This window comes from Halichoerus grypus, chromosome 15 (genome assembly GCF_964656455.1).
Source record: "Halichoerus grypus chromosome 15, mHalGry1.hap1.1, whole genome shotgun sequence".
Classification (NCBI taxonomy): domain Eukaryota; kingdom Metazoa; phylum Chordata; class Mammalia; order Carnivora; family Phocidae; genus Halichoerus; species Halichoerus grypus.
This window is the reverse complement of record NC_135726.1, coordinates 35843822-35915910: the sequence shown is the minus strand read 5'-3', so window position 1 is coordinate 35915910 and position 72089 is coordinate 35843822. Positions and strand designations below refer to the sequence as shown.

General features: G+C 40.2%; 1 protein-coding gene across 2 annotated transcripts; it reads right to left on the bottom strand.

Annotated features, from left to right (window-relative positions):
* Positions 1 to 39741: 39741 nt before the first annotated feature.
* Positions 39742 to 68152, bottom strand: SHCBP1 (SHC binding and spindle associated 1). Of its 2 annotated transcripts, XM_036088249.2 has the most exons (13): positions 68021 to 68152; positions 64470 to 64637; positions 64177 to 64292; positions 62529 to 62737; positions 57089 to 57181; positions 53901 to 54134; positions 53642 to 53810; positions 53225 to 53345; positions 50061 to 50192; positions 49298 to 49416; positions 43152 to 43238; positions 42630 to 42771; positions 39742 to 40857 (listed from the first exon to the last, which is right to left on the bottom strand). In XM_036088249.2, the coding sequence occupies exons 1-13, from the start codon at positions 68127 to 68129 to the stop codon at positions 40532 to 40534; spliced, it is 2025 nt and encodes a 674-aa protein (XP_035944142.1). In that variant the 5' UTR covers positions 68130 to 68152; the 3' UTR covers positions 39742 to 40531. The 2 variants fall into 2 exon arrangements, with proteins under 2 accessions (XP_035944142.1, XP_077918521.1); XM_078062395.1 differs by lacking the exon at positions 53901 to 54134.
* Positions 68153 to 72089: the final 3937 nt, after the last annotated feature.

Below are 72089 nucleotides of genomic sequence, written 5' to 3'. Positions count from 1 at the left end.
CGAGACAAGATGGTATAAAGACCCATGACATCTGTCACAAAGAGGCCATTCCTTCTTTCTACCTTGAGGCATCCAACAATGAAGCAGAATGCTTTGCAGATGATGAGCTCCCCACCACCAGAGGTATTCAGACATTAATGGTCAGCACAGAAATCTTTTTTGACAGCATATGCAAGTGAGAGGTTGGATCTCATGGTCACCTAACCATTACTTTCAACAACAGAGCCTTACACTGTACAGTGTTTGATGGAAATAAAGTCTGTGTGCCCATGCCAACTTTCTTTTAATCCTCACACAAGCTCTGAGACGTTTTAAATCCTCTTTACAGAGGAGGAAATGGAAGCTTAGGACATTTATTTAATATGAAAGAGAGAAGACTTCTTAGAGAGGGTGAACTTCCAGCTGGGATCAGAAGTCTGGACATCAGGGCAGAGAGTGAGGGGCCCATTGCGAGAACAGTTAAGTTGACCCAAACTCATCTTTTCCATAGGACTTCCATTAGACCTTACCAAGTCCCCAACGCTCCAGCTGCTGCTCCAGTCTTCCATAGGAGGCTTTGGGAAGCTTTATCCCAGAGAATAAGCTCCTTATATGGTATCCAAAGACTTCAGAGCAAGATGCAAGGTATGATAAGAAAACCTGTACAGCGCCACGGCAGAGAGTGGGAGGTGGCCAGCCCGAAAACTGAAAATAGCCCACAACTGCTTAAAGAAGGCAAGCCATGTCTAAAGACAGCCAACAGCCTCCATTACTCCACCTCCATGCATGCCTTGCCTGGCCTGGGAAGGCTTTTGAGTTTGCACAGTTTTGCTGAGCTCTGTGGGGAGCAGTTAAAGGAGGGATGTAACACACGACATGAGAGAAGCTTGCACTAGAGTTGGAGACAGAATGGAGGGGATTTCAGACAGAGAGTTGGGAGCTAGGAGGCTAGGATGGCTGGCAGGTAAGCTCTCAGGGGAGGGGAAATTTGGTTCTCTCTTGCTAATAACAGCACATCCTGGCAAAGCTATTCTTCCTTTTGTGTTTAGACATCTGGTTTTCTCTTCATGTGGTTGTCTGATCCATGGGCATCTCCATCAGCAGTAGGGGCTCAGAGCTAGGAGAGAGGTCAGAGCTAAAGGCACAAGTTGGAGTGTCCTGTATAGAGATGCTATTAGAAGTTGTATAGACAGAGAGGAAAAAAGATGGCGGAGGAGTAGGGGACCCTATTTCAACTGGTCCCCGGAATTGAGCTGGATATCTACCAGACCACTCTGAGCACCCACGAAACCAGCCTGAGATGTAAGAAGATCTGGATCTCTACAAACAGAATATCGCAGGCGGTTGGTTTTGAGGTACGAAGCGGAGACCCGTGATACTGCGGGCAGATATCGGAGGATAAACAGCAGCGGGAGGGTGCCTGGCCGTGGGGATCCTGCACCGCCGGTGAGTGACAGCCTCGCGTGCTGCGGACGGGCACAGACTCGCTGACCGGTAGCGTCGGGAAAGGACTTTAGGGCAGCCCCCGGGGTGGAAAACCAGACTGGCGGGGTCGCGTGCACGCGAACCGCAGCCCCCCGGACAGAAACCCGGAGCGACGGTCACGCGACAGTCGCGCACACGTGAACTGCAGCCTCCGAGACAGAAACGCCATGCGCCGGGGTCCTGCTGGTGAACTGCAACCCCCGGGGGTGGAAACCCCAAGCGGCGGAGTCGCACGCGCACATACTGGGAGCGGCTGGCGGTTTTAGAAGCACAAAGGGCAGAGACGTGCCCCGACCTGGAGGCAGGACTGGGAGCACTGCGGAGGGACGCACAACCCAGGCCACTGCAGTTTATAGCAGCATGGACAGAAACGGAGACAGTGCGGCCTGGAGAGCTCACTGAAGAACAGACTGAGGTCTCTCTGCTCTGAGGCAGAGGGTTGGAAACGGTCTCTTCTGCTCTGACTCATGGAAGAGACGCTGAAAGCCGCCAGGGAAAGGCGCCAGAGAACAAAAGCCCCAAAGACTGATTCCCACTGAGCCCATCCCCCGCCACAGGGGGACAGGGCGACTCCGCCCAAACAGGGTTGCCTGAGTAACAGCGCAGCAGGCCCCTCCCCCAGAAGACAGGCTGGGAAAACAAGAGGCCAGCACCCTAGGGTCCCAAGAAAACAGATACATCTTGTTTGGGTTCTGGTCAATAATTTGGACTCTATACATTCCCTCAAACACCCATCAACAGAATGACTAGGAGGAGGAGCCCCCAAAACAGAAAAGACTCAGAGATTATGACTTATGCTGCAGATTTACAAATGGATGCAGATAAAACCAAGATGCTGGAGATGGAATTCAGGTTAGCAATTGTGAAGACAATGGCTAGAATGGAGAAATCAATTAATAGCAACATAGAGTCTCTAAGGGCAGAAATAAAAGGTGATTTGGCAGAACTTAAAAATGCTATCAATGAGGTCCAATCCAATCTAGATCATCTAACAGCTAGGGTAACTGAGACAGAAGAGAGAATAAGCGATCTGGAAGACAGTATAATAGATAAAAAGGGAAAAGAGGAGGCCAGGGAAAAACAACTCAGAATCCATGAAAATAGAATCAGAGAAATAAGTGACACCATGAGGTGTTCCAATGTCAGAATAATTGGAATCCCAGAGGGAGTGGAGAGAGAGAGAGGGCAAGAAGATGTACTTGAGCAAATCGTAGCTGAGAACTTCCCTAATCTGGGGAATGAAACAAACATTCGAGTCCTAGAGGCAGAGAGGACCCCTCCTAAGATCAAGGAAAACAGGCCAACACCCCGGCATGTAATAGCAAAACTTGCAAATCTTAGAACCAAGGAAACCATCTTAAGGGCAGTTAGGGGGAAGAGAGTCCTTACGTACAGAGGGAGGAACATCAGAATAACGTCAGACCTATCCACAGAGACCTGGCAAGCCAGAAAGGCCTGGCAAGACATATTCAGGGTACTAAATGAGAAGAACATGCAGCCAAGAATACTTTATCCGGCAAGGCTTTCATTTAGAATGGATGGACAGATGCAGAGCTTCCACGACTGGCAGAAGTTGAAAGAATATGTGACCACTAAGCCGGCCCTGCAAGAAATATTAACGGGGGTTCTATAAAAGGAGGAAGACGCCAAGAGTGATCTACAACAGAAATTTACAGGGACAATCTATAAAAACAATGTCTTCACAGGCAACATGATGACAATTAATTCATATCTTTCAATAATCACTCTCAACGTGAATGGCCTAAACGCTCCCATAAAACGGCACAGGGTTGCAGATTGGAAAAAAGACAGGACCCATCCATATGCTGTCTATAAGAGACTCATTTTCAACCTAAAGATACATCCAGACTGAAAGTGAAGGGATGGAGATCTATCTTCCATGCCAGCGGACCTCAAAAGAAAGCTGGGGTAGCAATTCTTATATCAGACAAACTAGATTTTAAACTAAAGTCTGTAATAAGAGACACAGAAGGACACTATATCATTCTTAAAGGGTCTATCCAACAAGAAGATCTAACAATTGTAAATATCTATGCCCCCAACATGGGTGCAGCCATATACATAAGCCAACTGTTAACCAAAATAGAGTCATATTGATAACAATACGTTAACTGTAGGAGACCTCAATACTCCACTCTCAGCAATGGACAGATCATCTAAGCAGAAAATCAACAAGGAAACAAGAGCTTTGAATGATACATTGGACCAGATGGACTTCATAGATATTTACAGAACATTCCATCCTAAAACAACAGAATACTCATTCTTCTCGAGCGCACATGGAACTTTCTCCAGAATAGACCACATACTGGGTCACAAATCAGGTCTCAACCGATACCAAAAGATTGAGATTATTCCCTGCATATTCTCAGACCACAATGCTCTAAAACTGGAACTCAATCACAAGAAAAAATTTGGCAGAAATTCAAACACTTGGAAGCTAAAGACCACTCTGCTCAAGAATGTTTGGGTCAACCAAGAAATCAAAGAAGAACTTAAACAATTCATGGAAATCAATGAGAACGAAAACACATCAGTCCAAAACCTATGGGATACTGCAAAGGTGGTCCTAAGGGGGAAATACATAGCCATCCAAGCCTCACTCAAAAAAATAGAAAAATCCCAAATTCACCAACTAACTCTACACCTTAAAGAACTAGAGAAAAAGCAACAAACGATGCCTAAGCCACGCATTAGAAGAGAAATAATTAAAATTAGAGCAGAAATCAATGAATTAGAAACCAGAAACACAGTAGATCAGATCAACGAAACTAGAAGTTGGTTCTTTGAAAGAATTGATAAGATCGATAAACCACTGGCCAGACTTATCCAAAAGAAGAGAGAAAGGACCCAAATTAATAAAATTATGAATGAAAGGGGAGAGACCACAACTAACACCAAGGAAATAGAAATAATTATTAGAAATTATTATCAATAACTATATGCCAATAAACTGAGCAATCTGGATGAAATGGAGGCCTTCCTGGAAACCTATAAGCTGCCAAGACTGAAACAGGAAGAAATTGACAACCTGAATAGGCCAATAATCAGTAACGAGATTGAAGCAGTGATCAAAAACCTCCCAAAAAACAAGAGTCCAGGGCCTGATGGATTCCCTGGGGAATTCTACCAAACATTCAAAGAAGAAATAATACCTATTCTACTGAAGCTGTTTCAAAAAATAGAAACAGAAGGAAAACTTCCAAACTCATTCTATGAGGCCAGCATGACCTTAATCCCCAAATCAGGCAAAGACCCCTTCAGAAAGGAGAATTTCAGACCCATATCTCTGATGAATATGGATTCCAAAATCCTCAACAAAATCCTAGCTAATAGGATCCAACAATACATTAAAAGGATCATCCACCACGACCAAGTGGGATTTATCCCCGGGATGCAAGGGTGGTTCAACATTCGCAAATCAACCAATGTGATAGAACACATTAATAGGAGGAGGGAGAAGAACCATATGGCCCTCTCAATTGATGCAGAAAAAGCATTTGACAAAATGCAACATCCTTTCCTGATTAAAACTCTCCAGAGTATAGGGATAGAGGGAACATTCCTCAAGCTCATAAAATCCATCTATGAAAAACCCACAACAAATATCATCCTCAATGGGGAAAAGCTGAGAGCCTTTCCCTTAAGATCAGGAACACGTCAAGGGTGCCCACTCTCGCCACTGTTGTTCAACATAGTACTAGAAGTCCTAGCAACAGCAATCAGACAACAAAAAGAAATAAAAGGTATTCAAATTGGCAAAGAAGAAGTCAAACTCTCTCTTTTCACAGACGACATGATACTTTATGTGGAAAACCCAAAAGACTCCACCCCCAAATTATTAGAACTCATCCAGCAATTCAGTAATGTGGCAGGATACAAAATCAATGCACAGAAATCAGTTGCTTTCCTATACACTAACAACGCAACTGTAGAAAGAGAAATTAGAGAAACGATTCCATTTACAATAGCACCAAAAACCATAAGATACCTTGGAATAAACCTAACCAAAGAGGTAAAGGATCTATACTCTAGGAACTACAAAACACTCATGAAAGAAATTGAAGAAGACACAAAAAGATGGAAAAATATTCCATGCTCATGGATCGGAAGAATAAACATTGTTAAAATGTCTATGCTACCCAGAGCAATCTATACCTTCAATGCCATCCTGATCAAAATTCCAATGACATTTTTCAAAGTGCTGGAACAAACAATCCTAAAATTTGTATGGAATCAGAAAAGACCCCGAATCGCCAAGGAAATGTTGAAGAAGAAAAACAAAGCTGGGGGCATCACGTTGCCCGATTTCAAGCTATATTACAAAGCATTGATCACCAAGACAGCATAGTACTGGCACAAAAACAGACATACAGACCAATGGAATAGAATAGAGAACCCAGATATGGACCCTCAACTCTATGGTCAAATAATCTTTTTTTTTTTTTTTTTTTTTTAAAGATTTTATTTATTTGACAGAGAGAGACACAGCGAGAGCAGGAACACAAGCAGGGGGAGTGGGAGAGGGAGAAGCAGGCTTCCCGCCAAGCAGGGAGCCCGATGTGGGACTCGATCCTGGGACCCCGGGATCATGACCTGAGCCGAAGGCAGACGCTTAACGACTGAGCCACCCAGGCACCCTATGGTCAAATAATCTTTGACAAAGCAGGAAAAAACATGCAATGGAAAAAAGACAGTCTCTTCAATAAATGGTGGTGGGAAAATTGGACAGCCACATGCAGAAGAATGAAACTCGACCATTCTCTAACACCATTCACAAAGATAAACTCAAAGTGGATGAAAGACCTCAATGTGAGACAGGAATCCATCAAAATCCTAGAGGAGAACATAGGCAGTAACCTCTTTGACATCGGCCACAGCAACTTCTTTCAAGATACATCTCCAAAAGCTAGTGAAATAAAAGCAAAAATGAACTTTTGGGACTTCATCAAGATAAAAAGCTTCTGCACAGCCAAGGAAACAGTCAACAAAACAAAGAGGCAACCCACAGAATGAGAGAAGATATTTGCAAATGACACTACAGATAAAGGGCTGGTATCCAAAATCTATAAAGAACTTCTCAAACTCAACACCCAAAAAACAAATAATCAAGTCAAAAAGTGGGCAGAAGATATGAACAGACACTTCTCTGAAGAAGACATACAAATGGCTAACAGACACATGAAAAAATGTTCATCATCATTAGCCATCAGGGAAATCCAAATCAAAACCACACTGAGATACCACCTTACACCAGTTAGAATGGCAAAAATGGACAGGGAAAGAAACAACAAATGTTGGAGAGGTTGTGGAGAAAGGGGAACCCTCTTACACTGTTGGTGGGAATGCAAGTTGGTGCAGCCACTTTGGAAAACAGTGTGGAGGTTCCTCAAAAATTTAAAAATAGAGCTCCCCTATGACCCAGCAATTGCACTCCTGGGTATTTACCCCAAAGACACAGATGTAGTGAAAAGAAGGGCCATATGCACCCCAATGTTCATAGCAGCAATGCCCGCAATAGCCAAACTGTGGAAAGAGCCGAGATGCCCTTCAACAGATGAATGGATAAAGAAGATGTGGTCCCTATATACAATGGACTATTACTCAGCCATCAGAAAAGATGAATACCCAACTTTTACATCAACATGGATGGGACTGGAGGAGATTATGCTAAGTGAAATAAGTCAAACAGAGAAAGTCAGTTATCATATGGTTTCACTTATTTGCGGAACATAAGGAATAACAGGGAGGATATTAGGAGAAAGAAGGGGAAAATGGGCGGGGGGAATTGGAGGGAGAGATGAACCATGAGAGACTATGGACCTGAGAAACAAACAGGGTTTTAGAGGGGGGGGGGGATTGGTTAGCCCGGTGATGGGTATTAAGGAGGGCACGTACTACATGGAGCACTGGGTGTTATACGAAAACAATGGATCGTGGATCACTACATCAAAAACTAATGATGTATTGTGTGGTGACTAACATAACATAATAAAATTAAAAACTACAAAAAAAAAAGAAGTTGTATAGACAGATGTAACCAGCGAGAAAGAAGGCACAGGGAGGAGGAGAGCCAATGACTATAAGCAGCAGACACGGATTCTGAGTCTTTGAGCCTCCTACCACATATATTTCCAGGAGACTCCTTTATGTTTGTTGACTAAGGCAAAGCTGTCTGAAAACAGAAACAGAGCAGTCCTGGAGATCCAGGAGCAGAAAACTGGTTTCAGCATGGCCCTTGGAATGAGCAAACTCCACCATTTTCATTCTTTAGTCATCCTGCTCAGGAACCAAATTCTTGGAAATTTGGGTATCTGTAGCAATCCACAGATGTATCTCTGGGAAGGCCTTCCCAAGATCACAGGAAAGAAGCCAGTGATATTCCGATTTTATAGAGGAAGATTTTTTGTTTATAGACAACTTGGCAGGACCAGGAATAACATGGTCCTCAAGCTCCCCTAACTTAGAAACAGATGGAGAAGCATTGCTGCCTTCTGGCCTGGACCCTCAGAACATTTACACAGGCTGATGTAGGTTTGTTTTATAGGGCTGAGCCCTCTACAGTGGAAGTATTGACTTCTTTCTGCATAAAACATGATGTGCCTTTATATACAGTAAAACACTCATTATTTTGCATCTTCATTTTATCTTGGTGCAATTTAATTTTTTGTTTCCAAAGTCAATCTAGGACCACTTTTGGTCCTACAGGTCAGATACTTTAAAAAAAATTTTTTTTAATTTTTTATTGTTATGTTAATCCCCATACATTACATCATTAGTTTTAGATATAGTGTTCCATGATTCATTGTTTGTGCATAACATCCAGTGCTCCATGCAGAACGTGCCCTTCCCAATACCCATCACCAGGCTAACCCATCCTCCCACCCCCCTCCCCTCTAGAACCCTCAGTTTGTTTTTCAGAGTCCATCGTCTCTCATGGTTCTTCTCCCCCTCCGATTTCCCCCCCTTCATTCTTCCCCTCCTGCTACATTCTTCTTCTTCTTTTTTTTTTCTTTCTTAACATATATTGCATTATTTGTTTCAGAGGTACAGATCTGAGATTCAACAGTCTTGCCCAATTCACAGCGCTTACCAGAGCACATACCCTCCCCAGTGTCCATCACCCAGTCACCCCATCCCTCCCACCCCACCCCCCACTCCAGCAACCCTCAGTTTGTTTCCTGAGATTAAGAATTCCTCATATCAGTGAGGTCATATGATACATGTTTTTCTCTGTTTGACTTATTTCGCTCAGCATAATACCCTCCAGTTCCATCCATGTCGTTGCAAATGGCAAGATCTCATTCCTTTTGATGGCTGCATAATATTCCATTGTATACATATACCACCTCTTCTTTATCCATTCATCTGTGGATGGACATCTTGGCTCTTTCCACAGTTTGGCTATTGTGGACATTGCTGCTATAAACATCGGGGTGCACGTACCCTTTCAGATCCCTACTTTTGTATCTTTGGGGTAAATACCCAGTAGTGCAATTGCTGGATCATATGGTAGCTCTATTTTCAACTTTTTGAGGAACCTCCACACTGTTTTCCAGAGTAGCTGCACCAGCTTGCATTCCCACCAACAGTGTAGGAGGGTTCCCCTTTCTCTGCGTCCCCGCCAACATCTGTCATTTCCTGACTTGTTAATTTTAGCCATTCTGACTGGTGTGAGGTGGTATCTCATTGAGGTTTTGATTTGGATTTCCCTGATGCTGAGCAATATTGAAACTTTTTCATGTGTCTGTTGGCCATTTGGATGTCTGCTTTGGAAAAATGTCTGTTCATGTCTTCTGCCCATTTCTTGATTGGATTCTTTGTTCTTTGGGTGTTGAGTTTGATGAGTTCTTTATAGATTTTGGATACTAGCCCTTTATCTGATATGTCATTTGCAAATATCTTCTCCCATTCTGTCAGTTGTCTTTTGGTTTTGTTGACTGTTTCCTTTGCTTTGCAAAAGCTTTTTATCTTGATGAAGTCCCAATAGTTCATTTTTGCCCTTGCTTCCCTTGCCTTTGGCGATGTTTCTAGGAAGAAGTTGCTGCGGCTGAGGTCGAAGAGGTTGCTGCCTGTGTTCTCCTTTAGGATTTTGATGGACTCCTGTCTCACATTGAGGTCTTTCAACCATTTGGAGTCTATTTTTGTGTGTGGTGTAAGGAAATGGTCCAGTTTCATTCTTCTGCATGTGGCTGTCCAATTTTCCCAACACCATTTGTTGAAGAGACTGTCTTTTTTCCATTGGATATTCTTTCCTGCTTTGTCAAAGATTAGTTGACCATAGAGTTGAGGGTCCATTTCTGGGCTCTCTGTTCTGTTCCATTGATCTATGTGTCTGTTTTTGTGCCAGTACCATACTGTCTTGATGATGACAGCTTTGTAGTAGAGCTGGAAGTCCGGAATTGTGATGCCGCCAGCTTTGCTTTTCTTTTTCAACATTCCTCTGGCTATTCGCGGTCTTTTCTGGTTCCATACAAATTTTAGGATTATTTGTTCCATTTCTTTGAAGAAAGTGGATGGTATTTTGATGGGGATTGCATTGAATGTGTAGATTGCTCTAGGTAGCATTGACATCGTCACAATATTTGTTCTTCCAATCCATGAGCATGGAACGTTTTTCCATTGTTTTGTGTCTTCCTCAATTTCTTTCATGAGTATTTTATAGTTTTATGAGTACAGATCCTTTGCCTCTTTGGTTAGATTTATTCCCAGGTATCTTATGGTTTTGGGTGCAATTGTAAATGGGATCGACTCCTTAATTTCTCTTTCTTCTGACTTGTTGTTGGTGTATAGGAATGCCACTGACTTCTGTGCATTGATTTTATATCCTGCCACTTGACTGAATTCCTGTATGAGTTCTAGCAGTTTTGGGGTGGAGTCTTTGGGATTTTCCACATAAAGTATCATATCATCTGCAAAGAGTGAGAGTTTGACTTCTTCTTTGCCAATTTGGATGCCTTTGATTTCTTTTTGTTGTCTGATTGCTGTGGCTAGGACTTCCAATACTATGTTGAATAGCAGTGGTGATAGTGGACATCCCTGCCGCGTTCCTGACCTTAGGGGGAAAGCTCTCAGTTTTTCCCCATTGAGAATGATATTCGCTGTAGGTTTTTCATAGATGGCTTTTATGATATTGAGGTATGTACCCTCTATGCCTATACTCCGAAGAGTTTTGATCAAGAAAGGATGCTGTACTTTGTCAAATGCTTTTTCTGCATCTATTGAGAGGATCATATGATTCTTGTTCTTTCTTTTGTTAATGTATTGTATCACGTTGATTGATTTGCGGATGTTGAACCAACCTTGCAGCCCAGGGATAAATCCCACTTGGTCGTGGTGAATAATCCTTTTAATGTACTGTTGGATCCTATTGGCTAGTATTTTGGTGAGAATTTTTGCATCCATGTTGATCAGGGATATTGGTCTGTAATTCTCCTTTTTGATGGGGTCTTTGTCTGGTTTTGGGATCAAGGTAATGGTAGCCTCATAAAACGAGTTTGGAACTTTTCCTTCCATTTTATTTTTTGGAACAGTTTCAGAAGAATAGGTATTCATTCTTCTTGAAATGTTTGGTAGAATTCCCCTGGGAAGCCATCTGGCCCTGGGCTTTTGTGTTTTGGGAGATTTTTGATGACTGCTTCAATTTCCATTAGTGGTTATAGGTCTGTTCAGGTTTTCTATTTCTTCCTGGTTCAGTTTTGGTAGTTGATACATCTCTAGGAATGCATCCATTTCTTCCAGGTTATCGAATTTGCTGGCATAGAGTTGCTCATAATATGTTCTTATAATTGTTTGTATTTCTTTGGTGTTGGTTGTGATTTCTCCTCTTTCATTCATGATTTTGTTGATTTGGGTCATTTCTCTTTTCTTTTTGATAAGTCTGGCCAGGGGTTTATCAATCTTGTTAATTCTTTCAAAGAACCAGCGCCTAGTTTCGTTGATCTGTTCTACTGTTCTTTTGGTTTCTATTTCATTGATTTCTGCTCTGATCTTTATTATTTCTCTTCTCCTGCTGGGTTTAGGCTTTATTTGCTGTTCTTTCTCCAGCTCCTTTAGGTGTAGGATTAGGTTGTGTACTTGAGACCTTTCATGTTTCTTGAGAAAGGCTTGTATTGCTATATACTTTCCTCTTAGGACTGCCTTTGCTGTATCCCAAAGATTTTGAATAGTTGTGTTTTCATTTTCATTGGTTTCCATGAATTTTTTCAATTCTTCTTTAATTTCCTGGTTGACCCATTCATTCTTCAGTAGGATGCTCTTTAGCCTCCATGTATTTGAGTTCTTTCCGACTTTCCTCTTGTGATTGAGTTCTAGTTTCAAAGCACTGTGGTCTGAAAATATGCAGGGAATGATCCCAATCTTTTGGTACCGGTTAAGACCTGATTTATGACCTAGGATGTGATCTATTCTGGAGAATGTTCCATGGGCACTAGAGAAGAATGTGTATTCTGTTGCTTTGGGATGGAATGTTCTGAATATGTCTGTGAAGTCCATTTGTTCCAGTGTGTCATTTAAAATCTTTATTTCCTTGTTGATCTTTTGCTTAGACGATCTGTCCATTTCAGTGAGGGGGGTGTTAAAGTCCCCCACTATTATTGTATTGTTGTCAATGTGTTTCTTTGCTTTTGTTATTAATTGGCTTATATAATTGGCTGCTCCCATGTTAGGGGCATAGATATTTACAATTGTTAGATCTTCTTGTCAGATAGACCCTTTAAGTAGGATATAGTGTCCTTCCTCATCTCTTATTACAGTCTTTGGTTTAAAATCTAATTTGTCTGATATAAGGATTGCCACCCCAGCTACCTTTTGGTGGCCATTAGCATGGTAAATGGTTTTCCACCCCCTCACTTTAAATCTGGGGGTGTCTTTGGTTCTAAAATGAGTCTCTTGCAGACAGCATATCAATGGGTCTTGTTTTTTAATCCAATCTGATAGCCTGTGTCTTTTGATTAGGGCATTTAGCCCATTTACATTCAGGGTAACTATTGAAAGATAGGAATTTAGTGCCATTGTATTGCCTGTAAAGTGACTGTTACTGTATATTGTCTGTGTTCCTTTCTGGTCTATGTTGCTTTTAGGCTCTCTCTTTCCTTAGAGGACCCCTTTCAAGATTTCTTGTAGGGCCAGTTTCGTGTTTGCAAATTCCTTTAGTTTTTGTTTGTCCTGGAAGCTTTTTATCTCTCCTTCTATTTTCAATGACAGCCTAGCTGGATATAGTATTCTTGGCTGCATATTTTTCTCATTTAGTGCTCTGAATATGTCCTGCCAGTCCTTTCTGGCCTGCCAGGTCTCTGTGGATAAATCTGTTGCCAATCTAATGTTTCTACCATTGTAGGTTACATAACTCTTCTCCCGAGCTGCTTTCAGGATTTTCTCTTTGTCTCTGAGACTCGTAAGTTTTACTATTAGATGTCGGGGTGTTGACCTATTTTTATTGATTTTGAGAGGGGTTCTCTGTGCTTCCTCGATTTTGATGCCTGTTTCCTTCCCCAAATTAGGGAAGTTCTCTGCTCTAATTTGCTCCATTATACCTTCTGCCCCTCTCTCTCTTTCTTCTTCTTCTGGGATCCCAATTATTCTAATGTTGTTTCGTCTTATGGTATCGTTTATCTCTCGAATTCTGCCCTCGTGATCCAGTAGTTGTTTATCTCTCTTTTTCTCAGCTTCTTTATTTTCCATCATTTGGTCTTCTATCTCACTGATTCTCTCTTCTGCCTCATTTATCCTAGCAGTTAGCGCCCCCATATTTGATGGCACCTCATTAATAGCCTTTTTGATTTCTACTTGGTTAGATTTTAGTTCTTTTACTTCTCCAGAAAGGGTTTCTCTAATAACTTCCATGCTTTTTTCAAGCCCAGCTAGTATCTTTAAAGTGATGATTCTGAACTCTAGATCTGACATCGTACTAATGTCCGTATTGAGTAGGTCCCTGGCAGTCGGTACTACCTCTTGTTCTTTTTGTTGAGGTGATTTTTTCCGTCTTGTCATTTTGTGCAGAGGAGAATAGATTAATGAGAGAACAAAATGCTAGCAGGGTAACAATGTCCCCAGAAAATATACTCTAAACAAATCAGAAAAGACCTGAAGCAGTGGGAAAAGAAAGGGAAAGAGAGAAAAAAGAAAAAGAAAGAAAAAAAGAAAAAAGAAAAAGATCAAGATAAAGATAAAAACAAACAAAAACAGAACAAAACAAAACAAAACAAAAACAGAATGTGATCAAATATGATCAGGCTGGTTTATAGATCAGTGCCACACACTAGATTTTGGGTGTATTTTGGTCTGTTAGAAGAAAGTGCCTCCCAAAATTTTAAAGAAAAAAAAACTTATATATGTACAAAAATAAGGGTTGATATGATGAAGGGATGGAATATGACTGTAAAGATGGAAATTATAAAAAATTTTATAAAAGGAATTGATAAGTTGCTTGAAAAAAGAAAGAAGAGGATTTAAAAAAAAAAAAGAAAAAAGGGAGAGAATGTGATCAGGCAGGGGAGTAGAAAAAAACCATACACTAGAGATTTAGAGTATATTTTGATCTGTTAGAAGAAACTATCTCAAAATTTTAAAGAGAGAAAAACTTATATATATATGCCAAAAATACGGGTAACGACTATGAAGGGATAGAATATGACTCTAAAAATGAAAAATAAAAATGTTTTTTTAAAAAAGGGATTGATAAGATGTTGGTTGAAAAAGGGAAAAAGAAAAATTCAAAAAAAAAAAAAGAAAAAAGAAAAGAAGACAGTTAAAAAAAATAATTAACTTTGAAAGACTAAAGAATCATGGTAAAAAAGCCATGAATTCTATGTGCAGTATTCCCCTAGTGCTGGAGTTCTGCCGTTCTCACTGATCGGTAAACCTGGTCTTGGCTGGCTGTTCTCGCTGATCTTCTGGGGGAGGGGCCTGTTGCCGTGGTTCCCAAATGTCTTTGCCGGAGGCGGAATTGCCCCGCCCTTGCCCAGTCCGGGTTAAGTAATCTGCTCGGGTTTGCTCTCGGGAGCTTTTGTTCCCTGCAAGCTTTCCGTACAGCTTTGGAGGCGGAGAGTGAAAATGGCGGCCTCCCAGTCTCCACCCTGGAGGAGCCGAGAACTCGGCGCCCCGCTCCTCAGTGCACCCCCAGAGAAAAGCAGTCAGTCACTCCCGTCTCCCTGGTCTCCGGCCGCACTCCGTGCTCACCCGGCCTGTGACCGCCCCTTTCTGTCTCTGGCACCCGACCCCGGGTGGAGTCTCCAAACCCAGCAGATCCCCGCGGTGCGCTCCCGCGCCGCCCCCCCCGGGGGAGGAAGGGGAGTCTCCCCAGATCTGCCGCTTGTCGGGTCCCTGCTGGAGGAGCAGTGGCCCGACCGTGCCGCGGATCACAGTTTATGGCAACCCCGAGCTGAGAGCCCACACCTCGGCTCCGTCTCTGCAGCTGGCTTCCCTGCTCCAATACCTGGGAGCTCTGCCGCACTCAGGCACCCCCGGTCTTTCTGTGACCCTGAGGGTCTTGAGACCACACTGTCCCGCGAGGGTTCCACCCCCCACTTAGCCACCAGAGTGACGTCCCTCAGCGGAGCAGACTTCTAAAAGTTCCGATTTTGTGCTTCGCGGCTCTATCACTTGCCAGAAGCGGCCGACGGAGGCCCCTCCCCCGCCGTCTATCCTCCCTAATATCACCTCGGATTCACTTCTCCGCACGTCCTACCTTCCAGAAAGTGGTCGCTTTTCTGTTCAGAGAGTTGTTGCTATTCTTTTCTTCGATCTCCTGTTGAGTTTGTAGGTGTTCAGAATGGTTTGATCCCTATCCAGCTGAATTCCTGAGAGGAGACGAAATCCAGGTCTCCTACTCCTCCGCCATCTTGCTCCGCCCCCCCTTTTTTAAATTTTTTTTAGAGGGGGTGTTAGGTAGAGGGAGAGAGAGATTATTAACCAGGGTCCACACACACAGCACAGAGCCCGATGTGGGGCTCAATCTCACAACCTGAGCCAAAATCAAGAGTCAGACGCCTAACCAACTGAGCCACTCAGGTGCCCCACTATACCTTTATCTTTAAAATAATAATAATAATAATAATGGCTATATATATATATATATATATATACACACACACACAAGTTTTATGTGCTAGCCTAAGCTTACATCACCTCTTGGCCAGGAAAGAACAAGAAACCAACAATGACCATCCCCCAAAAACTGCATCCAGTGAGAGAAGGAGGAATAGTTTCTCTTAGCAAAATCAGGATGCTTCCCCAGGTGACCTTAACCACTCACCCAAAGACAGCCACACTGATTCTGGGGGAGGGTATGACTACTCTTTCAAGAAAGCAGAGGATGATATGGAGCCGAGACTGTCTTCTCCTTCCCATCTTCTTCTCAAATCCATGCAGAGGCGATGGGGAGATCAGATGTAGAGCAGACACTTAGGAGATGAGTGTGGGGTCATGCTCAAAGTTCAGTGCAATGTTCAAGCAACTCATTAGTGGTTGCCAAGAAAACAAGCAAACAATGAACCTGAACTCAAAAACCTTCTTGGAGAGTTTGAGAATACATCCCTTGGAAATGAGAGACTTCAAAAAGTCTTCCGAGTCAGGAGCCCTGCTGGCACCCCCACCCACCACAGTCGTGGCCCAGGGTGGTAAGGGGCTATCACCACCTTGCATCTGGGCTGCCTAAGGGGGCCTGAGAGAGTGGCTTCCCAGTCAACAAAAGTGGGAGGCTTATTGAGTTAATGTTTTCAAAAGCTTTCCTAGCACTCTGATGGGAGCAGCTGCACCACCGCCAAACAGCTTTTCATCTCTCAAAATAGTCTCTCTTCCTACCCGCTCCATCCAGCCGGTTCTTCCAACCCCACCAAGACCATCGCCTCCAAGAGAAGAGGACAGGAGGCAGCTAGCTCGCAGAACGTCACGTATGAGCCTCCCAAGAGCTCCGATCCTGTCTTCCTTTGCCTAATGCACCTGACACACTGATGCTGTGCCATCGGAGAAGGCAGAGAAACGCTTCTTCTGGAAAATGAATGCAAATAGATTCTAATCAACAAGAAGAGCTCAATTAGAGCCAAGTTCAGCACACTTCAGAGGTATCGCTATTTTCTCCCTGGCTAACCCCACACAGCCCTTGTTTTTTTGGGGGGGGGCAGGATCTGTTTATTGATTGTTTTGTGCCAGGAATTTTATGTTTATTCTTTTTTTTTTTAATTTTTTTATTGTTATGTTAATCCCCATACATTACATCATTAGTTTTAGATGTAGTGTTCCATGATTCATTGTTTGTGCATAACACCCAGTGCTCCATGCAGAATGTGCCCTCCCCAATACCCATCACCAGGCTAACCCATCCTCCCACCCCCCTCCCCTCTAGAACCCTCAGTTTGTTTTTCAGAGTCCATCGTCTCTCATGGTTCTTCTCCCCCTCCGATTTCCCCCCCTTCATTCTTCCCCTCCTGCTACATTCTTCTTCTTTTTTTCTTTCTTAACATATATTGCATTATTTGTTTCAGAGGTACAGATCTGAGATTCAACAGTCTTGCACAATTCACAGCGCTTACCAGAGCACATACCCTCCCCAGTGTCCATCACCCAGTCACCCCATCCCTCCCACCCCACCCCCCACTCCAGCAACCCTCAGTTTGTTTCCTGAGATTAAGAATTCCTCATATCAGTGAGGTCATATGATACATGTCTTTCTCTGTTTGACTTATTTCGCTCAGCATAATACCCTCCAGTTCCATACACGTCGTTGCAAATGGCAAGATCTCATTCCTTTTGATGGCTGCATAATATTCCATTGTATATATATACCACCTCTTCTTTATCCATTCATCTGTTGATGGACATCTTGGCTCTTTCCACAGTTTGGCTATTGTGGACATTGCTGCTATAAACATCAGGATGCACGTACCCTTTCGGATCCCTACTTTTGTATCTTTGGGGTAAATACCCAGTAGTGCAATTGCTGGATCATATGGTAGCTCTATTTTCAACTTTTTGAGGAACCTCCACACTGTTTTCCAGAGTGGCTGCACCAGTTTGCATTCCCACCAACAGTGTAGGAAGGTTCCCCTTTCTCCACATCCCCACCAACATCTGCCATTTCCTGACTTGTTAATTTTAGCCATTCTGACTGGTGTGAGGTGGTATCTCATTGAGGTTTTGATTTGGATTTCCCTGATGCCGAGCGATATTGAACACTTTTTCATGCCCACACAGCCCTTGTGAAGGGGTCTCTGACCTTGGGAGGGCTGGGCAACAAGAACTCCTCCAGGCAACTCTGTAACCAGACTGGCGAACTTCCACCCATCTTGCATGTCCTCTGCAAGCCAGAAAAGGGGAAAGGCTCCCTGCTAAACTAAAGATGTTTGAGTTTGGAGCCCCATTTCTCCTCTTGCATACCCACAGCAACTCCATCGGGGCTAGGGTAGAACAGGGCTCAGTGAAGACATGAGTATGGCTACTGGTCTATAGGGCCCTGGGCCCTAAGAGCCCAGGTAAACGTGACCACTTGCAGATGTCAGCGGCTCTGCCAAGCTGCTGGGAACAGACTCCTGTTTAAGTGACCTCAAGTAAGAGGGGTTAGAGCCTGAGAGCAGGGGAGGTGAGGCAGGACAGGAAATACAGCCTGAATGCCAAGCAACACGTTTGGGGTTCAGATCTTGACACCCACTACTCACTCATCAACTGTGTGATCTTGGGGAGATTTTTTTAACAATCCTGCAGGTAGGTACTATTGTTATCCCAGTTTGTAAAGGAAACAATCCTCACATTATCTCAAAGCATTAGCAAGAAGAGAGAGGAAAAGGGCTCAGCACAGTACCAGGTTGCTAGTAAGTTCTCAGTAAGTGTTGATTAGCAGTACCATGCTTTCCACTACTCTTAGTAACACCAGTATGCTAGAAAATGTCTGAAAAAGACCTAGTGACCAGAAATTTTAGGAAAAGCTGCACACATCCTTCTCTGGGAGTCTGACAAGACACTTTTCCCAGTCTTTAAAATGTTAAAGGCACGTTTAACTTTGAGAAATATTGAGTTAAATAAATTAACTTACATATTTGTTGTAACAAAGAATACCTGCGAACATCAAGATACAGAAATACTATGAAGATCAAATTGAGAAATGTTGAACTTACACATTCTCAGCTCATTCTCCTCTCCCTTCGATAATAACCTACCATACACACTCCCCCGGGCACTGGAGCCCCTCCGCACAGCAATGGTGCAGAGGCCCCGGGCAGGCAGCAGGCGGAGGGGCGTGTCCAGCTCGCTGTTCAGATACTGACTTCCTCTGTAGTTCATTTCCCTCCCTCCAGATGGGATCATTCAGGTTGGAGGCCACTGTTCATTTATCCTGCATTTTGCTTTTGGACTTAGTAGGCTTTTAGCTTTGTTTTTAAATATCTAACCACATCTCTCTTTTTTTTCTCTTTCTTTAATAAAAGACAAAAAACGTGGAAATTGGACTGAGACCATCAGGTTGTTCATTCTATCAGTTTCATCTCTGCAACCTTTTAAAAAAAATAAATTGGGTCAGTTCGTTCACTCTCTCAATATCTGCAGCCCCAGTGGAGAGCCTACCTTTTTATTATGAAATCTAAATTAGGAACACGCTTCTCCCCAGGAAGGAATTTTTCAATATATGGGAGCTGGGCAGCGTCACCCTACTACAAGGAAGGCCCTAACTAGCAAAGTGAGCTCCAGGACCCCCCCGGAATGTCACTGGCACTGTTTCTTGTGCAAAAAGAGGCCAAGGCGCCTGCCAGCTAGACTCAGCCACTTCCAATTCATCATTACATTCCTGTCTTTCTAAATCTCCATGCTGAGCCCAAAGTCCTGCTTCACCTCACCAGGAATTATGGGGGTTTCCAGGGGTTTCAAAAAAGATCCTTAGAAACTTGCATCCATATCCTAAAGATGAAAAGTGGCAAAGCAGCATTTCCAGCCCCCAATGCCTTTTAAATTTTCACCCCTACCAGAAAACTCAAATTTATACCCATAAGTGGCTTTCCTAAGGTTAAGCTGGTGACGAGTTAAGACAGACAGTGGTGTATAAAGAGAGAGTCTCAGTTGGCTTGTCCACTCTGTCCCTGGGTGGATGTATAGGGTCATTGCCTTATTTCCTTTCCAGACCCCAGGCCACCTTCTTATAGTCAGGTCTGACGCAAGCCAATAAAAGGGGTTAAGAGTTCGAGTTCTAGAGTCAGCTGCTCTGGGCTTAACTTCCAGTTGTATGAACCAAGGGAGGTGGCCTAACAACACAGAGGCTCACTGGCTCAGGTTCTCAGACAAAGAAGCTAACAACCATCCCATGAGCCAACATGACAGTTCTTAGCTCAGCTCCTGAAACATAATTATTTAGCCAATATTTACTGAGGACTGAATATCATCATCATTAATAACTAACTAAGGGGCACTTAGCTGCCCAAAAGAAGAGGAGGAGAAAGAAAAGGTTTAGAATCAATCAAGAGAAAAACTAACATAAAATTTGCATGTTGCTTTTGGGTTGGAGAGCCCCCACACAGACACTGCCTCCCTTTATTTTGGTGAATGTGTGAAAAGAGGCAAAACAGGCAAGATTATTCCCTGATTCCCATACCACAAGGAGGAAAAACTGCGGGGGGGATGTGAAAGAATTTGCCTAAGACCACCTGGTCAGGTAGCAGAAAATCCAGGACTGGGGGTCCAGATCCTCTGCCCCAAATCCTCTGTTCCTCCCACTAAACTAAATTGTTTCCCACTAAAAACTGTGAGCTCCATTCTTCATAACCTTCCCAGAGAGCCAACTTTGTCACCAAGCAGCTCTGAAGGTGAGTTGACTAATGAATCACCTTGAGAAAGGCCAAAGGAATCTTGCACAAGTGGCCTTCATCCTGGCCCCACATCCTGGCCCCCAAAACTCTGCTGCTTGTCAATGTTAGACAGTGAAGTAAGATTTGCCCCCAGATCTTCCTGGTACCTTTCCCATCCACCCTGCCCAGGGGGATGGCAGCTCTGGAGCAAGTTCAGGGGTCCATTTCTTAAGAAAACTGGTGATTTTTGAGAATGGGTTAAATGGTAATGAAAAAAATCAAGCCTCAAAAACAAAAAATCAGATGTAGTAATTTAAGATATAATAGGGCCTGCATGACTTTTGAGATTAAAAGTGAAACGTACTGGGGGGATGCGTTAGCCTGGTGATGGGTGTTAAAGAGGGCACGTTCTGCATGGAGCCCTGGGTGTTATACGCAAACAATGAATCATGGAACACTACATCAAAAAGTAATGATGTAATGTATGGTGATTAACATAACATAATAAAAAAAAAGGTGAAATGTATTTTAGAAAGAGATTTACTTGATATTTGAGGCTCCCCAGTGCAATTACTATAGATTGTACCCTTGTTACAGCTACACTCTCCAGCTTAAGGCCTTTTTGACTCACCCTGAGGCCATAGTGAAGCGTCCAGCACTGCAGCCAAGAGAGTTCTCCCAGGGAGGGCCTCTGCTTAAATGGAGATGGAAGTGTTTCCAAAAGTCCACTAATTCTTCTCCCTGCCACCAAGAAAAACCTGTGATCAAGTAAGCTTGGGAAATGTTGCTCACTCCACCTGCCCCTCACTTCCACCCTTGGGAAATGACTGTGCACGCCAGCATGTTAACCCTGAGGTAGAGAGGTACACTGAAACCTTTCAAGCCCAGGTTCTCCAAACTTACTTCCCCCAAGCCGTTTCCACAGATAACACCTACAGAACTGGTATTCCTTGAAACACCCTTTGAGAAATACTTCCATAGTGGTCAAGAGAAATTCCCTCACCTTTTCTGGGCCTGTTCCATAACATGGCCAATACCTACATTGACAGGATTGCTGTGAGGATTAAAATGCTTAACAGAGTGCAGGGCACATATAATAATGTGCTCAATAAATGGCAGCCTTAAAACAATTGTTTTTGAGAAATATATTCAATAAAGTGCACAAATCTTAAGTCAACAGCTCGATGAATTTATATATATGCACACACCACCCAGATCAACTACCCAGAACCTCTCCAACACACCAGAGACCTCCCTCAAGCCCATTTCTTTTTTTTTTAATTTTTTTATTGTTGTTAATCCCCATACATTACATCATTAGTTTTAGATATAGTGTTCCATGATTCATTGTTTGTGCATAACACCCAGTGCTCCATGCAGAACGTGCCCTCCTCAATACCCATCACCAGGCTAACCCATCCTCCCACCCCCCTCCCCTCTAGAACCCTCAGTTTGTTTTTCAGAGTCCATCATCTCTCATGGTTCGTCCACCCCTCCGATTTCCCCCCCTTCATTCTTCCCCTCCTGCTACATTCTTCTTCTTTTTTTTTTCTTTCTTAACATATATTCCTCAAGCCCATTTCTAAAGAGGCCCATAAAGGTAGCCAATCACTCTTCTATCATATAGATTAACTTCCTGTAAATGGAATCATATAGATCTTATTTTTTAACTTCCTATAAATGGAATCACATAGATCCTGATATTTTTTATGTCTGGCTTCTTTTACACAACATTACACCTGAGAAATTCACCCATGTCGTTGTTATGTAATAATCTAGCCTATGAATATACCACAAGTGTACATCCGTCCTCCTGTTGGTAGACACTTGGGTTGTTTGCTGTTTGGGGCTAGTATGAACAATGCTGCTATGAAATAATTTCTTGTGGGTCTACAGCTGGGATTAAAATTGCTGGGTCATGGGAGCAGGGGAGCAGGGGGATGTCAAGATATAGTAGTGAGGCACTTTCTTTTCACCAACACCTAAAATGCTCCTTCAAGACACATTCCAGTCACTGCCAAGCCTTAGGAACAGCAGGGTGATGAACTTTCCTGTTCTGCTGAGGACAGAAGCATTTCTCGGGACATGAAACCTTCAGTGGGAAAACCAGGAAAGTCCCCGGCAAACCTGGCTGAGCTGGTCATCCTGCCACCCAGTCTTCAGTGCCCTCTCCTCCTCTGTATACTTTTAATTGATCATTTCGAACTTAATGTGGAATAGTATGTGACTTTTTTCTAGGTGTTTCTCCACTGACAAAAGCTCCTTGAAAGCAGGAGCTAGGTCTTACACATGCTTCATGTTCTGACAATGCCCAGCAGAGTGCCTTATACAGAGCACTCTCCAGGTAAGTCACTGGGTGGATACTGACATTATTATGGAAAAGCACATCAGCAAAGCTGTATTATACCCATTCCTCAAATGAGAAAACATTCAGATGGGTCATTCACATGCTCACAGTCAGGTAGTGGAAGTCAGGAAAAAGGAATTTTCACACAATTCTAGATATTGGGTTCTGGACTCTGCAAACATGGCCACCAGGCAACAAAGCAACAACTGTGGAGGAGTTAGATCGAGGATTAGCAGATCTGTTTCTAGGCTTGAATATTAATCAGACCCATCACTTCTGCAGAACACAAAACACAGTGTTAAGAAATAATACAGGGCACAGCCCACCACCCTCATTCTCTAAACAGTATTAAGATACTATTCCCATTGCCTACCTTCCCTCACACCAGTGGTTATTCCTCCCAGCACATCAGAATCTCCTGGGGTGTTTTTAAAAATTATCTATGCCTGAACAGACTCTAGACCAGTTAATTCAGAATTTGGGGGGGATGTGGGCACCTAAGTATAAGGTTGGGGTTTTTTTTAAGTACACAAGGTGATTCCAAACCAAGTGCATCACCTAATGCTCTCGCCTGGTGTCATTTTATTAAGCTTGTATGGAAACGGAACATAAAAGGGGCTGAAAAAATGTCCCTACTTGTGTGGTCTCTAAAAATGGCTAAAGCAATAATGGGAGATTCAGACTCACATGCATTCATAACCAACCCCATGAGTGACAAATCTGAAATAATTCTGCCTTCATGTTCTAAGGAAATTATCCTTAGACTCTCTTAAGCAAAAGTGCTGGATAGACATGAGATATTCAGACATTTTAACAATCTCTAAAATAGTATCTTCTGAGAGCCTCCCATACTCCTGCCATTTCCACGTCCTTGTCTTCAAAAATTGGGTGTGAAAAGAGATCCAATCTCTTTCCTCAAGCTACTAGGTACCCTAACACGTGCTATAGAAAAATACCTGTAAACCAACATTTCTATCTTGGGGGAAATGACTTAGCTTTACTACTGTCAATATTTGCTTTAATATTCTCAGATCTTTCCATAGGACATTATGCAGTTAATTTCATAGTGTAAACACATGTCTAACATTACCAGTTCCTATCAGCCTCCCCTCCAGAAAAGCTTTTCTGTATAGTGTCCTACAGAGCAGAATTCCACCCTTCCCCCACCACAGAATAACGCCATCAGCAAATTAGTCATTACATTCCACAGAACCAAGCAGAACCCTCCCCTGTCAATCGCTGAATAGTCAATTACAGTCTGGACATACACGTTTTACACTGATTAAAAAAGGAATTACAGCCGTTGATTCTGCTTTTGAAATTAAGGGACAACAGCTATGTAATATGGAATTACAGAGACTTGGCTTAACAGAATGGTTATTTAAAAGAACAGAAAATTGGATTTAGAGGAAAACTCTGTGACCAAGACAATGTGACTTTCCAAAAACAAGGGGTATGAAATCTGTTAGCCCTTCTAAACCCGTAAGATTGAAAGACCCTAGGGAACCATAAACTCTAACCTAATATCAATACTATGTTGAAAACCCAAAATGTTAATTTCCTCCAGCACCAGAGAGGATTTGTCTCACTAGCAAATTTTAGATATAAACACCAAGTCAAAAATTATTCTCCAATGACTCTGAGCATTCTACCAATGACAACAGATTTGAAATGCGTTTTAGAAGCAATGACAGGGAATTAAATAGATTCCTAGTGCTATAAAGCTTAATATTACTTTAGAAAGTGTTAAACTGTCTGCTCATCTTCCTTGCAGCTCATTTGGTACCTTGTAAGCACTGAAGAAAAGCTAAGTACTGGAGCACTTTATTAATGTACTAAAAGCCACATCACTATTAGTATGCCTAACACCTTCAGAAAGTTTTTTAGAGATCTAAAATAAAACAGTATGTGAGTTCCTAAAAGCCTTGATGGAAAATATCACCAGCTATCATCTAGAGAGCTGCCTCTAGCTCAAGGGCCAAGTATAAATTAAGGATACTTGATTTTGCAAGAACATTCACAAGTAACTGCAATGTATTATGCTTCCCATGAAAATAATGCATAGATTCTAATTAGTTTTTAATTGCTTGCTAAATTGGTCCTTTTATTCAAAATGTCCTTTAAAGAGCTACCCATGAAGATTATTTCCAATATTTCAGTAAGAAAGTTGTCAGCCCACCTGGCCTGAAAGTAGTAAAAGCTAAGCTCCAGAAGTAGGTACACATGGTGAGCTCACACAGGCTTCTTAGTAAGGTAAGAGTTTGCCAACCAGCCATGACCTCACCCACATAAATAAGCCTGAATGCAGAAAACTCTTAATTTTGGCTGTAAGCAAATGAAATTAAGGTTGACTGAGATTCTGGAATGTGTATGTATTCAGCTGAAAGAGTTAATGCCTTGTGATACTACCCCACCCACATTCCCCTTTCATTAAATATTTCAAAAATGTTTTTATGGTCAAATACTAACTGTTCTAGGAAAGATTTCAACAGAAGTGAGCTAGAGAAACTCAGAAATTTGAACTGGTTACCAATTGGTTACTAATATAGAGTCCCTCACTTCCTTTGAAAATGGTTCCAACCAGGAGGATTCAAAAAGAGTTCCAGTTTTAGTCAAGATTGAGTAACAATATCAGATCTACCATCCTGCCTTAATAAATAGAAATAACTAGAAATCTGGACAAAATAAATGGAACAATGGTTTTCCAGACATCAAACAACACAAGACTGTGTGTGATACCTGAGAAGAGAAAAAAAGGGAAGTTTTATAATTACACTAGTCTTGTGCCTACAGGCACTTTTCAGTCCTCAACACAGGGAGGGGAAACAGACGCCAGTTGATTCATGAAGGTAAAGAAACAGAAATCCGAGTTTAGGAGACAAGGCAACCAGAATTTTCCAAGGTGGAATACTGGAAGAGGGAGAGGCACAGAGAGCTCTGGAAACCTGCAGTGGGTCACCTTGAGTATTGGTTGAGTACCAATCTGTGTATGTGTGAGAACTACCCAAGGCTGGGGAAAGGCCACCAGAAAATAATAAGCAAAAAAAAAAAAAATTGACTCCTACCAGCCAGAGTGAAAAGATCTTACAATACATGTGGCACCAGATAGAATTCTAAAAGGGGGGGATGGTGGGGTGGGAGTAACTTAGCCCTAGAATAAAAGCTGCTCTGGTCTTGCCCAAACAAAGCTTAACAATAAACAGTAAAAGGATCCAAGTGATTCCAAATAATGGCATTCCAGAAAAATATCCAACACTAAAGGAATAAAACAAATTACAGCAATAACATAAAATTCATAATGTCCAGCACCCAATCAGAAATAATGAGACAGCAAAGAAACCAGAAAATATGATCCATAACCAAGAGAAAAATCAATCAATAGAAACAGACCCAGAAGCAATAGAGATGATAAAGCTAATAAATAAGGATACTAAAATAGCTATTATAAATATGCTCTACATATTCAAGAAAGTAGAATATGATCGTGGTGAAAAGAGAAAGGGAAGATATTTTAAAAAGTCCTCCCAGGGGCACCTGGGTGGCTCAGTCGGTTAAGCGTCTGCCTTTGGTTTGGGTCATAATCTCAGGGTCCTGGGATCAAGCCCCATGTGGGGCTCCATACTCAGTGGGGCGTCTGTTTCCCCCTCTCCTTCTGCCCCTCCCCCCACTTGTGCACGCACTCTCTCTCTCATATAAATAAATAAAATCTTAAAAAAAAAAAAGAGTCCTCCCAAAATACCATTGTGGGATAAAAGATATATCTGGGGTGCCTGGGTGGCTCAGTCTGTTAAGTGACCAACTGTTGATTTTGACTCAGGTCATGATCTCAGGGTGGATCGAGCCCCACATGGGGAACAGCACTCAGCAGGGAGTCTGCTTGAGATTCTCTCTCCCTCTCCCTCTGCCCCTCCCCCACCAAATAAATAAATAAATCTTTTTTTTTTTTTAAAGTGCAGAAGAAAAGACTGGTAAACTTGAAGACACAGCAATAAAAACTACCCAAAATGAAACACCAAAAGACTGAAAGATGAATAAAGCATCAGTGAACCATGGGACAAAATAAAACAGAGTAACATGCATGTATTAAGAGTCAAGGAAAGAAATAACAACAACAACAAAAAAACCTTCACACAATGAAGAAGTACAATAAACTCCATGCAGAATAAACATAAAGAAGTCCACACAAAATACAGGATAATGAATTGCTGACAACCAGTGATAAAAACTAAAACAGCCAGGAGAAAAAGATATATGACAGCAGTCTACTTGTCAGAAACTATGTAAGCCAAATGGCAATGGAGCAACATCTTTAAATACTGAAATAAACTGTCACTTTAGAATTCTCTAAGCAGCAAAATTCATCTTTCAAAATTGAAGACAAAATAATGACATTTTCACGAATGCTAGAAGAATTCACTGTCAGCAGACCTGTACCAAAAGAAATGATAAGGGAAGGTATTGAAGTTATAATATGATACCAAATAGAAATTTGGATCTACACAAAATGATAAACACCAGAAATGGTATAAATGTTAATAAATATAAGAGATATTTTAAAAATCTTTTTGAAGAATAATAGTTCAAAGCAAAAATAACAGCAAAATATTGAAGAGCTTATAACATATGTAAAATATTTGACAGCAATAGCACAAAGGATGGAAGGGGGAAATTTCCAGACCTTACATATAAGGTGATAAAGTATTATTTGAAGGGGGCGTAGGGGATGGGATAACTGGGTGATGGATATTAAGGAGGGCCCATGATGTAATGTGCACTTGGTATTATATAAGACTGATGAATCACTGAACTCTACCTCTGAAACTAATGATACACTATATGTTAATTGAACTTAAATTTTTTTAAAAAGGAAAAAAAATAATTTTAAAAAATTTATTATTTGGTTTTTGGAAAGATGGCGGAGGAGTAGGGGACCCTATTTCAACTGGTCCCCGGAATTGATATCTACCAGACCACTCTAAGCACCCACGAAACCAGCCTGAGATGTAAGAAGATCTGGATCTCTACAAACAGAATATCACAGGCAGTTGGTTTCAAGGGACGAAGCAGGGAGCCCTGATTCCGCGGGCAGATATCGGAGGATAAATGGCAGCGGGAGGGTGCCTGGTCGTGGGGATCATACACCGCCGGTGAGCGACAGCCTCACGCACTGGGGACAGGGCACAGACTCGCAGACCAGTAGTGGCAGGGAAAGGACTTTAGGCAGCCCCTGGGGCAGAAACCCAGAGCGGTGGGGTCATACGTTAGAACTGGGAGCAGCTGGCGGTTTTAGAAGCACAAAGGGCAGAGACGTGCCCTGACCTGGAGGCAGGACTGGGAGCACTGCGGAGGGACGCACAACCCAGGACGCTGCAGTTTATAGTAGCACGGACAGAAACGGACACGGTGTGGCCTGGGGAGCTCACTGAAGAACAGACTGAGGTCTCTCTGCTCTGAGGCAGAGGGTTGGAAACGGTCTCTTCTGCTCTGACTCGTGGAAGAGATGCGGAAAGCCGCCAGGGAAAGCCGCCAAAGAACAAAAGCCCCAAAAACTGTTTCCCGCTGAGCCCATCCCCCGCCACAGGGGGGCAGGGCAACTCCGCCCAAACAGGGTTGCCTGAGTAACAGCGTGGCAGGCCCCTCCCCCAGCAGACAGGCTGGGAAAACAAGAGGCCAGCAATCCTAAGGTCCCAAGAAAACAGGTGCATCTTGCTTGGGATCTGGTCAATAATTTGGACTCTATACATTCCCTCAAACACCCATCAACAGAATGACTAGGAGGAGGAGCCCCCAAAACAGAAAAGACTCAGAGATTATGACTTATGCTGCAGATTTACAAATGGATGCAGATATAACCAAGATGTCGGAGATGGAATTCAGGCTAGTAATTGTGAAGACAATGGCTAGAATGGAGAAATCAATTAATGGCAACATAGAGTCTCTAAGGGCAGAAATGAAAGGTGAATTGGCAGAACTTAAAAATGCTATCAATGAGATCCAATCCAATCTAGATCATCTAACAGCTAGGGTAAGTGAGGCAGAAGAACAAATAAGCGACCTGGAACACAATATAATAGATAAAAAGGGAAAAGAGGAGGCCAGGGAAAAACAACTCAGAATCCATGAAAATAGAATCAGAGAAATAAGTGACACCATGAAGCGTTCCAATGTCAGAATAATTGGAATCCCAGAGGGAGTGGAGAGAGAGAGAGGACTAGAAGATGTATTTGAGCAAATCATAGCTGAGAACTTCCCTAATCTGGGGAAGGAAACAAACATTCCCATCCTAGAGACAGAAAGGACCCCTCCCAAGATCAAGGAAAACAGGCCAACACCCTGGCATGTAATATTAAAACTCACAAATCTTAGAACCAAGGAAACCATCTTAAGGGCAGTTAGGGCAGTTAGGGGGAAGAGAGTCCTTACGTACAGAGGGAGGAACATCAGAATAACGTCAGACCTATCCACAGAGACCTGGCAAGCCAGAAAGGCCTGGCAAGACATATTCAGGGTACTAAATGAGAAGAACATGCAGCCAAGAATACTTTATCCGGCAAGGCTTTCATTTAGAATGGATGGAGAGATCCAGAACTTCGAAGAGCGGTAGAAACTGAAAGAATATGTGACCACTAAGCCAGCCCTGCAAGAAATATTAAGGGGGTTCTATAAAAGAAGAAAGACCCCAAGAGTGATATACAACAGAAATTTACAGGGACAATCTATAAAAACAACATCTTCACAGACAACATGATGACAATTAATTCATATCTTTCAATAATCACTCTCAACGTGAATGGCCTAAATGCTCCCATAAAACGGCACAGGATTGCAGATTGGATAAAAAGACAGGACCCATCCATATGCTGTCTACAAGAGACTCATTTTGAACCTAAAGATATATCCAGACTGAAAGTGAAGGGATGGAGATCCATCTTCCATGCCAGCGGACCTCAAAAGAAAGCTGGGGTAGCAATTCTTATATCAGACAAACTAGATTTTAAACTAAAGTCTGTAATAAGAGACACAGAAGGACACTATATCATTCTTAAAGGGTCTATCCAACAAGAAGATCTAACAATTGTAAATATCTATGCCCCCAACATGGGAGCAGCCATCTACATAAGCCAACTGTTAACCAAAATAAAGGTTATATTGATAACAATACGTGAATTGTAGGAGACCTCAATACTCCACTCTCAGCAATGGACAGATCATCTAAGCAGAAAATCAACAAGGAAACAAGAGCTTTGAATGATACATTGGACCAGATGGACCTCATAGATATTTACAGAGCATCCCACCCTAAAACAACAGAATACTCATTCTTCTCGAGTGCGCATGGAACTTTCTCCAGAATAGACCACATACTGGGTCACAAATCAGGTCTCAACCGATACCAAAAGATTGAGATTATTCCCTGCATATTCTCAGACCACAATGCTTTAAAACTGGAACTCAATCACAAGAAAAAATTTGGCAGAAATTCAAACACTTGGAAGCTAAAGACCACTCTGCTCAAGAATGTTTGGGTCAACCAGGAAATCAAAGAAGAACTTAAACAATTCATGGAAATCAATGAGAATGAAAACACATCGATCCAAAACCTATGGGATACTGCAAAGGCAGTACTAAGGGGAAAATACATAGCCATCCAAGCCTCACTCAAAAAAATAGAAAAATCCCAAATTCACCAACTAACTCTACACCTTAAAGAACTAGAGAAAAAGCAACAAACGGTGCCTAAGCCATGCATTAGAAGAGAAATAATTAAAATTAGAATAGAAATCAATGAATTAGAAACCAGAAACACAGTAGATCAGATCAACGAAACTAGAAGTTGGTTCTTCGAAAGAATTAATAAGATCGATAAACCACTGGCCAGACTCATCCAAAAAAAAGAGAAAGGACCCAAATTAATAAAATTATGAATGAAAGAGGAGAGATCACGACTAACACCAAGGAAATAGAAACAATTATTAGAAATTATTATCAATAACTATATGCCAATAAACTGAGCAATCTGGATGAAATGGAGGCCTTCCTCGAAACCTATAAGCTGCCAAGACTGAAACAGGAAGAAATTGACAACCTGAATAGGCCAATAATCAGTAACGAGATTGAAGCAGTGATCAAAAACCTCCCAAAAAACAAGAGTCCAGGGCCTGATGGATTCCCTGGGGAATTCTACCAAACATTCAAAGAAGAAATAATACCTATTCTACTGAAGCTGTTTCAAAAAATAGAAACACAAGGAAAACTTCCAAACTCATTCTATTAGGCCAGCATTGCCTTAATCCCCAAACCAGGCAAAGACCCCATCAAAAAGGAGAATTTCAGACCGATATCCCTGATGAACATGGATTCCAAAATCCTCAACAAAATCCTAGCTAATAGGATCCAACAATACATTAAAAGGATCATCCACCACGACCAAGTGGGATTTATCCCCGGGAGGCAAGGGTGGTTCAACATTTGCAAATCAATCAATGTGATAGAACACATTAATAAGAGGAGAGAGAAGAACCATATGGTCCTCTCAATTGATGCAGAAAAAGCATTCGACAAAATACAACATCCTTTCCTGATTAAAACTCTTCAGACTATAGGGATAGAGGGAATATTCCTCAAGTTCATAAAATCCATCTATGAAAAACCCACAGCAAATATCATCCTCAATAGGGAAAAGCTGAGAGCCTTTCCCTTAAGATCAGGAACAAGATCATGCCCACTCTCGCCACTATTGTTCAACATAGTACCAGAAGTCCTAACAACAGCAATCAGACAACAAAAAGAAATAAAAGGTATTCAAACTGGCAAAGAAGAAGTCAAACTCTCTCTTTTTGCAGACGACATGATACTTTATGTGGAAAACCCAAAAGACTCCACCCCCAAATTATTAGAACTCATCCAGCAATTCAGTAATGTGGCAGGATACAAAATCAATGCACAGAACTCCGTTGCTTTCTTATACACTAACAACACAACTGTAGAAAGAGAAATTAGAGAAACGATTCCATTTACAATAGCACCAAAAACCATAAGATACCTCGGAATAAACCTAACCAAAGAGGTAAAGGACCTATACTCTAGGAACTACAGAACACTCATGAAAGAAATGGAAGACGACACAAAAAGATGGAAAAATATTCCATGCTCATGGATCGGAAGAATAAACATTGTTAAAATGTCTATGCTACCCAGAGCAATCTATACCTTCAATGCCATCCCGATCAAAATTCCAATGACATTTTTCAAAGTGCTGGAACAAACAATCCTAAAATTTGTGTGGAATAGAGAACCCAGATATGGACCCTCAACTCTATGGTCAAATAATCTTTGACAAAGCAGGAAAAAACATGCAATGGAAAAAAGACAGTCCCTTCAATAAATGGTGCTGGGAAAATTGGACAGCCACATGCAGAAGAATGAAACTCGACCATTCTCTAACACCATTCACAAAGATAAACTCAAAGTGGATGAAAGACCTCAATGTGAGACAGGAATCCATCAAAATCCTAGAGGAGAACATAGGCAGTAACCTCTTTGACATCGGCCACAGCAACTTCTTTCAAGATACATCTCCAAAAGCTAGTGAAATAAAAGCAAAAATGAACTTTTGGGACTTCATCAAGATAAAAAGCTTCTGCACAGCCAAGGAAATAGTCAACAAAACAAAGAGGCAACCCACAGAATGGGAGAAGATATTTGCAAATGACACTACAGATAAAGGGCTGGTATCCAAAATCTATAAAGAACTTCTCAAACTCAACACCCAAAAAACAAATAATCAAGTCAAAAAGTGGGCAGAAGATATGAACAGACACTTCTCTGAAGAAGACATACAAATGGCTAACAGACACATGAAAAAATGTTCATCATCATTAGCCATCAGGGAAATTCAAATCAAAACCACATTGAGATACCACCTTACACCAGTTAGAATGGCAAAAATGGACAGGGAAAGAAACAACAAATGTTGGAGAGGTTGTGGAGAAAGGGGAACCCTCTTACACTGTTGGTGGGAATGCAAGTTGGTGCAGCCACTTTGGAAAACAGTGTGGAGGTTCCTCAAAAAACTAAAAATAGAGCTACCCTATGACCCAGCAATTGCACTTCTGGGTATTTACCCCAAAGACAGATGTAGTGAAAAGAAGGGCCATATGCACCCCAATGTTCGTAGCAGCAATGTCCGCAATAGACAAACTGCAAAGAGCTGAGATGCCCTTCAACAGATGAATGGATAAAGATGTGGTCCATATATACAATGGAATATTACTCAGCCATCAGAAAGGATGAATACCCAACTTTTACATCAACATGGATGGGACTGGAGGAGATTATGCTAAGTGAAATAAGTCAAGCAGAGAAAGTCCCTTATCATATGGTTTCACTTATTTGTGGAACATAAGGAATAGCATGGAGGACACTAGGAGAAGGAAGGGAAAAATGAGGCGGGGGGGGAATCGGAAGGGGAGACAACCATGAGACACTATGGACTCTGAGAAACAAACTGAGGGTTCTAGAGGGGAGGGGTAGGGGTATGGGTTAGCCTGGTGATGGGTATTAAAGAGGGCACGTACTGCACGGAGCACTAGGTGCTATACGAAAACAATGAATGATGGAACACTATATCAAAAACTAATGATGTATTGTATGGTGACTAACATAATAAAATTTAAAAATATATATATATAAATATATTATTTGAAGGTAATACATGTATATTGTAAAACCTAGAGCAGGGGTCAGCAAACTCAAGACACAGGCCAAATCCAGCCTACTACCTGTTTTTGTACAGTTCAGAGCTAAGAATGGCTTTCACAATTCAGAGGGAGTGGAGGGTGGAAAGGAGATGTAAGACCATATATGTCATACAGAGCCTAAAGTATTTACTATCTGGTTCTTTAGAGAAAAAGTTGCTGAGCCCAGTCCTGAAGCAGGATTTCTCAACCTTGGCACATTTGACATTTTAGGCCAAAATGTCATTCTGTGATGTGAGGGTAGTCTTGTGCATTGTAAGGTGTTTAGTAGCATTCCTGGTCTCTACCTAATAAATGCCATTAGCACCACTCCCGGCTGTGACAACAAAAATGTCTCCAGACACTGGCAAATGTCCTTTTGGGACTGGGGTAGGAGGCCAAACTTGCCTGTGGTTGATAACTATTGCCCTAGAGCACAACTTAAAAAAAAAAAGTATAGCTAATTAGCCAAATCTATATATATATATAGCTATATACATTAGCCAATAGTAAGGATTAAAGGGATCCACTAAAAAATATGTTTTAAGCCCTCAATCCAAAAGAGGGCAGGAAAAAAGATTTTTAAGATAAGACATAAAAAACTGTAGAGAGCAAAATGGAGTGTCTCGTGTCAAGCACGAGCCCGTGTCAAACAAGGACACAAGCAGGTAAGGTCCTGCAGCTAGGAGATATCACCAGGACCTGCGTCAGCTGAGACCCCCACCCCCCAGAACTGATAACGAGCAGAACCAGAGAAGGTCTGCAGAGACCCAAAACTGATTAAATCCCTTTAAAAGGGGATTTGGGCAGTAAACCATCAGACTCTTCACACCTGACCCCTCTATGTCTGACCACTTAAAAAAGGCAGCTGCCCCCTAAGGCTCTGCCCGATGGGTCTCCGAACAGAACCAAGAGCCTTCCCTGCTTGAACATCAGAAGCAGTCAGTGCCGAGAGCTGACCCCGACCCGACCGAGCCCTTATCTCAACTGCACCCCCACAGACCGACTTTGCGTTTGGTTCGTTCACTTCCTGCACCCTTCTGTTAGCTTGTCTGTTGTGTGGCTTGTCTTCTGTCCTGCTTTGTGTGCTGTAAAAAGCCAAGTTTAATCACTTGGTGAATTGTCATTGAGTTTGGAATCCTGAACCTGCTTTATAATTGTGATTTAACTTCGCTTTATGATTGACTAAAGCTGACACCGTGGAAAGACACAACTCGTGTGTGCACCTTCTTAGCGTGCTCATGACAAAAACACAAACCATAAAAGAAAATATTGATAAACTGGACTTGATCAAAATTTAAATTTCTGCTACTCAAATTATACTGTTAAGAAAGTGAAAACCCAAGCCACAGATGGAAAGAAAATATTTGCAAAACATATATTGGATTAAAAACTTGCATCCAAAATTAAAAACAAACAAAACTTACTACTCAATAAGACAAATAACCTGATTGGGGCAGGGGAGGGAATAGGCAAAAGATTTGAATACACACTTCACCAAAGATAAAGAAATGGCACATAAGCACATTAAAAAGATGCTGAACATCGGGGTGCCTGGGTGGCTCAGTCGTTAAGCGTCTGCCTTCGGCTCAGGTCATGATCCCAGGGTCCTGGGATCGAGCCCCGCATCGGGCTGTCTGCTCAGCGGGAAGCCTGCTTCTCCCTCTCCCACTCCCCCTGCTTGTGTTCCCTCTCTCGCTGTGTCTCTCTCTGTCAAATAAATAAATAAAATCTTTAAAAAAAAAAAAAAAAGATGCTGAACATCATTAATCATAAGGGAAATGCAAATTGAAAACACAATGAGCTATCACAGCATACTCATTAGAACACTTAAAATTTTAAAGACTATGTCAAATATCAAATATTGGAGAGGATGTAAAGCAACTAGAACTCTCATATACTGACGGTAGGGAAGCAAAGTGGGATAGCAACTTTGGAAAACAATTCGGGATTTTCTAACAGAGTAAAATGTGCACTTACTAATCAGCTTAGCAATCCCACTCGTAGGTGTTTACCCCCAGAAAAATGAAAACCTATGTTCAGACAAAGACTTTTACTCAAATAGCCTTAGCAACTTATCCATAATAACCAAACACTACAACATTCAATGTGGCCCATCAACTGGTGAATGAATAGATAATACTCAATATCCACACAATGGAGAACTACTCAACAGTAAAAAGAAACAAACTAGTGACACATTAAACAATATAGATTTATTTTAAGCATATTATGCTAAATTTAAGAAGATGGGCACAAAAGATTACATACTGAGTCGTTCTTTTTACTATGTACTCTAGAAAAGGCAAAAATGGTGACAGAAAGCAGATCAATAATCTCTAGGGTCCAAGCATTGGGGGAAGGGATTGACTGCAAAGGAAAATGAAGGAAATTTTAGAAATGATAGAAACACTCAACATTGTGGTTTTGATAGTGGTTACACAACTACATACATTTGTCAAGACCCAGAGAATTATATACTTAAAATAGATATTTTTTGGTATCCAAAAAACTGATAAGAGCAGATTAAAAAAAAAAAAAAAGCTCAATAGCCAAGAAGGTTTTGAAAAATAAGAACGGAGTGGGAGTAAGACTACATTTTCCCCAAGTCACCTTACTAGGAAACACCTTGCTATATGGAAGGTAGCCAGGAAACAGTTTTTCCAGTCACATTTGATTGAGTACTAGTGATTTGGATCTTGGTAACAGAATATACATTTAGCTGGAGATTATTAGCCAGTAGTACTTAAGCCAGAGAGTCAGAAGTAGACAAACAGGGGAACTTAATAAGATTCCAAGAGGGAAAAGGATGAACCATTCAATAGATGGCATGGAGAGAACTCACTAACCATTTAGCAAAAAAGAGTTCTATATCATACCATACATAAAACCATATTACAGATGGATTAGAAATGTAAATTTAAACAAGATTATAAAAGTACTAAAATATAAAATATTTTTATAATCTGGTGATAGGTAAGCTTTATGTAAACAAGTCACAAGACCCAGAAGAGCAGATTTGACAATTAAAATTTAAAAATTTCAGTGAAACAAAATATCATAAACAAAGCTCAGATAGCTCAAGAGATTATTTTATATATATACATATATACTACATATAAGCATATACATTTTTGGGGCACCTGGGTGGCTCAGTCGTTAAGCGTCTGCCTTCGGCTCAGGTCATGATCCCAGGGTCCTGGGATCGAGCTCCGCATCCGGCTCCCTGCTCGGCAGAAAGCCTGCTTCTCCCTCTCCCACTCCCCCTGCTTGTGTTCCTGCTCTCGCTATCTCTCTCTCTCTAATAAATAAAATCTTCAAAATAAAAAAAAATATATACACTTTTATGTAAGTATGCTTATATGTAATATGCATACTATATATGTATGTATATATATACATGCTTGCAATATAAAGGATTAAAAAACACCCTATATAAAACTCTTATTAATAACAAAGTCGAGCCACCCAATAGAATAGACAAAAGATAACAGGCAATTTTCTGAAAAATAGATATATGAAAATATAGTTAATAATAAAATATCAAATAAATAGTAATCAAATAAACACAAGTCCAAATTATTTTTTCACTCATGAGATAAGCAAATTTTTTAAGATTTTAAGTAATCTCTACACCCAAAATGGGGTTCGAACTTACAACCCCAAGATCAAGAGTTGCATGCTCTTCTGAGCCAGCCCAGTGCCCCAAGCATATTTTTTTGACAATATTTGGTACTATCAGAATATGGCAAACTGTCACTCCCACATACTGGGCAGAATATAAGCCAGTGCTCGTTTTCTTAATGAACAGTCTGGCAATAGCTATCAAAATTTAAATCCACAACCATCAACCCAAAAAGTCTTCATCCAATAATTTTTTTTAAGATTTTATTTATTTGTCAGAGAGAGAGAGAGCACAGGCAGGGGGTGCAGCAGGCAGAGGGAGAAGCAGGCTTCCCACTGAGCAAGGAACCTGATGCGGGACTCCATCCCAGGACCCTGGGATCATGACCCGAGCTGAAGGCAGATGCTTAACTGACTGAGCCACCCAGGCATCCCTTCATCTAATAATTTAACCACAGAAAATCTTAGAGATGTCACACGTGTTGCATTGCATCCTTTTTTGTGTCTATTTGTAATAATGAAAAACTGAAAGCCCATCAACACAGGGGAATATGTTAAGTTATGCCTCATCCGTCTCTGGCGAGACATCTATGTTTTTGCCTCCAAAGCAGCCCTTCCATCTGCTTCTAGAAACAGAACCTTTTCCTCTAGAAACTGCTCTTTCACCACCTAGGGAATGAGTCAATCACGAACTTCGACCCCTCGTTATGTGACTCATTGAGAGCAGATGGCACCATCCCTCAGGTTTCTAGTGACTGGTCAAAGGACAAGCAGATACTGGCAGAACCAACCAGACATTACAAGGTCTCTCTCCCTTCTGGGGCCATAAAAACAGGCTACTGATGGCCATTTTTGCCACCACATGGAAAAAGCCAACCTGAGGATGAAGCCAACACCAGGAAAGGCAGAATTAAAGGATAGAACTAACCAACCATGCCCAAAATCAGCTCTAGTCTTCAGACCTACTTCCAGCAACCAACCCTCATCAGCCTGAGTTGGGTTTCTATCACTTATAAATGAAAGAATTCTGACAATGGAGTTTAACACAATCAACAAAAAGAATGAGATGTATCTGTACATACAGACATAGATTTCTATAATGTGTTAAAACAGCAGAAGTAATTTTCAGAGCATTATATACTATGTCTTTTTTATTGTTTTTAAAGGATATGTATTTTTCTATTAATAGTGAAAACTGGGAAAAGAGGAGAATGTTCACTTTAACACATATAAGACTTTAAAAATAGGGGCGCCTGGGTGCCTCAGTCAGTTAAGCATCTGCCTTCGGCTCGGGTCATGATCTCAGGGTCCTAGGATCGAGCCCCGTATTGGGCTCCCTGCTCAGCGGGGAGTCTGCTTCTCCCTCTCCCTCTGCAGCTCCCCCTGCTTGTGCTCTCTTGCCCTCTGTCAAATAAATAAATAAAATCTTTAAAAAAAAAACTTAAAAATTTTGTACATATATGTAATTTTTTAAGTCATAGAATAAAATGTTTTAAAATTACATGCTAGGTATAAAATTTGCATCAAGGCCTAATCATCAGTTTCCATAGAAGCCTATGGAATTTTTTTCCTAGAAAGTAATAGAAATAAAAAGAGTAAACTGAATTACAAAGCAACGTAAGTGGGATTACCCCTAGGTACTCATCAAAGTTCTATAGGTAAGTTTCCTCAACCTCCCTCCGAAGAGCCAAATCTGATAAGTGGGTATTTCTCCAACCTCCTACAACTAGAAATGGCAGAAGTCCTAGAAAAGTGGGATGGCCACACTTGAGAGTAAATGACCTCTGGCTGAATGAATGAAAATACATTCATGTACATATCTGTGGCATAAGAGAATAAGAAACCAAAGGAGATACTTCTAGAGAATCTCAAATACTCAAATCAAGGTACAAAATTTTGCTACCTGCCATAAATTCCAAGATTACACTAAGAGCAGACCACAAGGATAGGACATATGGTACTTCAATCAACATTGAAGATAGTCCTTCTTCCATGTCAATGTTTTCATCTCAAATGTCAAATCCACATCCTTCCAGAGCTCTCTCTCTACCCCCTGTACTAAGTCACCTAAAGTGTTCAACTCTTCACAAATGAGGCAAAATGTACTCTACATAAATAAGAATGCCTTAGGGCCTACTCACTAATAACTTATCACGTGAATAAAAATTAATATAAGTTTAGATTTAAACTAAGATAGAAATGAAATCTAAAAACTATCATGCTTTAAAAAAGAATAAAGAAGGTATTAATTTTACTTATCTTGTTACTGGTCATTCTCTTGACACTCCAGCAAGTTACAATATATGAAATCTAAACTCCAAGATAAAGTGGAAATGTGACTGGAAAACCAATTTGATTTTTTTAAAAAGTTGAATAAGTGATTTTTAAATCAGTATTTGGCTCAAGTTGATGCAGAATTAATTAGCATTACCTCTGCAACAGGATTTAAAAAGAGTAAAAGAAAAATGCCTTTCAATGGTCAAACAAAATATCCAACATAAATTCTTCCACATTTAGTAGCATCTGAAAAATAAGAATAATGTATGCGAATTTAAGAAATAAACAACCACACTGAAGAAAAAATTTAATACTCCTTCTGAAACGCTAAAAAGATAAAAAATTTTGTGTGCATTCCAAAGGACCACACATGCTACACAGCACTATGGCCCATAATGCGTCTGGAAAAATATAACAACATTCAATTTATTATTTTATCATTTTAATTTTAATAAGCATATTAATGTCACATATACTTTTTAAAAATATAAATATTTTTAAAAGCTGTGTTTTACAATACAATATTCAAGAACACAGAGCTGATACATATTGTAAAAGTAATCACTGTGTGTAAGACATTTGAATTTGATCAGAATACTGTTATGGTGAAAGAAAAACACCTTCTTTTTAATCATTCATATTCAGCAACAGTGAAAATGCTCTACATACGCATTGGCTCTGAATAACACATCTCATATGTTTCAAACCTGCCATGCTATCTATTACTGTTTTGATGATTACATAGTTCAACACAAAAATGCATCCCACTCAGATTCTCAATAATAAGTCTGATTATGCAGATAACCTCCCAATCATAAAAGCTTTTATTTTAAGACAAGTATTATGCAAATGCAGCATGGAAATCAGACTTGCTGTAATTGGGAGAAAAAGACAAGTGTAAGAACCCTGCACATTTGACACCAATGCATTTCTGCGCACTCATCTTGCATTCTCTGACTTTTTTCCTCATCTTTGAAGTGCTAGGTTAAAGTGTATTTACACTAGAAAGTTACTGATAGGCTTAATAATATGACAGAATGATGTGTTTGAGAAAGCAAGACTTTCTAGATAAGAAATCTTTAAATATTTTCTATTTTATGTTTTTATGACCTTTCTTATACAGAGGGAATGTTTCACGTGCAACACCTGCAGATAGAAATAGATGTACATTTCACTCAAACCCAATCAAATTTATCTAATATAAAATCCAGACATGAAGCGAACTATGATAGCAGCAGTGATTCTCAGGACAGCATGTGCAAAATCCAATATTTTGCTATCTATTTACATCATGGTGGTCAGAAAAGAAATGTGCCAAAACTCCCTTTCCCATTCCACTTGAACTGGTTGCCCACAATTGAAACAAACATCTCCTGTGACATTAAGTTGTCATCAGCTTGTGTGATCCCCAGTTCACTCAACCTTTTCTTCTTCATCTGGCCCTTCTGTGTGGAGGCAGCAACTAGTTCATTTACAATTTCACAGTTGCCTTCAACTTGCTCAGAAAGGCTGGATCTTGCATAAAGCTCCATTTTGCCAGTTGCGCACTGAATCAACTCTTCTAGATCCACCCTTTCCGCTGTGCCTGCCTCCTCACTTGTCGGAATTTTAAGTGCTCTATTTTCTGGAGAAACAAATTATAACAAAGTTAAATGTACAAAATAACCCAACAACAACAACAACAACAAAAAATATATATATATATAAAATATATATATTTCTACATTCTATTAGAGCTTTCAAGTGTTTTCTGCCAAGGATTCCTGCTGTCATCCGACTGGATTCTACAAACTCTTTGCCATTAAGTATCTCAATGAACAGCTGTCTTACTCTTTGTACCAAGGCTTTCTGACCCTCATACAGGATTACCAGTTTTGAATTCTTTTCTCTTATTATCCTAGAATCTCATTCACTCAACGGACCTTTTTTGGGTATTTACCTACTAAGCGTGGTGTAAGGAGCTAGATGCAAAGATTAATAAGACAGTGCCACTCTTCCTAAAAGAACTCCCGCTCTAGCAGCTAATGCCAGCATTATGAGTGTTTATAGAGGAGCAGAATTCTGGATGGTTCCTATGATGCCCAATCCCCGGTGTTACTTTCATGATTGTTAAATGGCAAAAGGATTTTCTGCATGTAATCAGCTGACTTTAAGAAAATAATTCAGGTGTCCCTAACCTAATCATATGGACTCTTTAAAAGCAGGGTTTTCTCTGGCTAGATGAAGAAGAGGAAAGCATGAAGAAATTCAAAACATGAGAAATTTGAAGGATGAGCAAAATTTCCCTTGAGGGAGGTTCTCTTAAGGAAGGTTGCTGAGATAAAGAGGTTATGGGGCAAGGACCTGACAGTGGCCTCTAGAAGCTGAGAACAATCCCCAGCCAACAGCAAAAAAATGGAGACCTCATTCCTACAGCCTCAAGGAAATGGATTCTGCCAATACGAATGAGCTCAGAAGCAGATGTTTCCCCCCAGAGCTCTCAGATAAAAGCCCATTCACCTTAATTTCACCCTGTGAGACCCTAAGTACATAATGCAGCCAAGCCCACCTGAACTTCTGACCTACAGAACTGTGAGAAGAAAAAGACCTCACAGAGAACTGGAGTGGGTCCTGATGGCTGACGAGGACTACTTTCCTCACCCATGCCAATGCTTAATCCCTCGGACTGAGATTTCATAGTAATCTAGGTCATGGCTTGAAAGTCATGAATTTCCTACTGAATGAGCTCAGCTTTGCTGCCAAGAAAAACAGTTGACAGAGAGGCATTACTTCTGCCAATAAAAAATAGAGATAAACGCCACGATCCCCTCCAGTAAGTGCAGCCCTCAAGCTGGGACACGCACTTCTCTGCCTCCATCTTTAACAAATGCCAGTGGGACCTACCACTGCTATCGTAGGCCCAGCTTTATTCTATAAATGTACAGAAAGCCAACCATGGTATGAAGGGAACTGTGGGACCAAAGAAACCACACACCAAGGTTTTGAATGAATAGGTGAACTAGTTGACCTTGAAAGTTTCTTTCACCCTGAGAGTCTTTCCCAAGCTTCTCTACCTCCATGTCCAAGCATATGCCAGTGATCTTTGTTAAGGAGAGGAAGACTCAGATCCTTAATCAAAGTTTAATGCTGAAATAAAGCAAACTAGATCTGGTTTTTATTTTTATTTATTTATTTTTAAAGATTTATTTGACAGAGAGAGACAGAGAGAGAGGGAACACAAGCAGGGGGGGAGTGGGAGAGGGAGAAGCAGGCTTCCCACTGAGCAGAGAGCCCGATGCGGAGCTCGATCCCAGGACCCTGTGATCACGACCTGAGCTGAAGGCAGACATTTAACAACTGAGCCACCCAGGTGCCCAATCTGATTTTTATTTTAAAAAATCACTAAATATAGCATACCTTCAATTTCATCTTGGACATTTTCCTGCAAGTCAGAGAAGATTGTAGGTTTCACCAAGACAACACCATAACCTTCATTATTATGTATGACATTATTCACCATGGATATTTTGGGAATGTCATAATGCTCATCTAAGAAGTCCTGTGACATTGAAAACAAATGTTTTAAGGAACTGTCATATTCAACACAGCCTGATTTTAAAAATCTTCTAACTTTTTTCAGGCTATTCTAAAAATAAAGGAGAAAGCTATGCTTATTAATAAGTGGTAGCACAGTCTGAGTGACACAGCATTCCTCTGTCATTTCTGCAGATCTATAGACAGCAAAGTATTCTCACAAAAGACCCTCAATCACCAACTACTAATATCAAGAGCATTATTAAGATGTATATACTGTTTGTGCTTTTCAAAACCAGAAAACAATAGAACTCAACATGGGAATTTAATGAAACATAAGTATTTCTTAGATGAAACCATTCTAACTAACCTCCGGAAAGAGGGTGTTTTAGCAGGTGCACTCACCTTAATGAGTATCCCTTCCTTGCAGTGATGGATTTCATTGTCACTTAAGGTGCACTTACTCCCAGGATATATTTCTATACCAGCACCCTGCAAGTTACATTTTAAGGTATCATAATCAGTTTTTTAAAGGCAGGACTACAAGAGAAGGTTTATTACAATCACTTCTTAAACCTTAACACAGTGCAAATATAAAGTGTTTTACAGAAAGTTTTATTAGATATTTCTAACCTACATTTCCATTTGCTCCATTTCCAGCAAGTTGTCTATCATTTATCACTTTCAAAACCATACACAGATACACATACAAAACACTGGCTAAGATTATCAACACCTGATTACTGTCCCACTCCCTTTCACTCTGGACAAGTCAGTTTTCTGATTCTGCCAAAGAAAAAGAACAAATTATTTGTTTTTGCACTTTTTTAAAATGAACATCCTCTCTGAGACAGTCAATTAGTTGGAGAACAGTATGAGTTTAGTAAATTTTTTTTTGCACTTATTTAAAATGAACATCCTCTCCGAGATAGTCAATTAGTTGGAGAACAGTATGAGTCTAGTAAAATATTGTAACATAAGGATAGAAAAAAGACCCGATATTTTTAAAAACACATCAGTTTTAAAACATCCCAACATAACTTAAAAATCACTTCTATGAGCTAAACAATTAATGGCCTCCACTACTACACACGTTAAAATTAGCAGCCAATTCAAGTGTCTCATTTATACAAAGTAACCAGAAAGATCCATGCATGGCCCAATTCTTTCATACTGTCCCTTGGGACCACATGGTACCAATTAAGAAGTAATAGTAACAGTAATAATTTATTTCCTGAAGTTATACTAAGCACTTTGGGAAGTAAAAATAATTTACTCAAACCTCTATAGTAGTTATTTAAGAAATCACTTCTTGGAATAATTTCATACACAATATCACACATGAAGAAGAGCTGCTATTAACCATTTATAACACATCTACTGCATGTATATTGAGTTGTTTTTCTAAGAGTAATACATGCCATGAGAAAACACTTATTATTAATTCCCCCTTTGGGGATACGAGAACATATATGCCCACATAGCCCACCACACACCAGTGTAACTCTCTGTTAGGTAAAAGATCTGCTAAGTGGGCTTTCTTCCCCAGACTTGAGGCTGAAGAAGCTGGCAATCCATAAACACCAGACACAGACAAGAAAAGCCTCCTGAAAAGCCTGCTCTCTCTAGCCAAAGGACCAGGCAGCCCAGAGAGAAAACTTTCAGACAATTATAGCTCCATGCCAGCCAAACACCAAAGATAAAAACAGTGGCCCATCCCCATGCATGCTGGCAAATGCCAAGAGAGAATAGAATTCCACCTTCTCAAGGCTGTTACCAGGCACCCAACTCTCCCCATGGTGTGGTGTCAGAGAAGGCCAATCAAGAAGCCAGGATGTGCATACCCACCAGCCAATAACAAGGCCCTAGCAGCATCAGTGGAGACTACACACTCCCACCCGACAGTAACAAAGGGCCACTGCCCCTCCCCACTAGAGTGGTATCAGAGCAGGCCTGGTAGAAAGTCTGGACTTTCACCATTGCCCAGTGGTAACAAGGCCACTGCTGTGGGCCACAGTGTCAGTGGACACCATGTAAGAAACCAGAATTTCCAACCCCTCTCAGCAGTAACACCTCCCCCATTCAAACCAGGTATCAATGGAGGCTAAATGGGGAACCTGGACTTCTATGACCCTCCACCTGGCAGTAACAAGGCAGTGGCCTCCACCCCATCCCTTCCTGCAGTGGTGTCACTAAAACAGAAGATCCAGGCTCTCATAATACAGTACAAAATACCCAGGTTTTAGTTGAAAATCACTTGCCATACAAAGAGCAAGGAAGATGTCAAACTGAGTAAGATGGTCAATAGATGCCAAAACCAAGATGTCCAGAGATGTTAGAATTAGCTGACAATCATTTTAAAGCAGCCATGTTAAAAATGCTTTAATGAGGGCGCCTGGGTGGCTCAGTTGGTTAAGCGACTGCCTTCGGCTCAGGTCATGATCCTGGAGTCCCGGGATCGAGTCCCGCATCGGGCTCCCTGCTCGGCGGGGAGTCTGCTTCTCCCTCTGACCCTCCTCCCTCTCATGCTCTCTGTCTCTCATTCTCTCTCTCAAATAAATAAATAAAATCTTTAAAAAAAAAAAAATGCTTTAATGAGCAATTATGAACATACTTAAAACAAATGAAAAATGAAAGGCACATACAGAAATAGAAAGTCTCAGCGAAGAAACAGAAAATATAAAGGACCAAATGGAAATTTCAGAACTCAAAAATAACAAATAAAGAGCTCCGTGGATGGGCTCACCAGCAGAAAGGAAAAGACAGAGCAAGATTCAGCGAACTGGGAAGACAGAACAGAAATTACCCAATCTGAACAACAGAGAGAGAATGCACTGAAAAAGAAAAGTGAATAGAGCCTCAGGGACCTGTGGGACTATAACAAACTTACCAATATCAAGAATAAAATGAGACAGCAGCACTGACCCTGCAGACATCCAAAAATTAAAGGAATACTACAAACAACTCAAAACATGTAAACTTGACAACTTAGCAGAAGAGATGTCACCTGCCTCCCCAGGCTGGCGTGAGGCCTAAGAGGCTGGGCGGGAGGTGGTGCATATAACACCTGTAACACCAGAAGCCATGCTACCACTGCCAACAAACAGGAAAGCCCTTCACCACCACCCTGGTGCCCACTCACAGGGGCTCTGTAGCCTATGAGCATATCTGTTAACTCACCTCATACAAAATAGGTCATTTGAACAGCCCTATAACTACTAAGGAAATTGAATTCATAATTTTAAAACTGCCAAAAAAGAAATCTCCAAGTCCAGATGGTTTCACTGGAAAAACCTACTAAACATTTAAAGAATTAATGCAAGCTAGTGAAGGGAACACTTCTAAATTTGTTTTATGAAGCTAATATCCTGATACCAAAACTTGACAAAGACAGTGCAAATAAAGAAAACTTCAATATCCCTCATGAATACAGATGTAAAAACTCCTCACAAAATACTAGCAAATATAATACAGCAATATATAAAAAAATATACACTATGACTAAATTGTGTTTATTCTAGGGATGCAAAACTGGTTCAAAATTTGAAAAAACAATGTAATCCACCATTTCTTTTGTCCAAAAAGAAAAATCATGTAATCATATGAAATGATGAAGAAAAAACATCTGACAAACGTCAACACACATTCATTATAAAAATTCTCACAATACAGAAATAGAGAACTTCTTCAACTTGATAAAAAATATCTACAGGGCACCTCGGTGGCTCAGTCGGTTAAGTGTCTGCCTTTGGCTCAGGTCATGATCTCAGGGTCCTGTGATTGAGCCCCATGTCGGGCTCTCGGCTCAGCGGGGAGCCTGCTTCTCCCTCTCCCTCTGCCTTTCCCACGGATTGTGCTCTGTCTCTCTCTCTCTCTCTCAAATGAATAAATAAAATCTTAAAAAAAAAAAAAAAGAATATCTACAAAAAGCCTACTTACCCCGTACCTAATGGTATAATACTTATACATTCTCCCTAATATCGAGAACAAGGTAAAGATGTCCACTCTGACCACTCTTATTCAACATAGTGCTAGAAGTTCTAGTCAGTGCCGTAAAGCAAAAAAAGGAAACAAAACCATACAGATCAGAAAGGAAGAAATAAAACTGTCCCTATTTGCAGATGACATGATTGTCTACATAGAAAACCCCAAGGAATCTACAACAACACTCCTAGAACAAAGTCAGGAAGGTCACATGATATAAGACAAAAGTCAATTCTGTTTCTATATAGTAGAAATGAACACATGGAATTGAAATTAAAAACACGAGATGACTTACAATCACTTAAAAAAATGAAATATTTACATACAAATCTAACAAAATACATACAAGACTTGTATACTGAAAATTATAGAAATGCTGATGAAAGAAATCAAAGATGTAAATAAATGGGAGAGACACAGTGTTCACAACATTGGAAGATTCAACATAAAAAAGATGTCCATCCTCCCCAAATTGATATATAGGTTTACTAGAATTCATATCACAATCTCAGCTAGATTTTTTGTAGATAGAGATAATATTTTTCTAAAACTTTTATTGAAAGGCAAAGGAACTAGAATAGCTGAAGCAATTTTAGAAAAGACCAATAAAGTGGGAGGAATCACTCTATCAGATTTTAAGACTTTACAGTAGCAGGTTATGGTGGAGGGATAGCTACACAGATCAGTGGAACGGAACAGAGAACCCAGAAATGGGCCCACACAAATTTCCCAGATGATTTTTGACAAAGGTGCAAAACCAATCTCTTGGAAGAAGGACAGGCTTTTCAAGAGATGATGTGGTTACAATTGATCTATGGGCAAATAAATAAACCTTAACCTAAAACTCACATGAACACCAAAATTTACTCAAAAATAGATCATGATCTTAAGTGTAAAATGTAAACTATAAAATTTTTAGGAAAAAAAAAAAAACAGAAAATCTTTGCGATCTAAGGCTGGGCAAAGAGTTCTTACACTTAACACCAAAAGCACTGCCCATACAAGGAAAAATTGATAAATTATACTTCATCAAAATTTAAAGCTTTGCTCTACAAAAGCCTGTGTGAAGAAAATGAAAAGATAAGCTATAGACTAGCATAAAAATCTGCACGGGCACCTAGGTGGCTCAGTCGGTTGAGCATCCAACTCTTGATTTTGACTTGGGTCATGATTTCAGGGTCATGGGATCAAGTCCCAGGTAGGGCTCTGAGCTGGACACGGTGCCATGGCTGGACTTGGGATTCTCTCTCTCCCTCTCTCTCTGCCCTTCCCTCCCCGCCTGCTCGCAGATGTGTGTGCACGTTCTCTCTCTCTCTCAAAAAAAAAAAAAAAATCTGCAAAACAAATACCCACCAGAGGACTAGTATCTAGAATATAAAAAGAACTCTCAAAACTCTACAGTAAAAAAGAATAATCTAATTAGAAAATGGGCAGAAGTCACAAATAGACATTTCACTGAAGAGAAGGATGGCAAGTAAGCATATGAAAAAATGTTCCACATCACTAACCACTAGGTAAATGCAAATTAAAACCATACACCTATCAGAATGGCTAAAATTAAACAGTAAAAATACCAAATGCTGGTGAAGATATGGAGAAACTGTATCATTCAAACATCATTGATGAGAATGTAAAATGATAGAACTACCCTGGAAAAGTTTGACCATGTCTTTAAAAAGGGTATATAGTAGATGCAGCTACCATGTGACCTACAACCACACTCCCCGGCATTTACTCCAGAGAAATGAAAACTGTTCACATAGTAACCTGTGCACAAATGTTTGCTGCAGCTTGATTTACAATAGCCAAAACCTGGAAACAATCCAGATATCCTTCAACAGGTGAACAGTTAAATAAACTGTGCAACAACCATATGCTGGAATACTATTCAGCAATAAAAAAGAACAAACACTTGGTACCTACAACTTGGATGAAGCTCCAGAAAACTGTGCTGAGTGAAAAAACCCAATCCCAGAAGGTTATGATGATTTACATTTACATAACATTCTTGAAATAGTGAAATAACAGAAATGGAGAAGAGAGTGATTTAAAAAGTCTGAAGGAGAAGCAAGTGGATGTCGCTATCAAAAGGCAATATGCAGGATCCTTGGAATGACGGAAATACTCACTCGACTGAGTGGATGCTATCCTGTTGTGCTATTGTACTACAGCTTTGCAAGATGTTACAACTGGGGGAAACTAGTACAGAATACACATATAGGATCTCTGTATTACTTCTTACAACAACATATTATCTCAGCAATTCTCTCAAAACAAAAAGTCTAATTAAAAAACAAAAGCAACTGAGCTTCAATTGCTACAAAATCATTTATAAAGTTAAGAAATGTGAAGGGTCTAAATTTTTCAAAGTTACCACAGAGAAACTGAGATTTCTTATTTTTCTTCCTTATACAACTGAAATCTGCCTGACTTAGTACATAAAAGTGTCTGACCTGCTTTGAAGAAAGAGAACAGGAGTCTGCATTTACATGTTGGTCCGACATTTTGTTTATGTATTTAGAACTTAAACCTAAGCTACTTCCCCAAAGGATAAGAGATTTTCTTACCTTGGCACCATATAAATCCGAGTTCTTCATTAAAAATTCTGCTGATGTTCGCACTGTGACTCCTGTAGTTTCACACTGCAGCACACAGTTTTCCAATGTGGTCTTACCACGGTGAATGACTAGGATGAAAACATGCAGTCAAATGCTTTAAGTAATGTGTGTTTCCAGTATTAGAAATGGTCTAGAGCTGACATTAGGTGGTCTAAATATTTCTCTAGCTACCATTTAAACTTTGTTACTGGAATTACAAATTCATAATATACAAAATAATGACTAAAATCTAAAAGCAGCATTCTTAAAAACAAATGAATTGATCTCAGAAATGCAAAATCAGGTTAAAAAGCACTTTCCATTACCAAAAAAGTATGAGAAAGTAACTTTCATGAGTATCTTGGAAGGGAGAAAAAAAGGAGACCCAATTTAAGAAAGGGGAATACAGATTCTAGAAAACCAATACCAGCACAATGTGAATAGAGCTGCATTGAGTCTAGGGCTAAGTCAAATACAAAGAACACAGACCACAATATTGGAATGTTTAAAAGAAAAAAAATGATCACAAGGAAACCAATATTAAACTAACAAATTTTCAAGAATAGACTAAACTATTTTTTAGAGTAAGCTTCCTAAGTCATCATGTTATGTACATAAATAATCAGCCTTCCATATACTCAAAAGTGGTTTATTAAATTGCATCTTCCAGGAAAAGTAAAGTTTTCTTTTAAAACCTGAAACAAAATAATACAGGAAATATTCAGATACTTACTCAAGATTCCTTCTACAGCATCATGCTGAATAAATTTTATTCCTGAGATTTTAATATCCACACCTGTACAATCCACAAAAGTATCTCCTTTGCCCCTCTTTTCTATCACAATATCATCTGGTAGACCATATCCTAAGGAAGAGAACAAGAGCATTTAAGATGGGTGAGGGGAAATGTCTAAACATAAAACTGCTACAATAGATTTCTCTATTTCAATGGCTCCAAATGATATGAGACCAGTCAACCAAGTTGCATTTAAATAAAATCTAATTATCTCCCCACATATCTTGTTTAATTTAAACCAGGGTATACAGCTCTTAATAATAACAATTCCTCAATTTGCCCCCATATCAGGAAGACTACCCTATCAACCAATTCAGACTAACTCAGCACTAAATTTGCTTATAAAACTGCTATATAAAAATAAATAACCCTAAATACAGCTGGTTCAAAAAGCTTTAAAGCATTTAACCCTTATAGGTTTTTTCCCAACTCTAAAATTCTATTATTCTAATATAAATTAGGTTTAAAAACCTAAGTATTTCTCAAGATTTTCTAATTTTAGTAGTCTCTTAGACTGACTTAGAATGTGACAAACTGACTTAAAACATTTTAATTATTGAAAAAATAGGTCTACCTTGTGAACCAATAAAAAAACATTGGATCTCTACAAATCCCAAACTAATAATACAGGCCAGACCTCTGAACAGGAGTACAAAAAACTGGAATATCAGAAAACTAGAGAAGTTGCCTGACTTTTACCACAAAACAAAGCACACAGACAAAGCTGTAAGAAATAACTCTCGTTGTCTAAGATGAGTCTTTGCTTGAGTAAATGAAAGCGGTCACTACATTAAAGGCAAAACCAGTGAAGTTGTACTCAAAGGACACAGACAAGCTTTCAGGGGCACTGAAGGAGAATGCAAGAGGACTCCATACTCGGAAATGCTGCCAGTGGTGGACTCTGGATGACTGGATTATGAGTATTTTTTTTCCCTGATTCTTTTTGTGTCTGCCTGTAGTTGGAACATTTTCTTTAATAACCATTGTTTTTTATCATCAAAAAAATTAAAAAATCAAATGTCATATTGAGAAAAAAACAGATTACTGCATAAACAACCTACATATTCTTAGTAGTTTAAAACATAAAACCATCACTTAAGTGAATATATGTTCTAAACAAGAAAGAAAAACCCTACTACAAGTACTGTTAACACCCTACACACAGTAGGTACTCAATTATATACCTCCTGTGATAAGTGTTAGCTATAGATCAGAAAAGATATCAGATAACCTTTAATCTTACTCATGAACAAGTACTCCATAAATTCACATTAGAGATACCATAGGATTTCCCAAATTCTCAGAAATGCCTTCTGTCAGTAAATCTAGTTATCTTTACACTTAACTATCAGAATTCTATATGGTTATTTATTATACTTTGGCAATTTCATTATTAATATCCTTACCAATCTAGGAAGAACTCTTATCCACCATACAATCTATAATATCAATGCTATTTTCACTAGGCCAAAAAGTAAAGTGTTTTTATTGCAGTGATTTATCCTGCAGATGTGTTATTTATACACACACATCTATTATATATCAAATATTGGAGAGGAGAAAGAACAAAAATTACATACATAAAACAAAAAAGGGGGTGAGGTGATGTACTAGTGAACAGCAGGAAATTAAACTCCCAGCCTTGCTTCCATTAAGAAGTTTTGACAAGATAAAGATAAAGAACATAGCTTAAGCAGTTTGTGAACAGCTGCACAAGTCCCAAAATGATAAACGATTTTTTGCATTACAAGCTTTATTGCTAACTTGAAGCTCTTTTGGTAAATAGTTGAACAGGTGCATCTAAATTTGACATGTTATGGAAATACACAGGACAAGATGAACAATTGTAAAGTAACCTAAATTTAGGAATCACTCTAAATGTACAATAAGATTATGACTGCTAAAAAGTTATTTTTAATAGAATCTTTCAACATAAATGTTCTCAAAAGTACTTTGGTTACGATACGAAGTGTAGAACTTGACATTCAGCAAGCTTTTATTTATTTATTTTTTTCTCTAGAGAGAGAGAGTGTAAGAGCATGAGTTGGAGAAGGGCAGAGGGAGAGGGAGAAAAGCAGACTCCCCACAGAGCATGAAGCCCATAGCTGGGTTTGATCCCAAGACCCTGAGATCATGACCTGAGCCAAAACCAAAAGTCAGACACTCAACTAACTGAGCCACCTTTAAAAGCCCCTCAGCAAGCTTTTAAATAATTAATAAGGATGCCTGGGTGGCTAAGTCTATTTGGCATCTGCCTTCAGCTCAGGTCATGATCCCGGAGTTCTGGGATCGAGTCCCTGCTCGGTAGAGTCTGCTTCCCCCCTCTGACCCCCACCCCTTGATTGTGCTCTCTCTCATTCTCTCTCAAATAAATAAAATCTCTTAAAAAGAAAATTAAAAATAATTTAAAATAAAAAATAAAAAATTAATAAAAGATTTTTGGTCCACTTTCAAGTTGGACCTATACCCATGCAAAAATATGTTAAATTTAAAAACAAAAAACAAAAAAACATGCATCAACATATTTATAACATATAAGAAATAAGAGTAAGCAAGAAATAAAAAATACTAAACTCTAAAAAAATATTGCTAGGAAAAATTTTTATTCTAGAAATGAGATTTCCTCTTCATAAACCACCTACAATCTAGAAAATATACTTCTTCCTAATGGTCTTTTTTTCTCTATGTGCTTGTTTTCCCCAACACATACAAAGAATCATACCTCAAGTTGCTCAAACATGGAGTCAATCCCCCATACACTTTATTTTTTTTTTTTTTTTAAGATTTTATTTATTTGACAGAGAGAGCACAAGCAGAGGGAGAGAAAGGGAGAAGCAGGTTCCCTGCTGAGCAAGGAGCCCAATGTGGGACTCGATCCCAGGACCCTGGGATCATGACCTGGGCCGAAGGCAGCTGCTTAACTGACTGAGCCACCCAGGTGTCCCCCCGATACACTTTAAATACTTTTAATATTTTAAGGCAACTCATTTGAAATCAAATGGATTAAATCATATTCTTGGAGCTTCAACAAGATCAGTGACTTACTGTTTTCTTAAGCGTATCATGCAAGAGAGTTTGGTTGCAGGATATCCCAGACTCACCTTCCAACTCAATGGAATCAGCAATGGCGAATGTGCCATGTACCATGTAATGGCCAGGACAAACAATCACAGTGTCCCCTTCATAGCAGGCATTTATAGCAGACAACGGGTCACTATGGAACTAGAAAACAACAACAGATTGCAAATATACACCCCCCAAAATGGCAACCTACATATCACTCCAGGTACCCTCCTGCTTCACTTTATAAAGGGAGCCCAAACTGCATACTTAAGTATCTCCTCCTGATCAACACGTGCTTGGTAAGTCACTAATGCTGATGAAAGGCAGGGCTCTCACTACCACCCATTTCACAAATAAACAACTCTGGTAAGCTCCTGTAAACGCTTTGTAGGATTCAGGAAAACCGGAGTGAATTAGAAGAAAAAAAGCCACCTGAGGTAAAAACCTCCTTTTACCTGAATTTCTGTTTCCTCCTTACAAGGCTCCTGACAAAGCCTGTCCCTGAGCAGAGACCGCAGCAGACCAGTCATCATGGTGGAGGAGACCACATGCATGACCTTCTGACCATTTGGACGAATGCCCTTTGCTTGGATGTTCGAATTCTTCTGATAACCAAACACGTATCTTAGAGAAACCAACAGACCCATCAGTTCTTAGTAAGACAGCTGGTTAGAAAAGATGCCAACTAACTAAGAATAACAAAGACACACATACCTCAACAAAGGATTCTCAATGAGTTTTAGCTTTTGTTTCAACTGTTCAATCTCTGAATACAATTTTAACCCTTCAACCATGGAGATGTTTTCCTGCTCAGAATCAGAGTTACAATTTGACAAACTGCTTCTCAGATTTAAAAATGTCCTGTAACTCTCCTCACATTGGGACAACAGATTGCGGTAATCAACAATAAGTCCTGAAGGAACTCGGTCTTCAAGGATGTCATAATGCCTGAAAGTTTAAAAGCAAATTGAAATCCACTGCCTTTCTGACACATTTTCCTATCATTAAAACAGCCCATTTAGTCCTCAAAGACCAGAAAGAAAAGCATTTTATCGTACATAACTCAGGTACATGTAGTCTTTCTGAATAGCACTCTATTATAAGTGGAAGCTATTGAAAGTTTTAAGGACCACTTCATTAAGGTCACTAACTTTTCTTGTTATGGGGAGTTGCTGGGTTTTGTCCTTAGATCCAAGCATTTGTGCTTTAGAAACACTGAAATTCACATTTTACCATTTGTAATCATTATTTAATAAAAAATTATGTTCTCATATATTAGATTCTTAATAAGCAGATGTCAGAGGGCAATCTGGGGATGTGGGGTGGGGGGGAGGGACGTATCCCAATAGTTTCACAACAATGTTGAAGATTACCATATTTATAGGATCAAAAATTAAAAATGATTCAAGCATTGGCTTTAGTCCTTCCTCACATTTAAAGCACTACAGCACAAAATTATGCTGAATATTCTCTTAGGAAGATTATTACAGTATGTTTCAAAAACGTAAGTCTTTGAGATTCTCAGAAAAAAAATATAAAGCTGCCATTACTAAACTAGAGAGTGATTAAAACAAAATAACCTTGTATTGGACAACCTTATTGGCACTTAAAATTTATTATTAGTTTATATACCTTCTCAAACATATAGACAGAACCAAAAGTATTTCTAGATGCAATAAAATAATTTATGAATGTAGTACAATCACATTAATGGATGTGAAATTAATGGATTTGAAAATAAACTGCAATTTTATTGTCATTACCTATAGTTTTAAAATAATTGCTTTATTTCTCAGTTAAAAGTGTATTGACTAGCTATGCCTGAGGCCAGAGTTTTTCAACCTTGGCTGCATATTAGAATCACTGGGGAGCTTTTAAAAATACAAATGCTCAGGTCCCCATTCAGACCAATTAAATTGGTCTCTAGAAGTAGAGAGGTTTTTTTTAAAGTTCCTTGGGGATTCTAATGTGCAGTCAAGGTTGAAAACCATTGCCTTAGATGATGTTTTATCAAGTTAGTCATGCTCTAAATAAGATAGGGGGAAAAACAAAACCACATCCTAAACAAATTTACATGAAATTACAGTTAACATTCAAACAGTATTTAAAATAAATAAAAAATAATTTTTTTCCACTTTTCAAGGAAATGAATTAGGTGAAGCTTGAAAAGCATGGATTTTGTCTGCTTTGGTTAATCCATACTCATTTAAAGATATTCTAGAAATCCACTTTGCAAACAAACAATTGGGAACCAAACCACTGACTGCTTGATCAGGTCTATTAAGTTATGAAGATTAAGACTCAAATTTTAAAAGAAGTTTTTTAGCATTTCCAGTATCCATGCCAATCACCTTATTTCTTCTCATTAAAGTGATACTTTGTGGTCTGGAAGCAATGAACCAACATCTGTGTCTCAGACCCGTAAGCTTTGAAGCACAGTGTTTTGAATTAAAAAGGAAAAACATTTACCTTACAGTACAAAATCAAGACAATATGGCTTGATTCCCTTTAAATCCTGCCTGTTGATAACACTACTCCTATCTTTGCCTAGGGACCTTTTATAGAGTCTGCCTACATTTGATAACATTCCAGTTTCCCCAACAAGTACCGTAGTTTCTTCTCCATAACTGAAAACAATTCCTCCCTTAGGCTTTCCCACCTGCCAGTGATGTACAAGGTATGTATGTAAATCATTTCTTGTTTTAACATGTAAAGCAGTCAACTCAGAATACAGTCCCTTCCAAGATCAAATTTGCTAGATACACAATACTCACCTACCATTACATTTCACTTCAATCAAAACCAATCATTGCTTTCTAAGAGCAAGTGTACCAAAACTAGAAAATATGTAAGCTTATTGAAATCCTGGCATTTTATTGAATACACTATGGGAAAACAGGAAATGCACAATGGAAAAATTGGAAAGGCTAAATAGAAATCATACATAATTCTAAATCAGGTAGAACCATTAACCAGATTTTTCACATATTTTTTTACTTATTATTTACTATATAAACCAAGAGAAACTTACTAAATCTAATTGGGTTCCACAAAAATGTAAAGGGTAACTGCCTTATCTCATGTAACCAATCATCTTTCACAGAGGAAAAAAAATTTTTTTTGAGTGCAAGTTCTAATTTCTTATTGCAGCACTGTCTTTAAATTACCACTTATGAATACAAGAAAAATTACCTGGTCTTAGAGTACCATCTAGTGGAAATCTGAATGAACATTTAACAAAATCAGTGCAGAACAACTACTTGGGTTGCATGGTTAAGCTAGGTTTTTTATAACGTAAGCATTTTTCCCTATTAAAATATGACAAATTAGAAAAAGAATGTGTTTCAGTATTTAGGAAATTTTTATGCACCACCAATATTAACTGTTTAGTATTTTCATCCATTTGTCAAATAAGATTCAAGGACAAGAACTTGACAAAACACCCTGAAATAATTCTGTTAGTTTAACCTAGTGTGTTTTACTGTAGGAACTTAGAATAAAGCCAAATATTTTTTAAAGTACTCTTTTAAAAATTAAAGCAAAAGAAGTCTTCTATAATTCAACTAATTTCACTATTTTTCAAACAACTGTCTTTGAATTTAATACAGAGCTTTTTTCTTAAAACACATTAGCTCAACTGAGTTTTATTTAGACTTATAAAACAGTTAGCTATTTAACTTCAATGTCCCTGAACTCTGCTGTTACTCAGTTTATAAACTATGAGTAGGTTACTCTGCCCTTGCACAAGTTTCATTTAATAACTTTTCAATGGGTTATACTATTTGTATGGTGGCCTGTTCTTCTGTGTGTGGGCCCCTGAAGTATATATACACCAGATGGGTAAAATTAAACCATGGACAACAATTTTTCCAACATGCACAAGGTCACTAATAAATACTTACAATCTCAGTCGAGGTTCAACACATCTGACAAAATAATCATACTCATCCTCCTCTTCTTCATCCCAGCTCCTCCAAATGTTTTGATAGAAAAACCTGAAAGGGAAATTCATATCATTCAAATTCAATCACTGGCTCAGTGTTAAGGTTCTGGAGGGGTGCAAGCTAAAGAGTAAAACAAAACTGTATCAGCTCCAGTAGACAATGTTGCATAAATGTTAGACTCCATAGTCAGGAGTCATAGAACTTCTATGGATTGGCTAAAGAAATTTTTCTACAACACTGGTTCCATTATGATCTTTAATTAGAACTATTTATTGGGGTGCCTGGGTGACTCAGTTGCTTGAGTGTCTGCCTTCAGCTCAGGTCATGATCCCAGAAACCTGGGATCAAGTCCCAGGTCGACTGAGCAGGGAGTCTCCTTCTCCTTCTCCATCTGCCCCTCCCCCCACCAGCTCGTGCTCTAAATAAATAAATAAAATCAAAAAAAGAAGAAAAAGATTTATTGACGATCTATAATTGGGTGGATGGTAGTGCCATTTGTTAAGACAGAAAAGACTGGTAGAGAAACAGGTTTAGGTTAAAAACAGAGTTGTTTTCTCCATGTTTGAATGGAGATGCCTATCTGACCTCCAAGTGGATGATGTCAAGAGTGAAGATGAATATACAAGCCCAGAGCCCAAGGGAAAAAGGTCAGGGCTAAAAACATAAATCTGGGAGTTGTCAGCATATTGATGGCATTAAAGCAACGAATGAGATCATCTAGGGACATAATATAAAGCAGCAGGTCTCAAACCTGGCTGCATGTTAGAATCCCCTTGGAAGCTTTTAAAAATTGGTTCCCAAACCTATTCCAGACCAATAAATCAAGAGTCTTTGGGGGAGTTGGGGGTTAGATACAGAATTCAATTTTTTTAAACCTCTCCAAGTGATTTAACAAATTTTTATTATGGAAAATTTCAAACATATACAAAAGCAAGTAGTATAATGAATACCATGTATGCATCACCCAGCTTCAACAATTATCAGTGCATAGGCAATCTTTTTTCATCTCTACCCTACCCACTTACTTCTCTGCTCCCCACCCCCACCGTCCCAACACTGGATTACTTTAAAGCAAATGTCAAACATAGAACATCATTCACAAAATTTAGTATGTAGCTTTAAAATAAATCTTTATATCAAGAAAATGTCATAATTCCCTTAATATCCAAATATCCAGTTAGTGTTGAATTTTCCCTATTTGTCTCTTCGGCTATTATTGCTGTTGTTTTATCATTGGCTTGTTCAAGTAAGGATCCAAACAAGGGTCAACCATTGCATTTAATTAAATCACTTTTATTCTACAGATTATCCCCCCCTCCTTTTCTCCTTGTAATTTATTTAAGTTTTCCACACTCTGAATTTTATTGATTGCATCCCCATGGGGTCATTTAACATGTTCTTCTGTTTCTTTTACTTCTGGTAAACAGACAGTAAGATCTAAAGACTTGATCAACTTTAGGAAAGATTTTTTTTAGCAAGGGTACTTAAAAGGAGACACAATGTACTTCCATCAGGAAGTATATGATACCTGGTCATCTCTTCTGATGATGAGGTTAAGAAACCATTGGATTCAGGTTTGTCAGCCTGATACATCCACTACCAAGTTCCCCCTGTGAGTTTTTAACCAATGGTGTAGTAGCCAATCATGATCATTGCCTAGAACCTTTATTTATTATAAGTTGTAAAATATTAATATTCTGATCCTATCATTCTTTCTTCATGTGTTAGAACACTCCTATAAATAATGATCAGAAGAGCCACCACCAAAAATAGTGGGTGGTTTCTTTTTTTTTTTTTTTTTTCAAATAATGCTTAGAAAAAAGTGAATTTACCTGTAATCCCACTATGAGAGAGAATTGTTTTCAACAGTCTGGCATAAACATGCTTTCCAGACTTTGTCTCCATGAATGTGTATACATGTGTATATGTAGGTGTGTGTGTGTGTGCATGCACACACGTGTTCTCTTTAATTAAAAGAGGACAATACTATACATGCTGTGGGGCAGATTGCTGTATGCACTTAACATAAAATCCTAATAACCTGGTCTTTTATATAAATTTGACCAGCAGAACGATAATGAGTAAAGGCAGCCAGGGGAGGCAGTAACAGTGGTCCATCCGATGGGTAAGAGAATTTATCAGTGGCATTGTTTATGAACACCAGAGCATTGTGAATAAAAGCACATTGATTAAAAAAGAAACACTCCTATAAAATAACAATTCCAGGTGATTCTAATGTGCTTCCAAGGCTGATTAAAGAGCGAGAAGGGTAACTAGTCTAGGACGGATCCCTGGGTAACTCCAACATTTTAAAGTTTTGAGCAAGAGAGGAAAAGCAGGCCAAGATGACTAAGAAGCTGGAGGGGAGTGTGTTAAAAAGATGGGAATGATCAAATAACTAGAATGTGACCAAGAGGGAAAGCAAGATATGATCAGAGAAGAGGTGATGGGGAAGGAGAACGTGGAGGACTTTGGTGACCTCAAGCACAATTTCAGTGGGGCTGTGGGGCAGAAGCATTACTGGAATGCCAAGAAGTGCAGACTGAAACTACACAGAACTCTGTCAAGAAGTTCTGCTGTGAAAAGGAGCAGTGAAAATGAAGCCATCTCTTAATCCTTGTAGATTGGACTGCCAGTTTCTTCATCCTCTAGAGTCATTTTTCGGTTGTTGTTTGGTGCTTTTTTTTTTTAAGATTTTTTTTTTTTTTTTTTAATTTGAGGGAGAGAGAGAGAGAGAGAGCACAAGAGCAGGGGGAGGGAGAAGCAGACTCTCCACTGAGCAGGGAGCCTGACACTGGGCTCGATCCCAGAATCCTGGATCATGACTTGAGCCAAAGACAGACGCTTAAAAGAGAGCCACCCAGGTGTACCCTATAGAGTCATCTTTAAAAAAAATGAACCTGAGCATGCCTTTACTCAATTAAAAAAACTGCTGGCTCCTGCCCTCAGAATGAAGTTCAAAATCCTGAGCGTGGCAGTGTTCCATGGGTTCACAATCTGGCTCTAGAGCTCCTCTCTTGCCTCAGACCTCCTACATGCCAACTCCCATTTCACAAGCTCTTGCAAACCTCCGTGTGACATGCTGGTCAGGCTGTCCATCTTCTCCACCTGGTGAGCTTATACCTACATTTCAAGACCCAGCTCAAGTAGTAAGCTCACCAGTACCATACTGGACATTCATACACCATTCACATCTACACCTCCTCCGGTGTTTATTCCCTCAAGACAGAAACCTTGACTTCTGCCATATCCACTCATATCTCCTCATCCCCCAGATCCACTCCACCATCAAGTCCCAGCCATCCTACCCTGTCGGGAAGCCTCCATGTGTCCTCTCCATACCCCACTCCCGTCCACTCTCTTGCCCCTCACCTGGTCTTCCTAGTCCATCTCCCTGCATTTGTTTTCCACACAGCAGCCAGAATGAACCTTTTAAAACAAAAAGCTGATCCTATTCACCTTTGAATAAAAACCTTTCAGTGCTTCCCCAGTGCTCTTAAAGACAAAAATGACTAACTGGCTGACAAAGCCCTGCATATTCTCCCTCCTGACAACCTATAAGCTGGTTTCCTAAGCCTCCCCCATTACTGTCTGTGTTCCAGCCACACTGGCCTTTCAGCACCTTAAACTTACTCAGCTCCCGAACCTGTTCCCTCCCCACCCCTGCCACAGTCCCTTTCCACCTTGCCAACACTTCAGACCCAAGTTCAAATGCCATTTCCTCAGGAGACAACCATGTAACAGTCAGTGACCTATTCTTAGAACACTCTACCTCTTCACTGCACTCACTGCAGTTTCCAATCACATATACACCGTTGTGTGATTAAGATTCATCTCCCACCTTTAGATTGACAGCCCCCTGGTGATGGTGATTGTGTCAGTTTCATGTACCAGTCAAATCTCCCCTTCAATTCAGGACCCAGCACTTGAATATTCATTGAATAAACAAATGAGAACCTGAATAATTTGAAATTTTCTGGGCATTGACCAGAATCTGAGCCTTCAAAATGAAGAATAAATTTAGCCAGGCTCACCTTCAAATAATACCATTACTAATTCTAAATACTAGTCTTTCTACCAACTTCAATACCCCTAGAGATTAGCTCCCTGACTCTTAATTTCCTAAACTCATCAATTATCCCTTTACCTTCAAATGTTTCAACTGACAGATTTTTTCCAAGTGAGAGAAACATAAGAGAATTATTCTGGTTCTGGACAAAAGCCAGTTGTTTAGATTTATATTGCTTGGCCTAATACTGAACATATAGGGTTAAAAGTTCTTGGATACAATTAGAAATTTTCCATAAGATCTTGGAAGCAGGGCCCGAGAAACATCCTGCTTCTTTGTAGAGCATTCAAATTAAGCTCAGCAAAACCAGGTTAACTAATGGTTTAAAAACTGAAAACTATAAGACATTATGCCACACTATTAATATGATCATTATATTATCCAGTCTCCCAGTTCCTAGAGGAATAGAAGTCCATTTTTAAATAGACAAAAGTCAGCCTTCCTTAGTGAATATACTTACAACACAGAAGATCCAAAAGAACTATCTGTATCAGGAACTATCTGACAAAAGATTTATCTGATGATGGTTATCAGAGGGGAGGTGGTTGGGGAGACGGGTGAAATAGGTGATGGGGACTAAGGAATGCACTTGTGTGATGAGCACAGGTGATGTATGGAACTGCTGAATCACTATATTGTACACCTGGAACTAATATAATACTGTATGTTAACTACACTGTACTTAAAATTAAAAAAAAAAAAAACCGCTCACCACTTAATCCAGGTAGGAGCTTTCCTTCTCACTCAAAGGACAAGGAGTGCACATGTTCAAGTGGAAATCAGGTATGCCAAAAAAGGTTGAAAGGCATGAACATATACCCTAAGGATCCTGAAAATGACCTAAGAAGACACGTTCTTTGTCCAGATACATTCTTGGGGCGGGGGGGGGGTGTGTCTTTTATCGGTGCACAAGACATGGTGTACCACCTACCTCACTTTCTCTCCTCTCCTCATATTCAAGTACATCAACCATAAACCTTAGCATCCACAACTTTTAAGAGTTTCTAAACATATGCAAACCAAATGAAGAATCCCCTATCCTTTGTTAAACATTTGGGGACACTGAATGAAAGCCATACAGGAATTTTGTGTATTTTTTTCAACTTTTCTGTAAGTCTGAAATTATCTCAAAATGAAAATTTAAAATGCTTTTTCAATCTTTTTAATTTAAAAAAGATTCCCCTATCTTTGAGTATTTTAAAATACTGCAATGACCAACTTTATAGTATGAGTTTTAAATCTGGGTATATAACACAGACCAGAATTACTGCATTTCATCCAAAGTTTCTGGCCACGAGGTTATTTTTATCAACTCTCCTCTCTTCCTACCTGACATGTTCAATTGCAAGAGCTGTCTGGTCAAATACTCCAGAATCATCAAACACCACCCACAGCTCCTGCAGGGGCAACCGATGTTCCTTCAAATTGAGGAGCTCATTCATACACTCCAAGGTAAAAGAGCTCACTTGAGATTCACAGAGATATGGGTCGGCAAGCCTCACTGCTGCCTTCAAGGCTGCAAAGTCCACATCGGTGACCTGAAATTTAAAATAATATGACTTACATGGAAATCAAAATTAAGATACTTAAAAAACACTACTAGTAGCCTGATTTTTTTTTATGTGTGTAATGGGAACAGGGAGCCTTCTTCCATAATATAAAAAATAAACAAGAAGGGCCTAGCTCTTACCCAAATGGAGCTTACACTGTAACTGAGGAGACAAACAAGACGGTGATGAGCATGTGACAAAGTATAACCAGTAGGGGTGGTGGTCTGGTTTTGCTGGGATGGTCGGGAGAAGTCACTTCTTAGCTGTGATGTACAGGACGAAAGGGAAGCAGCCATCTGAAGAGCAGGAAGGTGAAAAGGCCCTGTGGCAGAGAAAAGCTTGGCGGCTGGAGTAGCAGACAGGCAGTATTTTTTGCTGGAACCAAAGGAAAGAAACGGGCCGGGAGAGGGGCAGCAGGAGATGAGGTGAGAGAAAAGGGCAAAGAGATCAGGACAGAAAGGGCATTGGAAGGAGCTTGGATTTTGTATTCTCTAGACAATGAGAAGCCACAAAGCCAACACCAGGGCTTTGGTAAATGCAATGCATTCGAGGTTTTAAGCAGAGGAATGACACATTTCTCTTTTAAAACAATGACTTTGACAACTTTTAGAGAGTGGATCAGGGTGGAGGTGGGGGGTTGGACGTGGACAGCCGACAGGACAGATGACAACATTACCGTAACCAAATTAACAGGCCTTTACTGCAATCAAAGATATTAACATAATACAAAATTTAAATCACCAGGAACAGCTGCAACCCACTGCCTCTTCCATAATCACTGCAGTAAATGATATCAATTTCTAAAAGAGCTGCAGCAACAACTTGTATTCTCACTCCCTGGTTTAACATTTTAGGTTAACAGGGTTTTCTGTGGTCCAGTTAACAAACACTGAGAAAAATTCACAGCTGTAATTAGAAAGCAAATTTAAGGTAAAAGGACCAGTCAGTTGAAAAATAAGATTGTTTTTACTTTTGACAATGGGACACATTATCAAGAGATTGACCATATATCTACAGATTTGTTAGGCAAAATATAGGCCAGTTTTAAAATGCCTGCTTGGTTTGAGTTATTTAATGGGCTACAACTAAGAAGGTAAAAAATTAATTGAAATTCCACTGACTTCATAATGAGACCTCTTTATTTTTTAAATGGTCTCAAATACCTCCTCCACTTCATAGGTTTATAATTCATTTCCCCTTGTCAAAGGACACTGGAACTTTAACCATCTCAATTCCCTGGTAGCTCCTCCTTGGCTGCCTTTAAAATTTGCAGAACACTTCATACACCATGACAATTAGATGTGAAAAACATGCTATTTTCAATCAGCTCATAAACTTTAATTAAAAATAAGCACTTTGGCTGTAACAGTCTGAAGGAAAGTGCTTTTAGCTAGAGACAAATGTCTTAACAACAGAATTAAATTTACCTCAACCAGCACCTCAAACACATTAGTGTGCCAGACTGCCCGCCATCCAGATGGTTCAAGGACCTTCTCCAAGAACTCAGCTGTGAATTCTCTTACTTCAGAGGCCTTGCAGTCAGCTACAAACAGATTAAACACAATAAGAATTGAGACTGCATAAAGCAGAGAAAAGTTAATAAATCCACTTTCTCAATACCAACTGGCAATCTGGAGACTGAGACAGACAATCTACTTGCAAACTGAAAAGATAAAAGCAGGGAAAAAAAAAAAGGAAAAGAAAAGAGAAACCTACTCACCTAAAATGTAATCTTGATAAGCTTTGAATCGCTCATAGAACAAAAGTTGACTTGTCTGGAATATTTCTGGGAAATGAGTCTTTCCTGAAGGCACAAAACTTGGTAAACTAGAACCTGGCTTATCATGATTGCTACAATCACTGCATGAATCTTCATCTTGGAACAGACCTAAAAGAACAAAGAAAATAAGCAGGCTTAACTATCCTAGACACTTCAGTGCTTATAGACTGCTTCTAATTTCATATCCTTGCTTAGAAATTCCAAACAAAATACAAACAAGGATTTGGGTGTTTTATTTACCTTTATCACTGTCAGAAATTAGTTTTCCAAACTTGAAAATATCTCAAAATCCAAGTTCTACTTCAAAACAATAAGAACTTAAAATCTTTCATAGGTTAGGTCTTTGTTGTTCTGTAAAGTTTTTCAGGGAGGCAGAGAAAAAGGGTCTTTTGATTCACTAGAAATCACTAAAGATCTCCTTCAAAGGTTAAAGCTATGATTCTTACTATAGTTAGCAACTTATAATGGTCAAATATCTTAGTTATTTTTTTTTTTCCCAAAACAATTCCATAAAGCTGAATTAAAGTTAGGAGCTGGTTTCCTATATTCCTTCACAAATGAGCTGAAGCGGGCGCCTGGGTGGCTCAGTCATTAAGCGTCTGCCTTCCGCTCAGGTCATGATCCCAGGGTCCTGGGATCGAGCCCCACATCAGGCTCCCTGCTCAGCGGGGAGTCTGCTTCTCCCTGTCCCTCTGCCTCTCCTCCTTGCTCTTGCTCTCTCTCTCTCTCAAATAAATAAATAAAATTTAAAAAAAATAAAGTAGATATTGCCAGTGAGAAATATTTTCTTAAAAAGAAGAATTTGGGGCGCCTGGGTGGCTCAGTCGTTAAGCATCTGCCTTCAGCTCAGGTCATGATCCCAGGGTCCTGGGATCGAGCCCCACATCGGGCTCCCTGCTCGGCGGGAAGCCTGCTTCTTCCTCTCCCACTCCCCCTGCTTGTGTTCCTGCTCTCGCTGTCTCTCTCTGTCAAATAAATAAAATCTTTAAAAAAAAAAAACACACACACACAAATGAGCTGAAGCCTCCCTTTATTTTCTGCAATATCAGTCAATGGCCCCTCAATAAACAGGGATGAGAGATTCTTAATAATGCGTAAGGTTTACTTCGCTAAAGCTACTTCGCTAAATGTTCCTCCTGATTTCAGTGATTGTCTAAAGAAAGGATTAGAAAATGCTAATCACATTAGGTTTGGGCTCTATGTAATTATGTTTCATAAGGCATGATTTGGTCAGTGGCATATCTAATTCTGATTAATACGATGTTTTTAATAGACAAAACAACTACTAAATAAACAATGCTGAGGGTAGCATTTAAGCTGGCAAAATAGTTTCCACAGGTTGTTTCAGGAAGGATATCTGAGACTATTATTAACAGCAATCTTTCCCTCCACCACACCCCACCCCACTGCCCCCTGCTCCTCATATTTTCTCCTTCCTTCGACTTCTTTGCCTCTATTCAGGCCACCAGAACTACTTGACCCCACAAATGACCCACAGCCTACTCAAGTCTACTGCTCACATGCCAATGCACATGAGCCTCAGAGGACATCAATACCTCACTAGCTGTGTGGCAATCTCTCTGTGCCTGTTTCCTCTCCTATAAAAGGAAGATGAAAATAGCATGCCTATTTCAATTAAATTAATTAAATAAATTACCTGTTAATCACTTACAACAGTACCCATCAAATAGTATATATAAATGTTTATTAAAGAAATAAGGGGCGCCTGGGTGGCTCAGTTGTTAAGTGTCTGCCTTTGGCTCAGGTCATGATCCCAGGGTCCTTGGATCGAGCCCTGCATCAGGCTCCCTGCTCAGCGGGAAGCCTGCTGCTCCCTCTCCCACTCCCCCTGCTTGTGTTCCCTCTCTCGCTGTGTCTCTCTCTGTCAAATAAATAAATCTTAAGAAAAAAAAAAGAAAGAATACCTTCTCCTCACACCCATTAGGATAGCTATTATCAAAAAACAACAAGAAAAACTATCAAGGAAACAAGTGTTGGTGAGGATGTGGAGGAACAGGAACTCTTGTACACTGCTATAGGCAATGGAAAATGGTACACGGCTATGGGGAACAGTATGATGGTCCCTCAAAAATTTAAAAATAGAATTACCATCTGATTCAGCAATTCCACTTCTGAGTATATATCCAAAAGAACTGAAAGCAGGATCTCCAAAAGATATTTGTATACCCATGCTCATTGCAGCATTATTCACAATAGCTAAGAGGTGGGAGCCACCCAAGTGTCCATTATTGGATGAATGGATAAGCAAAAGGTGATATCTACATACAAAGGAGTATTATTCAACCTTAAAAAGGAAGGAAATGCTGACACCTGCTACATCATGGACGAACCCTGAGGACATTTCATGAGGTTAAATGAAATAAGCCAGTCACAGGAAGACAAATACTGTATGAATTCATTGATATGAGGTACCTAGAGTAGCCAAAGTCATAGAGACAGAAAGTATAATGCTGGTAGCCAGGGGCTGGGAGAGGGGAAGACGGGGAGTGATAGGTACAGAGTTTCAATTTACAAGAGGGAAGAGTTATGGGGAGGGATGGTGGTGACAGCTGCACAACAATGTGAATATATTTAATCCCACTGAACTATACAATTAAAAATGGTTAAGATGGTAAACTTTATGTGTATTTTAACACAATATAAAGAAGCAAAGAATACCTTACTTCAGCACAATTCTTTACAGCCACTTTGAAAGTACTACTTTTCACACATTATTTCAATTCACCTTCAACATTCTGTAGGACCATGGCTCTGTTTTCCAGATAGGAAAACCAAGGCCAAGTGATTTTTGCCAGTTAACAAGAGGGACTAGTAGTGGAATTAAGTCACATGTATGTTTTCTCCGTTTGCCAGGACTCTTTCCACTACATAATCCCACTGAAAATGTTAAAGGAAAAGTCTGAACAGCTTAAAATATGAGGAAAAAACATAACGGAATCTCCATAAAGAGGCAGACAGGACTGAAAATTATACTTGGGCTCTATTTTTAGACTCTGCCCCATCCTGGCTCCCCTAACTTTGGGCGTGTCAGCTACTCTCAGTGCTCAGGGCAGCTACTGAGGCCAAGGGTTCACGTTTCTTTTCTTTTGGGAAAGGGTTCGTGATCTCCTCTGAGAATGAGATGAAAAAGAGGAGACGTCTCTCCACAGATGAACGCGCAAAAAACAAAACCCGGAAGCCCACCCAGACCTCCAGGTTGGAAATTCCTGAGCGGGCCCAACCCCCTTCCGTGTCAAGGAAGCTGAAGCCAGATGGGGAGAGAAGGGGAGATGCCCAGGGTACCTCCCGACTTTGACGTTCTGAGAAGGGGTCGGAGCCTCTCACAGTCACCGCCGCCACCCTAGCCGCCGGGTCCGGAAGGCCGATAAGACCCAGGGGCCCTCGGAGGGTCCCGACGCCCCAAGCCACCGCGGCGGACACGGTCGGCTGCTAGGAGGCGGCTCCTCGGACCCGACGAGACGGGTACTCACCTTTCTCCAGAGGCGCTGGCTCCTCCTCGACCGCCCAGCCCGTGCACTCCGGCTGCGGAATCATAGCCTGCGACCCCAGCCCGACACCCCCCAGCAATCCGTCAGCCATTTCAAATTTCCGCGGGCAGCCGTCTAGCCCGGTAACAAGGTGACGCAGGCGTTTCTGATTGGATGGTGGCCGAGGCTCTCGGGCCAATTAAAGGAAAGCGTACGTTGCCCCGTTTCCGAACGAGCTCCACCCTCTCCAGCCTCCTCTAATCCCGGAACAGCGCCTTTGCGCCACCTGCTGGGCGGGCGGACCGCTCTTCCCGTCCTCGCTCTTGGTCTTTTGTTTACTGTGAGTAACGTGGACAAAATTGAACTGGAACGTAATTTGGGATGATTTCTGAAACATTACCAAGCCATGCCTGGAAATGGGTATTAGCATAAGAAGCACTGAATTGGGGATCAAAAAACATAGCATTTAGACTTGTTTCTGCCATTACGAGTGGTATTATCTTAAGCAAGTCACTTGACCCGTCAGAAGGTCATCTTCAGTTGTAATAGTGTATTGGCCTAGGTGGCTGTGAACTTTTCATCACTAAAAATCAGCCTCAGTGTCTCTCAACATCCCCCCCCAACCTCTCTCTCATTTGCTATGTATGCACACACACAATATTTTCAAAGAATGTCAAATCAAATTTAGTAAGTAAAAGTATGTTTTACCCATAATTATTAATCAAAGCTAACTGTAATCTCCAATAATAACAGCTAACATGTATTGAGTATTGTGTGCAAGACATCACCTATACTATCTTTTTTTCCAGTTTTATTGAGAAACAATTGACCTACATCATCCTATAAGTTTAAGGCATGCAGTGTAACAATTTGATTTACATATATTGTGAAATGATTACCACAGTAGGTCCAGCTAACATCCATTTTCAAAGGTAGCTACAATAAAAATAAAAGAAAGAAGAAAAGAAGAAAAGAAAAAAAAATTTTTCTCCTTGTGATGAGAGGATTTAGTCTCTTAACTTTTCTGTAGATCAGACAGCACTGTTAGCTATAGTCATCCTGTTGTATATTACGTACCCGCATTATTTTATTCAATCTTCAAAAAAATCCTGTGAGACAGGAAATGTTATTATTCTCATTTTACATTTGAGGAAACAGAGTCACCAAGAAGTAAACTAACTTGTCCAATTTAACCCAGCACAGTCAAGATTATAAACCAGCCAAACTCCGGAAGCCACCCCTTTATGCTTCAGCTGGGCCATGACCTGTCAGAACCGAGGTGGGCGGGTGATGGCAGAGGTTACCAGAACACCAAGTGGGCTGGTCCCACAGAAAGCCAAGAGCCTGGTTGTGACAGGCTATGCAGTCTTTCATAGGGAAAATGACTTACTGACTTGAAGGAATACCTTGGGTAAAGTCCCTCAGATCCCTTATGACTGAAACAAAATGAAGCCAGGGGAGGCAACTGTGGAAACCTGCACTTAATTCCACTACCTTTTCCAGGAAATACGATTTCTTTGACTCTTTTGTACAGCATCTGACCTTACACTTATTCATTCACCGAGCAAATATTTATTGAGTTCCACAAGGTGAAAACACACAAAACAAGAAAAATCAAGACAAGCATCAGCCCTTGAAGATGAAGCTAGCTTTCTCATTATTGTCCTTTTAGCCCTCCCGCCCGCAAACACCACAGGTAGCAGGATTTCTCCTCACCTTTTTCCCTCAGCCCTGGAGACAACATAGCTCTCTTCTTGTTCAATTACCAAATATTTCATCAGCTGTCAAGATATTACCCAAACCAGTGCTTCTGGAAAAGTCTTGGAAAGGAACAGGAGACCACAGAGTCAGAGACAAAATATCTATGCTGCTGCAAACTCCATTAAGGACAAATTATTTATTAAACTGGATGCATTTCCAAACCTTCATCAATGTTTATTCATTACTTGCTCAATCATATCAAAAGTTTTTACAGTTTTCCCCTAAGTGGAGACCTGTAAGGTACACACATTTCTTCGGAGTTTGCCTTCCCTACCCCCTCTCTGTTATCCTAAGGAAAGGATTTTTTTCCTTCTTCCTTTCCACTTGTGGCCTATCTCAACCTTCCACCTACCCTAAGTTTAGGATGGCACCCATTATTCCCACTCTTTTCTATATCTTTTCTTTTTTCACATATTTTATTTTATTTATTTATATGAGAGAGTGAGAGTGAGAGAGATCACAGAGGGAGAGGGAGAAGCAGACGCACAGCTGAGCAGGGAGCCCAATGCGGGGCTTGATCCCAGGACCCCGAGATCATGACCCGAGCTGAAGGCAGACGCTCAACTGAGTGAGCCACCCAGGTGCCCCTCTTTTTTATATCTTTGCTCTCTTTCCCACCACTAGGTCCTTATATTATGTCTACACAAGGACTCAAAACTAACTGCCTTCCCCAAAAATCTCCCCAAAGTCCGGTTGCAATCCTAAGATACAGCCTATGTGCTTTCTTTCTCTATAGTGCATTCCTCTCCTGCTTTCCTGAGGGCCAGTAGCTCCCTCCATCACCCTCCACTTCACGGGAGCACTGACTGCCCAGCACCCCTCCTCTGTCGTCTTTCCTCCCTTGGCGTCTGGTTGCTCACTCTCCTGGTCTTCCTTCCTGCCCTTGTTCCTCTTCCTTCCCCTCAGGTTCCCTAAACCTAGGGGTTTCCCAAAGGCAGGTCCTGACTCCACCTTTCTCAGGAGGAAACATAAGTGAGTGAAGAGGGCCAAGGACTGTGGCAATCACTGTAAGCACACAGGAAAGTGGATTTGCTGATTCACTTGACAAATAATAAACATATAGAGTGTAGACTAAGTGCCAGACAGCGTTCTAGATTCAAGGGAAATGGGCAAACAAGACAGGTAAGGCCCCTGTCTGCATGGAATTCACAGCCTAATGAGGATACACAATGAACAAGTAAAAAAAAAAAAAAAACAACAAGAGTCTATTATGAAAAAATACTAAAAATAAAATAAAATTTAGTGATATGATAGAGAATGATGAGTGAAGAGGAAAAATTCAGATTTTTATGTGAAAATGCCTGATTTTCAAGTAACAACTATTTTTTTTAAAAAACTTAAACACTATGCAACCCAGAAAAACTTATTTCCTAGGCCAGCTCTGACCCATGGGCCACTAGATTGCAGCCTGTGTTCTAAGCCCCAACAACTCAAAGTATAGCCCAGGGGCCAGGAGCTTGTTAGAAATGCAGAGTCTCTCCCCCACCCCCAGATCTGCTGGATGGGAATCTGCATTTCAACAAGATCCCTAGTCCCCGACGACATCATTCATATTTGACACAAAGCCCTTCACACCTGACTTCTCTCCTGCCGCCAGTTCAGTTTTCATCTTTCTGCTGGAACACTTGACCTGGAATTCTTGCCCCTGATTCACATTCACTGTGCTGTAAAGCCAAACTCAAGTGCAGTTTACCTTCCAGCATACATGACACTCATCTCACTCCACCTTCCCTGCCACAGCCCCATAGGGCCACCACCATCTCCCATTCAGGCTGTCAAAATGGCATCTGGGAACTCACCCTGTCTGAGAAGACTTCCCCCACCCTCTCACTTGCTTCCAGAATCAATTGCTCCCCTTTCACTGCTCCTACTACAGGGGTCTCAAGCATAAATGCCCAGAATGGCCAGGCAACTGACATAAGAAAAGAAGTGGACCCCTGTGTGAGTCCTATAGGAAGTAGTGATGGACCCCGTGTTGGCATGTTGGTTTTCCAAAAGAAGCCAGAAATCTGATTTTTATAAGAACTCTCCCATATTAAAAAGTTGGCAACTAATTTTAGAAACTTAAACACTGTGCCAGCCAAATAAACATATCTGTAGAACATCAGTTTGCAACTTCAGAGATTTAATCTACTCGCGACATTGATCAGAGACATTGCTATAGGTTCTTTGAAGACAAGTACCTCGTCCCATTCATCTCTGTATTGCTGGCACTGACGACTAAACTTCACTTAGTAAAGGGACAAACTAAATTAATACTGCTCCTCTTATATAAAATGTGTGAAGAGAGACAGATAGACAGACAACAGGC

Excerpts from the sequence above, each read along its gene's own strand:
- SHCBP1 (XM_036088249.2), bottom strand. The coding sequence starts at position 68,129 with ATGGCTGACGGATTGCTGGGGGGTGTCGGGCTGGGGTCGCAGGCTATG. Across the intron at positions 57,182-62,528 it reads CTTGCAATTGAACATGTCAG|GTTTTTCTATCAAAACATTT; the intron begins GTAGGAAGAGAG and ends TTTCCCTTTCAG. Across the intron at positions 43,239-49,297 it reads CGGATTTATATGGTGCCAAG|GGTGCTGGTATAGAAATATA; the intron begins GTAAGAAAATCT and ends TGTAACTTGCAG.